Here is a 71,865-nt window from a genome sequence, read left to right as displayed (position 1 = left end):
CTAAATCTGGGCTTCTGCAGGCATCTTGGTTTTAGGCTTTTGTGTGCTTGTTTATTGATTCACTGTTTGTTTTGTTCTGGACTCAACACTGTGCAGGAGGCTTCGGAGCTCCTTTCTGTGTGAAGCCCTGCGGGTATAAGGACGTGGGTGACCCTCTTCCCACGCTGGGGGCTGTCACAGTGCCCGGGCAACAGGCAGGAGTGGTGCCGGGTCAGTGATGGATGTTCTCAGGGGCTTGTTATCATGTGTGAGGCCAGCCTTGTCCCAGGGATCACTCCTTTGGTTCTCGCTCTCCTTGTTGTATTTCGGGGAATTTAAGCTTAAATAACCTGCCTTAGAGGGTGTAAGTGGGAGGCCAGTTTGAGCTGAATCCTGGCTTGAGAGCCCACTGCACCATGGCATCCTGTGTCGCCTGGCTGATTTGGCGGGCACAAAGGAGGGGGTGGACTCTGCCGGCAGCTGAGCAGAGCTTTGTGGTGGAATTGACCCCTCGCTGGTCAGAAGGTAGAGGGCAGGAGGGCAGGTGTGGGGAGGGGAGATGCACGTGTGGGGAGATGCAGGTGTGGGGAGGTGCACGTGTGGGGAGATGCAGGTGTGGAGGGTGTGTGCATGAGGGCAGTGTGGGGCGGAGTGATGGGAGGGAAGCCTGCAGACGCTGCCCAGGAATTGGCCTGTCCCTGTGGGGCAGGGCGGCGGTGTCAAGGACCCCAAGGTGAAGCCGATGGCACAGGCCGACTGGCCGCGTTCACGGAGGGTGTGCGGCTTCCCTCGGCTCCCCTGCCGTCCCTGCGTCTGTGAAGGGCGGACTGGGGCACCTGGGAAAGGCCCGAGGGACTGGGACGCCTCGCCCGCCTTCAGAGCCTTGGAAGCTTGCAGAGTTGAAGGCTTTGGTAGATTCTCTGGTTTCAGAGGGCAGAACAGAGGGCATTGGTTTGAAGTGTTAAGGATGCAGGCTTTAACCGAATACAGAGCCGGGGTTCTTAACGAGAGGTTACACATGCCTCTCCCGGACAGCGTTCACGAGAAACCTCCAGGCACGGGGCAGAGGGGAGTCCGCGCTGAATGGCGGGTGGGTCTCTGGGCCCTTCCGACTCTGGCCTCTGCATGTCCTGTCGCTGCCCAGGCCCAGGCAGGCAGTCCACACTCTTTATTTTATGAGCAAGCTCTGGACCTGGGAGCTTTTGGACCCCCTCGAGAGGTCTTCATGTTTAGGTGGTGAGGTAGCACGTGTCTTCATATTAACCTCGCATCCTCTGTGCATTTCAGAGGACAGGAATCAGTCTCTCGGTGTCGCTTTGCTCCGCACGCACGTTTTAAGTCTTGTTTATTGAAGCCGGCACTGGTCCTTTCCTCCCACGACACTGTGCACGGATCTCTCTTGCCACTTGGCACTTTCGGACCTCGGTGTGCTGTCTTTCTGTACGTAGTGTCCCTCCTGCCTGATTCATGGCTGTGTTGCTCCTGTATTGTAGAAAGGTACTGAGTGTCTGAATGGATCATGAGCGGTTGATGTGGCCCAGATCTTGATCTGCGTCATTCGATTCTCTGGCCGGGGACTGTTAGCCCAGAGGTATGGGCCAGCTGCGGCTCTCTGCACAGCCACATTATATCAAGAATTGATCATTTTGTCTTCCTGTTTTACTAGGTTGTTAGTTATTGTTCATCAAGTTAAGGGGAAGAAACTATTGTTTTATGACGCTAGTATTTAGGTCTGCGGTACATACTTTTAAAATGAACACATTACTTAAAACTGGGAGAATTTGGGCTTCCCTGGCGGCGCAGTGGTTGAGAGTCCACCTGCCGATGCAGGGGACACGGGTTCGTGCCCCGGTCCGCGAAGACCCCACATGCCGCGGAGCGGCTGGGCCCGTGAGCCATGGCCGCTGAGCCTGCGTGTCCGGAGCCTGTGCTCCGCAACGGGAGAGGCCACAGCAGTGAGAGGCCTGCGTACCGCAAAAAAAACCAAACTGGGAGAATTTTTCATTTGCACCCTCATAGAATAATTAATGTGGTTTTATTAATTGTTAACTGAATGTGTCCCTGGCTGGGATGGGCTTATATGTAGGTGTTGAGTCAGTGTCAGCTGACACTGTTTCTGTGTCGTGTACAGTATTCCTCCTGCTGCTTGTTTTATGGGCGCACACACGCACACACACACACACATACACACACACACATCCTTCCTCACCAGGTGAAGCTCTCTGGGCACCAAGACCGTGTCTTATTGCTCATCCCTCCTATGTAAGAGCTCACGCACTGAGGTGAACTGCGGGGCCAGCTAAGTGTGTTTGTGGCTCTGATCTAAGTGCTGCAGGGCAATTCTAGCCGCAGGAATTGAAGCTCAGGTAACCGACCTGAGAGGCCAAGCAAGGCAGCACAGAAGCTGCTGTTTTGTCGTGTTGTTAGACACGCTTCTAGCTATAAACATTCCTGTTAGACGTGCCGATGAGATGTTTCTCTGAAGATGATGGAGTCTGCGTGTTGCAGAGTGTCCAACAGTCTTGTAAGTAGAGCTTGCTGTGTGCATAGTGAAGGCATTGATGACACGACCTCCTGGATGGAGAGGAACTTAGAATCTGAGCCTGGTGAAGCAGGTGGCCCTGGAATGCAGGGCAGAAACTGCTGTCCTGGACCACGTGTGTGTGTTGTATGTACGCGGCTTCCCGTTTCTGGAAAACTGGAATTCAGAAGCTTAGGTGAGATGGCAAGGACCAAAATAGTAAACAAAGCCTAATACAATCAGATTAGGATAATATTGGCAGATCACCAGTGAGTTACTTAGACACAACCTGTTCTCAGGTTAAATGTTTTCACGTCACAGAGTTCTTTCTTTCGTGTTGACTTTGGAGGTTGTAGGTAACTAAGAGGTAAGGGCATATTCCTGGGAAACACTTTATTATCATTGACCTTTTAAAATGCTCTCTAGGACAAAATAAGGTATTTCATGAGTGAATTCAGTCTCTTCTCTCATCAGAATACAGAAGAGTGTAGACCAAATGTCAGCTGAACTGCTTGGGAGCTGAAGGGTCTGTAATGTATCTGAAATTACCTGACCTCGTGGTAAAGCTGCCGCTCCTCTCCCCTCCCTGCTTTCTTTCATTTTTTTAAGAAAATAACATATTTTACTAGACAGCGATTTATCCTGGCTTCATTGATTATCTTTAATCTATGATGATTTTCTGAATTATGGTTTCAAAAATATAGTTTTTCCTTTTTCCCCCTTTTCTCTCTCTCTCTTGTTTTCTTCAGAGTACAAGGAATTCACAGTATAGGGAATTTTAAGTGAGTAGTAGTATTTTAAGGATTAGGCTGCGATCTGGAGCCAGCGTGAGTACATTTGGATGCCACCATGTTGAGGGCATTACTCAAGACGCGAATGGCGAGGACAGGCACCTCTTGATGGGGTTTTAAAGGGAGGAATCCTTAAGATCACCCAGTGTGTCACTCTGTCCGTTGGCCTGTTCATCCATCTATTCAACAGATACTTGCGTGTCCGCATGCCTTTCTCTTGGTGATCCTTTCCCAGGTCTGGTGACAGCCCCTCAGCTCAGAATCTTGAGTCTGCAATGTTAAGAGCTGCACTGTTCAGTCCCGTAGCCACTAGCCACGTATTGCTCTTCAAATCAATATTAATTAAAAAGAAATAAAATGGAAAACTCGGTTCCTCAGTCACACTTGGCACAGGTAAAGTGGTCGTCGAGTGCTCTCTGTGACTGGGCCCACCACATGGGCCGGCGTCCACGTGTGGAACACGTCCATCCCTGCCGGGGGCTGAGCCTGGCATTCCTGCCTCTGCTCCTGGGCTCCACCCCCGAGACCCCTCGGTGCCCATCCGCTCTAGCACTCAGTGCCTACCTCTCTCAAGTTCATCCCCATTAAAAAATTCTCCCATCTTATTGTAGGTCTGTGTCATCTGTCATCTGAATTAAGGCCACAGTGTCACCAGGGCTGTGAAGCCTCCCTGCCCACCCCCCCGGCTGCCCCCCGCCCCACCCCCCCCACCCCCTCTCGATACCACGCACACACAGTTGTCACATTGAATACCAATTCCTTGTTGATACAGCCTTTCTTCTGGGGGATCAAGAGGTTCTTGGGGGTGCAGGATTGGGTTTTGGCTTTCCAGGGTCGGGGCACACGGAGCCTGACACATCACCACAGCAGGCAAGTGTTTATTGCACCGACAGAGGGAGGAACGGTGGGTGGAGGAGGCTTCACAGGTTGCACTGTAAAGACTGGAGCCAGTTTGGATGCACGGAAGCCACACGACGAGAGGCGTTCGTGGCAGGGGAGCATCACAGATGCAAGCCAGTCGGCAGGAAGTTAAGGGTGGCTGTGCTCCCAGGTGCAGCCCGAGTGGCATGTTCAGCACCATGGCCAGAGCTTAACCAGTGACAGAAACCATGTAAATCCTGGTGCTTCATATAAACGTGTTTCCCTGTGCTAATGCAACACCTCTTACTAGAGGTGCTGCGTTTCACACTTAATAATCTTAACCTGTACCTTCAAAGGAGTTCAACATACGCTTTTCCCCTGTAAAGTGAGGCAGCACGTTCACAGAGTCTAGTTAACTCTTCAAGACCTTCGTGGTTCCTGACTTAGGTTAGACGGGTTATCAGCTCAGCAGGAAAGAAAAATGCACGTATGCACGTCCAGAGGAGGCCATCTGATAACAGTCACTAAGAGCAGTGACGGTGGCCGGACAGCCCTGTCCTGGCTCCGCCTCTTCCAGGCTGTGTCGGCCTGGGCAAGTCACCTTCCCATCCTCGATTGCCTCATTTTTTAATGGAGATGTTACCTGTGTTGACTGAAGAAAATCACACAAGCTAAATGCTTCGAGTTATGTTTTATTTGGGAATTTACCGAAGACTATAGCCCGGGAGACAGCCTCTCAGGTACTCTGAGGAAGTATTCCAGAGAGGTGAGGAGGGAGCCAGGATAGGAGTGTTTGCTGGGGGTGGGGGTGGGGTGGGGGGGAGGGGCATGTAGTGGAACATCAGAGATGACTACCAGTCACAAAACCCAAACATCTCAAGGTAATGATTTTAGTGTTTTTCTACGTATGGGAAGATGCAAGGGTCTGGGTTCTTTAACATTCTTTCTTAGACATGCATCTTAACCATCTAGGACCAGCATCCTATTTTTCTCCATTCTGAATCCCCTCAGGGTGCACCGTCAGGGCAGCTGCAGTGGCTGCTAGCTTGATGGCGGGCAACATTTTTCAGTCCTGCCTTGTGAAGATTAAGTTGATCCTAGGTGACTCGGCACTCTGCTTAGTCCTCAGTAAGGCATTCACCAAGTGATAACTAGTAACAGAATTCTACTTCCATAGCCTTTCACACAAATGGGAACATTCATAGTTGTGTTTCCCAAAGGAAGAGTTAACACATGATTGCGAATGTAAAGGGTCATCCTAGACACACACATTTGGATTGCCCTAGGTACAGTTAGTTGTATAGTTACAAAGTGCCGGTTACTTTCAAAATCATGCAAATAAGGTGCTCTGGTTCAGGTGAAATTTGGCCTGGATAATCTAAAACCCAGGGATGCTTCTCTGTATTTGGAGATAGGATGATCACTTATTCAAACGACAGGAAAAAGTCACTTTCACATTTCGCATCATCAAGTGCTGTCCAGCCGCTCCGAAGGAAGCGGGAGAAAACCATGTGCTGCTTTTAATTCTAACTGAGCAAACTAGGAGGACATGTGTGGTATTATCGAATGACCTTTCTTTTTTTTTTTTTTCACACTTTCAAAAGGATGGTGACAGTCTTAACTGTGGACCTTCTCATTATCCACTGGCCCACATACAATTCATGCACAGCCAGACAGTCCCTTCTAGACTTCAAGTTGCTTTCCTTCCCTACGGAGATCACACCCCCTCCCTTCCAGGGCCTGCGCGGCCTTTTCCCTCCCCGCTCTTCCTTGACCTCCCACGAGGCTTTTGCTGTACCCCAGCCCACTTCTGGGCTGCCCGGCTCTGTCCTGCATCTACAGTATTGTATTATAATTATCTACGTGCATCAGTCACCCTTGCAAGACTCAGTTCTTTCATGAGCAGGCGTTTTCTCAGTCATTTTTGTGTCTGCAGGGTTTAAAGGCGGGCCAACTTACGCAAGATGCTTGGAAATGTTTTGCTGAATGAACGAATGCTTGTTCTCTACGTGTTTCTTAAATGTATTCTCCTAAGTGAATAGTAACTTTATTTGGGTAGGAAACTGTACTATATTTTTGGTACGGCAAACAGTGTTTATCTTCAGATAACTCTGTAGGTTGCTGTTAATATCAGTTATCCTGGAAACACTTCCTAGGGTCAGTTCAGCAGGTATTAGGTCGTTGTTACTGTTTTATCCCCACGTGTACTATTAAAATATTTGTGAAGTGATCACCAAGATTTTTATTGACTTGAGTTCTTATGCGAATGATCTGTATTCAATTAATTGTGGGTGGTCACAAACCTAAAATGTGTGTAAGCAGTTCAGTTGAATAGACCTGTGGTATACTGGGCTTTTTTGTTTCTCTTCCCTTTGGCTGTTATTTACTAGATGCCTTGAAGTTAATTTCAGAGATTATTCCAGGATAGAGAGTGGGAATTATACCGGAATTCACATTCCTTATTAGCTCCCTGCTTAAACTAACTTAAAAAGAACTAGTTGTGGGACTAGAGCTCCCTTGACGAAATTATTGGAATGTGAAATTTGAATTTAAGACTTTTTTGGAGACGTGAATGCATTTTGCTTGCCGGTATTTAATTTTTTTTCTGTTTTCTTTCTTCTTAGTTTTAATTTTGATTGCTGTTACTACTGATATCTGAGCCAAAGTGGTGATGCTACCTGAGGGACATTTCTGCAACCCATAAGTCAACAGTTACACGGTAAGACTGTGCCTTTTACCCTTAAAGCCATTTAATTTCTATAACATTATAGTTTAGAATTTGAATTTGAAATGGAATAGGATAAAATATGTTAGTGTTTCAAAATATTAAAATATCAATATATTTTAATATATAAATATTGACAGCAGATAGTATTTTAGAGCTTTTGGTCCTAATCAACAGTGAGAGGTTGAAAGAGAAAAACTAATTTGATATATTTATTTCCTATTAATTTTTACGTGAACAAGTATGGATATGCAGTTTTTGACTCAGTAAACTGGGGTCTCACTTCCCCCCCTATATATCTTGCCCATTTACTTTCTGTTTCCTGAGGTTTAACCAGTTCGTTATTTTTTGGATCTTGTTAATGACGAGTGGGTATGAGAAGCCGAGATGATAAAACTTAAACCTCCTCAGGTGTTACTGTAATTCACTCTGAAGTGCAGTGGTGATTCCAGCAGTGGCTCAAATGAGGTTTTGAATTATTTACGGGTTTGAATGACCTGTATTTCTCTACCTTTGAGGAATGCCTCAAGAGTAACGAGGATGGTGGACTGGGAAGGCAGGTCCTGCTTGGAACCTCACTTTCCTTCTGTACAGAATTCTGCCGTCTGTCTCGCCTGCTTTACAGAGTGAAAAAGTCACGTGATGTTTGTGGAATTGTCCTTTTTTGCATTAAGGGCAGAGGGAGAATGACAAGCCTTGGTTCTGAGATGGTATTGAGAGAGAGCGCATTACTCTCGATATCTTGTGGGGGGCGTGCCAGGAGCCTTGACCTCTAATCCTGCCTCCCCTTGACCTTGGCCATGGCGCTCCAGTAACTTCCTATCAAAAAATTGATGTTGATTCCCATACTTCCATGTTACAGGTAATTATCCAGGAATATGTCTGAATTCTTTGACCACAGCAGAATTAAGCTAGAAATCAGTATCAGATGTTTGGGAAATCACCAAATATTTTGAAATTGAATATCACATTATAAAGATCCCATGGGTCAAAGAGGAAGTCACAAGGGAAATTAGAAAATATCTTGAATTGAATGAAAATGAAAATATAATAAGATTTATGGGATGTTCCTAAAGCAGTACTGCAAAGGGAAATTTATAGTGTTAAAGGCTTATATTAGAAAACAGAAGTTTTGAAACAATAATATAAACTTTTACTTTATCAGCTCAGTGCTTTCTGTCCACCTAGAGGGTGGGATGGGAGCGTTAGAGGGAGACGCAAGAGGGAGGAGATATGGGGATGTATGTATATGTATAGCTGATTCACTTTGTTATACAGCAGAAACCAACACACCGTTGTAAAGCAATTATACTCCAATAAAGATGTTAAAAAAAAAAGAAATTAGAAGGCAGGGAACTATATTCAATATTCTGTAATAAACCATAATGGAAAAGAATATGAAAAAGAATATATATATGTATAACTGAATCACTTTGCTGTACAGCAGAAATTAACACAACATTGTAAATCAACTATACTTCAATAAAATAAATTTTTAAAAAAAGAAACTAGAAGGCAAAGAACAAATTAAACCCAGATCAAGCAGAGGAAGAAAATAATAAAGATAAGGGCAGAAAACAATGAAATAAAAAACAGGAAAAAAAATAGGAAAAAAATCAGTGAAACCAAAAGCTGTTTCTTTGATGAGATCAATAAAAGTGACAAACCTGTAGTCATACTGATCAGGAAAAAGAGAGAGAAAGAGAGAAGAGGCAAAAATTTCTAATATCAGAAAAGAGAGACCATCAATATAGATCCTACAGATATTAATAGGAAGATAAGGAAATATTATGAGCCACTTAATACATATGATAACTTAGATAAATGGACAAATTCCATCAAAGATACAACCTACCAAACCTCACTCAAGAAGAAATGGATAGGGACTTCCCTGGCGGTCCAGTGGTTAAGAACTTCGCCTTCCAATGTAGGGGGTGTGGGTTTGATCCTGGTTGGAGAGCTAAGATCCCATATGCCTCGCAAGCCAAAAGGCCAAGACATAAAACAGAAGCAATATTGTAACAAATTCAACGAAGACTTTAAAAATAGTCCACATCAAAAAATCTTAAAAAAGAAAAAAAGAAATGGGTAACTTGTATAGCTCTTTATTAAAGAAATTGAATTTGTAGTTAAAAATTTTCCCCAAAAGAAAGCTCTAAGCCCACATGGTCTCATTGGTGAATTCTGCCAACCTATTAAGAAAGAAATAATACCAATTATATACAAACCCTTCAGAAAACAGAAGGAAAGGAACACTATTTTATGAGGTCAGTGTTACTCTGAAACAAAAAACAGATATTTCTCCACAAAATATTAACAAATACAGTTTATACAGAAAGGGTAATATATCATGCCAAAGGACCATTTATTCCAGAACTGCAGGAATAATTCACAATATCAACAAACTAAACAACAGAATTTTTAAAACTGCTATGATCAACTTAATAGATGTAGAAAAAGCATTTAACAATATTCATCATCCAGTCGTGATTAAAAACTCAGAAAACTAAGAATAGAAGGAAACTCTCAAAAAAGTTGGAGTAGAAGGGAGCTTCCTGAACTTGATAAAAGCTATCTGTGAAGAACCTACAGCCGATATTACAATTACTGGTGAAAGACTGAATGCTTTTGCCTAACATTAGGAGCAAGGCAAGGATAGCCACTCGACGTTCCTATTCAGAATTGTCCTAGTCAGTGCAATAAAGCAGGAAAAAGAAATAAAAGGCATACGGATAGGGAAAGAAGCAAAAGCAAATTTAGAACTCCCCTAGCAAGGGGCCTGAGAAACGTTGGTTTAGCCTGCCAGCCTCTGTGATATAGAAGGGAGAACAGGAGTTGGGAATAGCTGTTGAATGGCAGCACATAAAATCTACTGCATTTTGGTTTCTGTGGTCATGATCTGAAAATCATAAAAGCAAGGCAACATTTATATCACTTGTGGGTTTAAATTACTGTTCTTTAAAGTTTAAAGTTAAAAGTCAGCATAATCTATTGTGAGAGTCTTATTTCAGCATTTTCTTCTTTCCGTTAATATAACTGGAAAGCCACGTGTAGTATTTAAAAGTTACGTATTGGTTTAAACTTCATTAAATAGCTTTTGTTTTTTAATTTAAAGAAAAAGGCTATCTGAAACAATATTAAGATGTCCTCTAAAATTTTGTGAGGGCAAACAACATTATCTGTTAAATGTTACAACTCTCACTTAACTTTGGAGAAGTTAACAGTTCTTAGAATATACTGATGTGTTTTGTATAATAATATAAGACACATATTGTGCCTTTTAATTGCTGCTACGTAATTTCCAAGTACTTGCTTCTTTTTACAGTGGTTGGCAGTGTGGAACTGAGGAAATCTTGAGTCCTGGTCCCAATTGTCTGGGAGAATTACATGACAGGACAGTGTCTCTGGGTGGTTTTACTGGAATCATTTCTAAGTCTCTTGAAATGAAATTGTCTTTCAGCCTAAGTTGAATACTTACAAATATTAAACAAATTTAATAATTGTGTGCATTTCATTACATGTTACCGGCCCTGTCACTTGGTGCTAAGTACTTGGTATGGCACAGAGGAGGAGTGTACATTTAGAAGTTATGGAAGATCTTGGGTTCAAATGCTAAAAACATAGAGGCTTAATTAAGCTTTTGAGCAAAATCCATGTAAATCCTTGATCCTCATTTCCCTTATCTGTAAAAGGAGGGATAATAATCTTGATAAGCTGCTGAAAACATTGAAAATATTCCTCAGAGCATCTCAGAGACCATGGACCCGCAGATGGTGATGCTGGTAGAGGGTCTTAGTTGCAGAAACATCATAAGACTTTGGCACCCACCAGAACTGGTTTTGAGTTTTAAGTTCTTATACTTAGGAGTCGTGTCACTTTGGATAAGTTAATTTTTGAGCCCTGAGTTCTTTATCTGTTAAGCGAGGGCAGTGCCAACCCATAAGGTTGTAGTGGGGTGTGAGTGACATAACGTATATAATAAAATGCTTAGGTATGTAAAATGTTCCCATTTATCACCTTTAACGGGTTTACCGTCGTTAGCTTTATGATTTTGTTCCATTGGCTGATTTTCTATAAAGTGAACTAGAAACCCCGAATGATCACAGTTCACTTGTTGGACTATGTTGAGAAGAATGAAGCTGATAGGATGCCAGGCTTGATGTTTTGAGACCAAGTGTTGCAAATTTTAGATATTTTACTAGTCTTTCTCTGGTACTTTCATAGTGCAAACAGTTGGGAGTGGTTATAACTAAAACAACCATTCAGTTTATCTTAACTATCTTTCATGAACACAGCTTCTAGTTGCCAGAAATATTGCCATCAGGATGCTTTTGGTTTCTAAAAATACAGACTCAAGATTTGTAGCATGTCTGCTAGGGAACAGTTGGTAGGTTCTACAGCTTTACTGCTATTTTGACCTTATTTTAGGATGTCATTCGTATGAATTGCCAACGTTTGGCTATTTTTGACCAACAAAAGTGGTAATTCCATATGGTTCAAGTGGATATTTCAGGCTATGCTGGTAGTGTTTTCTTTACACACTTGGTAAATGATCTAATTTTATATCTTATAGTTTGTTGTTTCCTCTAGGAGCTTAGATTTATTTTTAATGCGTTTTGGATTTTCTTCATTAATTTGTTTGGTGAATGTTATTCTCAAGTAATTGGTGCAAAACAGTAGGGCAAAGAAAAATAAGTGCTACATCTTTCTTAACAAAAAGAGGAGATGCTGCCTAATCTTTGAGAAGACTTTCAGTTTATGGTCAAGTAAATAATTGGAAACAAAAACTAGAGGCTTTTGAGAATTAAACCTTGAGGTCATAGGTCATACAGGTAGAGTCTGAGTCCCTGAAAATTCTTTGAGATCAGTTCACTCTCACAAGTGCTAAAGCATTCTGGATGGTTTTAGCTTCTGAGGGTTTATTCATGTGTTTCATGTTATGAAAATAATGCAGTGTTCACTCAGTTTAATGTTGTGTTTTATAAAGTGTCCATAGGTCATCTGTTTATTGTACTTTGAATAAGAAGCTAACAATTTTAGTTTTATTTAAAAGGGCATTCGTGTAACAGACACTTAGTGTGGATCATAAACAGTGATAATAATATTGGGGTGAGCAGCTTAGGAGCCTTTCCTACGCATCACAGTGTGATCACAGCCTGACTGCGGTGCTGGTAAACGATTCTTCCCTTCTTGTCCAACTAAAGGGAAAAGGGAGGTACAGAGTTAGTTTTTCATGTGTCAGGTAAGCACTGATTCCTTCACAGGGGTAGTATCTGGGGTTTGGGATCCACTTTACGCTCTTCGTGGCCTTGGTGTACCATCTCATCGGAGGTCTCATCGGAGCCCTCGGAGGGGAGCAGGCAGGCGTTGCTTCCGTCTTGTAGGTGAGGACTGGGGTGTAGCGGGATTGAGATCCTGAAGAACTTGGGTTCTGCTCGCTGGTCTGGCTTGTTCGGCTGCTGTGCCAGGGCCAGGCCCCTTTCAGGATGGCAGTCTGTGCTCACTGTTTGCACTGCCCGCTCCCTGATCGTGGAGCGGGGACACATCCACTTTGGAGGATGGAACTCTGTAGGAGGAAAACTTTTCCTAGGAAGTGAATTAGCATTTCTGTTTGCTGTATTCATCGAGCCATTAACTGTGGCGCTTGACGAGTTGCTAAATTTATCTTTTTCTGTTTTTTTCTGTCGTGGTCTTTCGTCCCATGTCTGTGGCTCACAGTAATTCTTTCTACCTGACCATCGTGTCAAAATCTAAATAGGAAATACATTTCCTGGCATCTCCCAATTTGTATTCTGCTCTTATCTCTTATCCAACCCCACGGATCCAGTTTTTAAAGCTTTATTGAGGCGTAATTGACCAACAGTAAATGATGCATATTTGAAAGGTACAGTCTGGTGAGTTCTGACCTGTGCACACAGCTGTGAGCACGCACGCCGTTGCCCATGGAAGGTTCCTCCGGCCTTTGTCACCCTCCCGCATCTCCAGGCAACCACAGGTCTGCTCTCTGTCGTGAGATTGGTTTGCGTTTCTAGAATGTTACTGTAAAGGAAAAGCAGTCCTCTGTGTGTCTCCTGCTTCTTCACTCTGACACCAGACATGTGGTGTCCCCACGGCAGGCAGTTTGGTGACACTGGCCAGGTAGCTTGCAGTTCAACTCAGTTCTGACGTTTATCTGGTGGAGGGGGCACCCATCCCACAGGTGAAGGGTCTGTCCCACAAGATCCCCCCACCCCAGCCCAAGCCCCCCAGCTTCCTTTGTTACCTGCACTTCTGGCCGACTGGCTGTAAATCCAAGGTTCCCATGACCCCTGTCTGAGCCTGACGGTGCACAGAACTCAGGAAACCAGTTTACCCACTAGGTGGATGATCAGGCTGTTACGAGGACCTTCAAGGATGTGAATGAGCAGCTCTATGATGAGATGCAGAGGGTGAGGTCTGGCAGGCCCCGAACCCCATGAGTTTGGGGTGCACCACCCTTCTGCCATGTGGATGCATCCGGTTCACCAGCCTAGGAGCTCTTGAACCCCATCCTTTTGGGGGGTTATGGAGGCTTCGTGACAGGCACGATTCGTTAGGTCATTGGCCGTGGGTGACTGAACTTGGTCTCCAGCCCCTCTCCTTTCCCCAGAGGTCTGGGGGCGGGACTGAAAAGTCCAACCTTCTAATCACTGGGTTGGTTCCCCTGGCAACCAGCCCCCATCCTTAGGGAAGGTCCAGAAGTCACTTCACTAATATACGCAGGTGTGGTTCAAAGCGGTTGGTTTGTGTCAAAAGACTCCTTTATAGCTCTTATCACTTAGGAAATTCCAAGAGTTTTAAGAGTTCTGTGCCATTAATGGTGATGAAGACCAAATACGTATTTGTTATCATAAATCACAGTATCATAGTTACATAGAAGGACCCCTACAGTGTGCACTCTTTTATTGTCTGGCCTTTGTTCAGCATAACCATCTGAGATTCATCCTTGTTGTTTCCCATATCAGTAATTCATTCCACGTTGTTGCTAAGAAGTGCAGTTTGTTGGGCTTCCCTGGTGGTGCAGTGGTTGAGAGTCTGCCTGCCGATGCAGGGGACACGGATTCGTGACCCGGTCCGGGAGGATCCCACATGCCACGGAGCGGCTGGGCCCGTGAGCCATGGCCGCTGAGCCTGCGCGTCCGGAGTCTGTGCTCCGCAACGGGAGAGGCCCGCGTACCGGGAAAAAAAAAAAAAAAAAAAAAAAAAAGTGCAGTTTGTTTATCCACTCACCTGTTGATGGGTTTTGGGGTCGTTTCTATTTTGGGGTTGTTTTTGGCTTTTGCAGATCAAACTGTATGAACATTCATGTACAGGTCTTTGTCTGGGCATGTGCTTTTTTTTCTTTTTTAATTCATTTATTTATTTGGTCATGCTGGGTCTTAGTTGCGGCAGGCGGGCTCCTTAGTTGCGGCATGCCTGTGGGATCTAGTTCCCTGACCAGGGATCAAACCCAGGCCCCCTGCATTGGGAGCTCCGAGTCTTAACCACTGTACCACCAGGGAAGTCCCTGGGCATATGCTTTTATTTCTTCTGCATAAATTCCCAGGAGTGGAATGGTTCCTAGGGTCATTCTGATACGTGTGCATTTAACTTTTTAAGAAACTGCCAAACTGTTTTCCAAAGTGATTGGGTTGTTTTACATTCCCTTCAGCAGAGAGTTCCGGTTTCTCTACATTCTTACCGATGTTTGGTGTGGTCAGTGGCTTTGCCTTCAGCCATTCTAATAGGTGTGCAGTGCTATCTCCTTGTGGTTTTAATTTGCATCTCCTTCATGGGTAATGACTGATGCTGTGAAATGTCCTTGAGGTGCTTATTTGCCATCTGTCTGTCTTCTGTGGAGTGTCTGTTCCTATATTTTGCTCATGTTTTTAATTGGATAGTTTTATTATTGAGTTTTGAGAGTTCTTTGTATGTTTTGCATGTAAGACTTTCATTCAATAAGTGATTTGTGCTTTCATCCATTTGATTAGCAATTTTCCCCCCTTTACTCTAGAATGAAGCTTTTGGGAGTGACTGGGATTATTTTACAGTCTAGATCTCCTAGGTTCCATTTATCTTTAAAAAAGTTTATTTAAGTAGCTGGTTTTGTCTGGCTGGTCAAAACAGGGAAGGAAAGCAGTTCCTGGTAAAAGCATCTCTGAGGTTCCTGGATTAGTAACATGAATCAGAATAAACTTTTATGTGCAACAGAGAAATAGAAAACAGGTGTAGGCTCAAATATAAAGTATATTCTACAGTCCCAAATGTACTGAGTGTCTGATTATATGGATACCAAGACACTATAAAATGACTTAGAAATAAAATATGAATATATTTTTAAAGCGTTTTACATCTAAAAGGAATTTAGTAATTTGTTGATGAAAAATTAATCAATAGTCAATCTAAGAAAGAAAGAGAAAATTTTATTCAGGCCATCCTGAAGATTATAACCCAGGAGGCAGTCTTTTAGAAATCTCTGAAGACTCTGCTCATTGGAGGTCAAAGCACACGTTATATAAGTTTTTGAGACAAAGAGTCATACATCAAAGGAACATATTGACAGTTTGTGAGCCCAACAAGGCAAGTAGTGGGTCATGGTGACCCCTTGCAGGATTGAGAAAGGAATGTTATTCCTAAGCCATTGCCTCACTGGCACCAGTAGGAAGGTGCTTTTTTTGGGTGAGCAGGCATTCCTGTGTCTTTAAGGGGATCCAGTTAATATAATGTGTGATACAGATGCAAAGTGCACACTAAAGGGGGAGGGTAGTGGCTCAAATGGCAGAGAAAATTTTGTTTAAAAATTTTCTTGTTCTGCCTTAAAAATAATTCTGTTTCATCACTTTAAATTAAAAAAAAAAAAAATCCAAACTTAAGAAGGACATAACAGAGCTTAAAAGTCAGTTTAAATATAGGTACCCAGATAACTGGTGGAAGGTTCTAGAAGAGAAGCTTTCTTGAGCCCCATGGCCACCCCCGTGATGCCCAGGAGAGGAGGGCGGGGCAGAGACCATGGATTGTTCTTCACTTACTGGATGCTGTTCACCACTTGCTTCTCCATATCCCACTCGTGGTAGGTTATTTTCTTCACTTTTTCTGGCCTTGAGGTTTCTTTCGACAGCAGACAAACGACAAGACAGGAGCCAGTGGTGAACACGCTGGTGCAGAGGAAGCTCAGCCTCAACCTCTACTCTCTGCCTTTTCAGTTAGAACCAGATGTTAGCGTCCACCTGAAAAAATGTCCAGGGGATGTTTTGTAGCCCATAAAAGACAAGCGACCATTTCTTATCACTGAGCGTCCTCCAAAAATAAGCACTTGACAGGGGTTTCATATCACTATGTTATTCCATACACATAAATCTGCTTTTTTCCCCTGGGGTACTTATTATTTACTTGTTGAGGCTGTTGAGCAAAACCGAGATGATACTTTCCAACCCTTGGGAACGAACTGCATTCCTCCACCGCCTGATGTTTCCAGAGTAGCCTCCGTGCGCCGAGCCTGCGCGGCAGGGCCGGTGAAGCGGTGTGAGCTCCCCACCCCCCAGTGAAGTCTTTCCAGTTGTGTTTTAATTTCCCAGGTATGAGAAATACCTTAAACTAGTGCTTGTCACCCTGGATTGTAACTTTATTGATATGCCTGCCTCTCTCACTGAACCATTACTCCTCGAGGAAAGGGATTTTGTCTTTTTTTTTTTTTTTTTTTTTTGCGGTACGCGGGCCTCTCACTGTTGTGGCCTCTCCCGTTGCGGAGCACAGGCTCCGGACGCACAGGCTCAGCGGCCATGGCTCACGGGCCCAGCCGCTCCGCGGCATGTGGGATCTTCCCAGACCGGGGCACGAACCCGTGTCCCCTGCTTCGGCAGGCGGACTCTCAACCACTGCGCCACCAGGGAAGCCCTGTCTTATTTTTGATGTTTATTCTTTGTGTTTCCGTTGGCTAAAGTATAATAAAAATCTACGAGGTGTTTGGAGCACAGGTGAATCCAATATGGATATTTCTGGAAGCCAGCTGAATATCTAACTGGAAGGAAAGAAAGCACACCAGAGCTCGGGGGCCCTGTGAGCGCAAACCTGTTTTTTCGGAGGAGGAAACTGAGGCCCACCTTGGTTAAGAAACCTGCACGGGGTCACGCAGAGCCAGTGGCAGAGCTGGGCCTGGAGCCCACGTCCTCCAGTTCCTCTGTGCCTTTCTGTCCCTCATCATGCAGAAGCCTACAGACCGTGTTCCAGTAACAAAGCCTAGACATTTATCCCAGTGAAACACGACTGTTACACTTATGCAGTCTTTTCCCCCAGTTCGCCCCCCGACTTCATCACGACTTTCCCCTGAAGCTTACGTAAAAGAGGTGAGGCAGTGTCGTTCTAGAAGCTCACAGAACAGGGTGGGCGTTGAGGAAGCCCAGGCTCTTCCTCTGGCTGCGGGAATGTGACGGCCTTGGGGGTATCTTCCGGGGAACGTCGGCAGGCAAGCGGGGTCCCTAAAGCCAGGGAGGAGCAGACACGGTCCTTGCCCCTCACAGTCAGAGGGGCGCAGCGGGAAACATGGTGGGCATCAGAGGCCCGGCTCTGTGCGGGCGCAGGGATGGGGCCACATGTGCTGGGATCACGTTTTTTCTGAGGACACAGCTCCTACATACAAGTCAGTGTGATTAAAAATCCAGACATGTGCAGTAGGCACACGTGTAGTCTGCTGTGTGCAGGGGAGTCTGGGCCTGTGATTTCCTCTGCTACGTGCTGCGCTGTAACTGCCAGGCATGTGGCCGTCAGAGCAGAGGTTACCAGCACATCGGGAGCAGAAAAGAAAGGATCATTAACGCTGTCAGGTTCTCTGAGCTGTGCGTGTTCTCCAGACTCAGGAAGTGCTTATGGCTGCAGGGTGGAGACAGAAATGCATCACAGTTTTGTCAGTTTTGTACACTCAACCAGGGCCATCAGTAATATAGTATTAAATATGTAATAAGGACTTAGTGCAGTTTCTTTAAGTTACACTCTGCATCCAATCCACCCTTTCTACAATCGCAATATAAACTGGGGAATGATCACAATCGTGCGTTTCTGGGCCATAAAACAAATCTCAGCAAATTTAAGGGAGTTAAAGTCAGACAAAGCATGTCCTCTGAACACAGTGAAAACCACCAGCAGTAGGATATCTGGAAAAATCCACTCATTGTGTTTGTATTACGAAGTCGACTGCTTGCCCGAAAGAGATCTTCCAGATGGTTCACGTGGACAGGAATGGCCGTGGAAAGGGACATTCTGAGAACTTCATACTATTTTAAACATCTGTGGAATTGCTTCTATAATTTTTTTTAAGGAAAAAAAAGCATTCCAATTAATCATGCTGTAGGAGAACTGAAGAGTTTCAGTATATGGAATTTTAAAAAGAGGGTAAATAAGTTATTGGAAGATAGGGAAGTTTGAGTGAAAGTAGAAAGCACATTGACATGATTCTAAAATTCTTTAATCCTTTGACTTTAATTACAAGAGTACTACTTGGAGAAGTTAAATGCCAGTTTGCAGACATTTAGTTGCATAATGAGTAAAAGTACAGGAAAAATTCAGGTTTAGGTTAAGTGTACAATAAGCAGAACTAGATGGGAAATATTAAGTATCTTATTTTAGTAATGAATGTGATATTAATATTAAAGTAATAAGATCATTAGTATCTTACATTTTGTTGCCCAGCACACATTTTCACGTGAGCCTCCATACAGCCTAAGGAAGCCACGCAAGGTGTAATTAGTACACACTGACTCGGGGTTATTTTGAAAAGGTGACGCAAAAATCAACGTCTAATGTCCACTTATATTATTCTGTGTCCTTATGGGATCCCACCTGCAGAAGTTTGACGGGGGATGTGCCTGTGTGAAAAGAGGAGAGGAGGCTGGACGAGCCATCCTGCGTGATGCACGTCCGACCCCGGGGTGGGGGCGTAGGAGAAGATTCCGTCCTGGTGGGCTGAGGTCTGCAGGAGCCCCGTCGCCGTCTGGTCTTTGCTGATTCCTCTCAGCGGCCCCATTCTCATTCCTTGCTGCTGACTGACCGTCAGCCTCCCTCTCAAGTGGTGAAGAGTTCCCCATCTCTGCTGCTCCAAAGAGCAGCGACTAATCTGGACATCGTGGTCCCACTTCCTGGTTCCGGGGGAGGGGCCCTGGCCTGGTTTCCGTTGTGCCTGGAATCTAGTTGACAGTTGCGTGAACCAGGGTGTGTCTGTAAACGGAGACACTTCCTAGAAAAGTTGGACAAACTGCAGGCTTAACAGTAAACCTTATGCTACCTCGAATAGTCCTTAAGCATTTGATTAGCAGTGTTAGGTTTTTTTTCTTAGCACGTAGGGCGGCTTTGAAGAATGGTTGGGACGTTCCAGGGATGGGATGGTGAAGCACATGGAAGTTGTTTGCTGGTGACTGGTTGGATTCGCTCATTACATGTCTGTTTCTGTAATTGCAAAGCGTTTTCAAGAGAATCCATTGACTCAACATTTTCTCCTTTACCTCTTTTTTGCTCTTCCATTTATTCAAAACTGGATTCGTGTCAGATAACGGCTGTCTGGGAAAAAATACATCTGTTAGAGTACTTCACACTGACAGGAAAGCCATAAAAGTCATTGCTGGGTGATTAGAACTTTGAAAAGGAGCTGTGAAATGCAACTCTTCTGAAATTATACAGACGGCAGCATGTCCTCTCTGTGTGTTGTCTTGTGTATTTAGACCGGTGTGGGGACCCCACATCTAGGTGTGATGACAGTGAGAAGTGAAGGCTGGGATTAATTAGAGCTGAAATACTGAACAACAGTAGGCCAGGTGCCCAGGGAGGGGCAGATAGACATACGTGTGTGTGTGTGTGTGTGTATGGGCATCATTGGGATGCTCGCCCGAGCCATGGTGTGGGCTGTGAAGGGCTTCGTGGGGAACAGTCGATAGACTCAGCCCTGAAATCTGGGCAGTGTACGGTCTGCCCTGGGGGGAGAGCCGCCCTCTGCGCTGGCCCAGTGCAGGCACACCGGCTCTGTGGGGTGCTTGGGGTAGTGAGCGGGGAGCTGTGTGAGCGTCTGACACGCAGCCTTTTCTGATTCCTTCTCAGACCTCTCACTGTTTAGAACATGGTGTATTAATAGGAGACACAAGGTACAGTGAAGCCAGTGGATCCAGAGACAACTGCCACTGACAAGAGAGTGAGTCCCTCCCAGCTCCCAGGGGAGGGGGCCACACGGGGAAGCACCAGGGCCGTCGGGAGGCAAGGGGGCGGGGATCTGGGGGAAGGAGCCTGTCTTGTGGATTTTCACGGAGGCACCGGTGAGGCAGGGTGAGCGGGCTTAGGAGCAGCTCATTTGAATAATCTCAGGGGCTCCGGGGTGTGAGGTCACCCCTGGTGTCTGGCGCCTGGGTGATTAGGGCAGGTGGAAGGTGGCCTGCTGAGAGCAGTGGAGGTGGTGGCGAGGGCCCTGCACTGGTGGGTTTGATGGGAAAGGCGAGTTCAGGATTTGGCCAGTCCCGGGGCGGTGTGGGGGCAGCCCCTGCAGGCTGAGCGTGGGCTCCGGTGTGGAAGCATCAGAATCCAGAAAGGACAAGATGTGGTTAACGCCCCTGTAGAGACGTAAGCTTTTCTCTTTTGTGCCCTGATAGCATCACAGGCGGGGCACCTTCAGCGAGTCTGTCAGGGACACACGGAGCCTCCAGGCAGCTCACCGATGCCAGAGGCGGTGTCTCAAGTGTAAACGTGAAGGACTTCAGCGGGGGCGGGGCTGGGCGGGGCGGCAGGGCAGGGGGAGGCTCCGAAGAGGCTGGTGTGGTTTTCAGGACGGCTTGTGGGAAACGGCGTGTTAGCCCCAGATACGCCAGGATGACGACGTGATGGCACATCTGACGTCGAGAGCCACCCCGTCAGGGAAGGAGGGGGAGGAGCGGACCGCTTGGCCTGCTTTGGACGTGCAGGTGGGACGTCTGCGGGGTGCGTGTATAGTTAGGATTTTGTGTACCTGAACGACGGTGGACCCAAAGGAATATGGGTGGTGGGCCGGGGGGTGTCAGACTGGCACGTTTGGGGGCTGTCAGGGGTCGAAAATACGGGGAAAGAGGGACATTCCATGTTGAACAAATACAAATGGACGTGGAAGAGAATGTCACAGACACAGTCAGCGCCGGCTCCGAGCTCACGTGTACCGCAAGCCCCTGTACGGCCCTCCCGTGAGAACTCATTCGAGAGCTCGTTCACGTGCGGGCCGTCCTCACCGAGCGGCGTTCTGAGCAGGTGGCTGCAGAGCCTCGCGGGCCCCTCCGCATCCCTCGCTCACCTGCGTCTGTGGAAGCGGTGCCCCCCGCCCCGCCCACGCAGCGCTCTCTGCCTCCCTTTGTGCATTGTAGTTGCTGTGGCCTAATTTCCTTCTAGTTCTCCAGTCCCTGCTGATTGGTTTTCAGTATTTTTCTTTCCTATACTTTATGCTTTTATTAAGTTTGTTAGTGATTTTTCTTTTTTTCCTTATGAGATTTTCTAGTTTATTATGACTAGTTACCAGCCTCTTGCTCTAATTGATTCTCCCAGGAAGAAATGACACCTCATCGTAAATCATAGTTACACTTTTGACTAGAGACTAGTATATCTAGAATTTTCATAGTTTAACACGCTTTCCTTGGATGTGTACCTCTTCTTTGACATCATTTCTTTTTTCTGGCACCCTGGGAAATTTTTAGTATATTTTCATGCATATAAAGATTCTCTCGTCACCACCTGGTCCCTTTCTTATTCTTAATAATCATGAGATGTTTAAGGACGGGGTGGGAGACAGTGCCCATGTCTTCCTAATGTCAGCATATGTGTACTTTAAGAAAAACAGTTTTAGGAACGGATGTGGAAGTATGGCTCACATCACTGAGATGAACCAGACTCTAACAGTTCCTTTGGCTGCCCGACTTCCCCAAACTAGTCCCCCAAATAGGACTCAGATATTCTCCCGCCAGTGATGTGGCTTTGGGACATCCCGGTCTGATGCTCTGGATGGGGGTGGGGAATGGGATGGCCTTGGAAGGCCAGTGAGAGCATCCTGAGGCCTGTTAAACCCACCCTGCCCAGTGGACACCGCAGTGTCTGCACGGAAGGAGGCCCAGCAGGTTTTCAGTTGAAAGGGTCAGGGGCTCCTCCTCACTTCTTCCAGTTTCTAGATAATTCCAGTCTCTTCTCCTTTGGTACCTCTCAGTCTCCCACTTGAACTTGTGAAGGTGTTAGACATCAGCATCGGGCCGGTACGCAGTTGGTGCTCAGTGTTTGATGGATCCATGGCTACTGAGGTTACGTGCAGTTCTACCTTCCTTTCTTTGTTTTTTTTCAGTTGAGGCATGGTTGCTTTACAGTGTTGTGTTAGTTCCTGCTGGACAGCAAAGTGAAGTAGAGTTCCCTGTGCTATGCAGCAGGTTCTTATTAGTTATCTGTTTTATACATAATAGTGTATATATGTTCTTATATATGTAGATGCTGTTATCCGTCTTCTGTGGTTCAGCCTTATTTTCAACCAGTGAACTGTTCCTTTTTTATTGTTAGAATCAGAGTAAGAATTAACATCATAGCAACATATGAGACATAATAAAATTAATACAATCAGTCACAATGTTTGAGGGTCCTTACATGCCAGGCCCTGTTCTAAGTGGTTTATTGTGTAATAACGCATGAAGTCCTCACTCCGTGAGGCAGGTCCCGGTGTGATCCCCGTTTTGTGGGGAGGAAGGGAAGGCATGGAGGGGTGAAGTGATGTACCACAGGCTGTGCACCTAGGTTGGTGGATGAAGTAGTATTTGGGTTGGAAGATGTGGTCGGTGTGCTCAGCCAGCACCTTAATGGGCAAGAGGCGGAAATAGTCAATAAAAACACTGGCCAGTTGAGCAGAGCTTTTCCTCTACAGCTGCCCCCGACTTTCGCCCTCTGCTAGAGCCCTTGTGAGATAGACCCTGTCCACCCTTCTGATTTCAGGTCAGCAGTCACGTCCACAGAGAGGCTGCCCAGGGGGTTTCATAACCTGAGTCCACTGATCTGGGCGGTTGCACCGATGTCTCACTTCTACGGCAGGGGAGGGGCCTTGTCTGTTTCACTCACCACTGGGTCCTCGTCACCTTGCACACTGCCCGGTGTCGGGTCAGTGCTCAGCAGGTGTTTATGGGATGCATGAACAGAGGTAATGGAGAAGGGAGGAAGGAAAGAAAGATTTACCATGTGCCTCGCTAGTTCCGGGTTCTTGAGGTCAGCCGTTGTGCCAGTTGGGGATAAATTTAATTCAGTAACAGAACACCCAGCAACAGTGACTTAAACAAGGTATTATTTGTCTCATGTAACGAGAATTCCAGATTGAGGCTGCGGGGCCGGTTTGATTGCTCAGACGCCACCAGGCTCCTTGGCTTTTCTGGGTTGCTGCTTCTGTGAATTGGGCCTTATGGTCACCCTGTCAGGGTGACAGTGTGTCCCAGTCACTGGGTTTTCTCCTGCTGTAGGGGGCAGTAGATTTGCTGCATAAGTGGTAGGCTTGAAATTCTATATACCTCCTTACACGAAAAGTTGAGATGTCATTGGATGTATAATTACTTTTTGAGGAGAGAAGTGGATTGAATTCCCAGGGTAATGGGGAAGGCTTTCCTGAGTGTCTGGTGACCCTTCGCCCAGGTAGCTGGGCTCCGTCCTGCTGCCTCCTTTGCAGCCCAGGTTCAGCCTTTCCCGTGTCCTAGTCTGTAAGCTCTGCCTATGGTTCTGGGCTGTTGTGTCCTTTCCTCTCTTAGTACGCGTGGGCTTGTGCCTTTCGTCTCTCTTGTCATTTTAGCAGAGTGGGGGAAAGGTAAAAATGAACATATTCAGTCGCTAATGCTTAACTGGAAATCTTGCGTACATCCTTTTTCTACAAAAGTAGGATTGTGCTGTCCATATATCTTTGAAATCTATGGCATTCGTGTAAGTAATTCAACATCTGTTGCATATTGAGCCGATTCTCTCACATAGAAATGATAGGATAATGCAGATTCCTGGAAAAGAGTCAGTTTTCCAGGGAGTTGGAACTCTAGGCTTGTTAAAATGTGAATATGAGCTTTTAAAACTGTCTTTTTAATTTTCAGATTGTGAGCCATGCCTTTAGTGAAGAGGAACATCGAACCCCGGCACTTGTGCCGGGGAGCCCTGCCCGAGGGCATCCCCAGCGAACTCGAGTGTGTGACCAACAGCACCCTGGCCGCCATCATACGCCAGCTGAGCAGTCTGAGTGAGCGCTCTTGTCTCGGGTCTCCTTTCTTCTGATTACCAGTGACATATTAATTTTAACAAATTTAGCAAATTGATTTCGATTCAATAGTTATGTGATTGTCCAGAGAAGAGGCTGCAGCTTTGAAGGAGAGAGCCTCCCTCCCTCCCACCCTCCCTCTTGAATTTCCCAGCGTGCAATCAGCTGTGGCCCCCTCACTGGTCTGGTGATAGATACCAGCTTCGTGTGATGAAGTTAGCATTGACCAGTTCACAAGTTACTAGGTACCACCAAATGTTAGATTTAAAGTAGTGTTCATTTTTAAAAGCTAATTAAAAATGAGGGTAAAATAATTGGCATTTTAAAAAACATGAATTATGCATTAAACTTGGACAGGACTAATTTTTTTTCAGTGTAATGAATTGAAAACTAGGTCACACCTATGATATGCCCGGCTTTAGAAGAGAGGCTCAATACATGTTTGTTGATTGAATAATGTTCCAAATGAATCAAAGAATCAAGCCCCAAGCTAGTGAGACTTGCTGATTTTAACCTACTAAAGGTTAAAATGCAGGTATTGACTTCCAAATTGAGGTCAGCAGATGAGTTGATGGTTATACATATGCAGTGCCATGTACACATTACATACACAGATTATAGAAATATAAGCAAACGCAAGCGTAAGGAAGAGAGGACTTCCTGTTACTCTAATTTTGAACATTAATATGAAATACCCAAGAAATATTCCATATCTTAAGACTCACATACGCATGAAAATGCTTTTCCTTCAAAGCTTTTTGAAGTTGCAGTCTTTCTCCCTAACTTTTACATTTACGTCGTGATCTTATTTTCTCACTTCGTCCCACTCCTTTTCGGTTTAGATGGTTCACACTGCATTTTGGATGACAGGTTTTCACAGTTAAATTTTCAGAACCTCTGTTAATAATGAGAAAATCCTCCATGAAATTTCACATCCTGGCTTCATCAAGCAGGAGAGAGTGGTTTGAAAAAAAAACTCAAGTGCTTTTATTTGTTTTGAAGAAGAAACACTATGGATGAGTATTTTTTTTTCTTTAGAAGAATTGTAGCACATCATTATTGATATATTTTTGATATATTATGTCTATAATCATTGGCTAAACAAAAGTAATTTGGAAATTGCTTAAAATGTGCTTCAAAATAGATTTCTTCTGGAATCTGAACTAATTATAATTGATTTTTGGTAATGGTTGTTGGTAAAATGTATAAATTCATATAATTACAGGAGGATACCTTGTAAATTATTGAAGGGTGAAAGTATTTCTGTGTGCATTCATGTATCTCCGTAAGAATGTTTTTTTAGTCTCTTGTTTTCTTATGGCTGAAACGTCTATTGGCATAAGGTCTGCGTGATGAAAACCAACATGAACCGTTAAGGTTTTAATAATCACACCGTGTCTCGTGCACAGTGTTACATCAGAGGTGCCTGCTTGGCCACAGTCTCTTCTAAGTGCAACTGCCCGCAGGGTACGTTTTGTTCTGTAGAGTCCGTGTGTAGGCAGAATGATCACAGCCCCTCGGAGGACGTCTGCATCCTCACCCTGGGGACCCGCAGATGTGCTGTGTGACCGGGTAAGGGGAGGATGAAGGCTGCTCGTCAGCTCACCTCACGAGAAGGAGCTTATCCTGGGCTGTCTGGTGGGCCGTGTAATCCCGGGGCTCCTTCAAGTGGGAGGAAGGAGTGTCAGAGTGATAGGATGGGAGGAGGAGCCATCAACCGTCGCTGGCTCCGAAGACAGGAAACGAGGCCACGAGCCAAGGAGTGCAGGTGGCCTCTGTACACTGCAAAAGGCCGGGAACTGGACTTTCCCCTGGGGCCTCCAGAGGGAACAGAGCTCTGCCAGCGCCTGGATTTCAGCCCCGTGGTAACATTTCACACGTCTGATCTCTAGAGCTGTAAGATAGTAATTCTGTGTTGTTTTAATCCACTAAAGTTGTGAAAATTTGTTACAGCAGCAGTAGGAAACAGTGCACCACTGGGGCCGTGGTGATGTTTTTTTTTTAAATTCATGCTCATGCCTAATTCGAAATTTTCTGCTATTTCTTTTTTTTTGAAGATGTTGGGGGTAAGAGTTTATTAATTTATTTATTTTATTTTTGCTGTCTTCATCAATGGGTCTTCATTTCTGTGCGAGGGCTTTCTCTAGTTGCGGCAAACGGGGGCCACTCTTCATCGCGGTGCGTGGGCCTCTCACTATCGCGGCCTCTCTTGTTGTGGAGCACAGGCTCCTGATGTGCAGGCTCAGCAGTTGTGGCTCACGGGCCTAGTTGCTCCGCGGCATGTGGGATCCTCCCAGACCAGGGCTCGAACCCGTGTCCCCTGCATGAGCAGGCAGATTCTCAACCACTGTGCCACCAGGGAAGCCCTGTGGTGGTGTTTTGTACACATATCCTGCTCTAGCCTCGTGAGTGGACCAGGCATGGGTCCTGGCCTCAAGCACGGTCCACCCCAGTCAGCCTGCTTCAGCCCTGATTCTCTGCTAGAATCACTGGGGGAGCTTGAACAGAAGATGCTAGGAATCACTGCAGGGATTGTGATCGGGGTGGCCTACGAAGTCAGATGCTGCGTGTCTGGATCGAAAAGCCTGTCTGGGCCAGTCGTGTTCTGTCGGGAAGTTTGAACTAAGACACAGCGCGTGTGCTCGTTTATCGTGGGATCTACCGCTGGGGTGTGGCCCAGGACCGAGAGGTCCCGGTGGCCATCGCAGGCCTGCATGGTTGTTGTGGGGGGTGGAGGGAGGCCGCAAGGAGCTAGAGGAAGCCAGCGGGTGAAGAAAGGCAGGAGGGCACGGGGAGAGAAACAGGCGCTGGGCACGAGCGAGGCCCCGGGCCGGCGAGGCAGGAGGGTTGCACTGACGGCCCTGCGCCCGGTCAAGGAGCCACGTGGCCGGTTCACGGCAGACCCTCACAGGTGCCCAGGTGCCCCGTGCTCGCCACCCAGGGAGGACGGGGGCGTGAGAGCCAAGGGTGCAACTTCAGAAAACGAGGATGGTTGTTAATTGGTGGTGGAGCAGCAAATTACTGATAACCAGTGATTGATTTCTTCCTGTTTGTTCACTCGGTGCCCCTGTAGGTGCAGCACACGGCAAGTAAAGTCAACTGGGCCCCTACTTTGAAGGTACAAAAGCATATATAATTGAGGTCAATATGGTCATACGATAGGCAACAGGCACTTATGACCTGCCATAAACTCTCGCACATGATGAGTGACGTCTACATTTTGGGTGAATCTTTAGTTTTTGTAGGTTTTTTTCCCACTGAGTGGAAATATAGGAGATGAGAAAAGGTATATGCAAAAAAAATTGTGATCATCTAAAATTGTTAAGGAAAATAAGAATTTAAAAGAATGTTTATAAATCAATAAAACAATGTTTTTTTCTTTTTTTTTTCCTGGGCATAAATAGATTTTTAAAATTTTTATTGGAGTATAGTTGCTTTACAATGCTGTGTTACTTTCTGCTGTACAGCAAAGTAAATCAGCCATACATATACATATATCCCCTCCTTTTGGATTTCCTTCCCACTTAGGGCACCACAGAGCACTGAGTAGAGTTTTTGTGTTGTTTTCTAATTTTCTAATCACTCATCAGTTATTTTTAAAGTGAAGTTTTAGGAAAGTATGAGTCTGTCATATTAAAATTCGTCCATTACTGAGGATTAATTTTCAAGATAAAGTCAAAACAGAGTCTGTTTTTTTTTTCCTTTGAGTTTCTGATCATCATTCAGTAGGATCCTGCCCACCCTGCCCCCAGCGCCTCCACCCCCAGATTAGGACAGGTGATGTACAGTCATCTGAACTTCCTATAAGTGATACAGAGGGAGGGCTAGACTTTGTCTACAAATGCCATCTTGGCGGAATCCCAAGGGGAACTTTAGGGATTTGCCTTGACCCTAGAGTGGTCATACCTGCCTGAGCAGCAGACTTGTCCTGGGAGACTTGTCCTCCTGCCGTAATCCTGAGTAACTAATTCTCTAGTGGGTCTAAGGAAGGAAGAACAGACCAAGGGGCCAGAAGGAATTTCTTTGGTCTTTTCCAGAAAGGAAGACTAGCAGTTGAGGGCCCGATTCACCAGATCATTCTGATTCTCATCACATCTCTGGGGGAACAGTTCAGGGTCATGAGGGTTTAAATAACTTTACATCAAACAAGAGAACCTGGTCCTAGTACCAGATAGGCCTTTGAAGCCCCAGTGACTCTACGTAACTTTGGGGAAATCTTTAGGTTTTTACAGGTTACAGTGCTCCCACTACATCCAAACTAGACACTTGACTTTAAAGGGCCAGAAATTTTGTCAGAACTAGATATTTCCCAGGCTTTTCAGGGAATTGTTTCTTTTCAATGAAAAAATATTGCTTATTGGTATTGAGTATAAGAACAGTCATAGAAATGAAGAAGAGGAAATTTGTAACTTGAACAGCCTTATAATTAGAGAATAAGAATCAAAAGCTTTCAAAGCTTTGTCCAATAAAATAAAAAATTCGTGTTTAGTAGTTTTCAGATTTTTTTCCTTTGAGTGTTACTAACTTCTAATATGAGTGACGGTGTGGGGAGGGGAGTGGGAGGGAGAAGGAAAGCCACTTTTTAAAGTGGTTTTGGTTAATAGTGTGTTACTTGGCCTGTTGGCCATCTGTATGTCTTTTATGGAAAAATGTCTGTTCAGGTCTTCTGCCCATTTTTTGATTGGGTTGGTTGTTTGTTTTGATATTGAGTGTATGAGCTGTCTGTATATTTTGGATGATAATCCCTTGTCAGTCATATCATTTGTAAATATTTTCTCTCACTCCATAGATTGTCTCTTCATTTTGTCAGTGGTTTCTTTTGCTGTGCAAAGGCTTTTAAGTTTAATTAGGTCCCATTTGTTTATTTTTGGTTTTGTTTCTTTTGCCTTAGGAGACAGATAAAAAAAATTGCTGTGATTTATGTCAGAGTGTTCTGCCTATGTTCTCTTCTAGGAGTTTTATGGTTTCACATCTTACAATTAGGTTTTTAATCCATTTTTGAGTTTACTTTTGTATATGGTGTGAGGAAATGTTCTAATCTCATTCTTTTACATGCAGCTGTCCAGTTTTCCCAGCACCACTTGTTGAAGAGACTGTCTTCTCTGCATTGTATATTCTTGCCTCCTTTGTTGTAGATTAACTGACCATAAGTGTGTGGGTTTATTTCTGGGCTGTTTATTCTGTTCCATTGATCTATGTGTTTATTTTTGTGCTGGTTCCATGCAGTTTTGATTACTGTAGCTTTGTAGTATAGTCTGAAGTCTGGGAGGGTGATATATCCAGTTTTGCTAATTATTAGAGAAATGCAAATCAAAACAATGAGATATCACCTCACACTTATCAGAATGGCCATCATCAGAAAGTCTACAAATAGGGCTTCCCTGGTGGCGCAGTGGTTGGGAGTCCGCCTGCCGATGCAGGGGACACGGATTCATGCCCCGGTCTGGGAAGATCCCACGTGCCGCGGAGCGGCTGGGCCCGTGAGCCATGGCTGATGAGCCTGCGTGTCCGGAGCCTGTGCTCCACAACGGGAGAGGCCACAACAGTGAGAGGCCCACATACCGCAAAAAAAAAAAAAAAAAAAAAAGTCTACAAATAACAAATGTCAGCAAGGATATGTACACTGTTGGTGGGAATGTATCAATAAATTGGTGAATTCACTATGGAAAACAGTATGGAGGTTCCTCAAAAAACTAAAAATAGAACTACCATATGACCCAGCACTTCCACTCCTGGGTTTATATCCAGAAAAAATGAAAACACTAACTTGAAAACATACATGCACCCCAGTGTTCATAGCAGCACTATTTACTACAGCCAAGACATGGAAGCAACCTAAATGTCCATTGACAGAGGAATGGATAAAGAAGATGTGGTACATATATACAGTGGAATATTACTCAGCCATAAAAAAGAATGAAATTCTGCTATTTGCAGCAATATGGATGGACCTAGAGAACATTATACTTAGTGAAATAAGTCAGTCAGAAAAAGATACTGTATATCACTTATATGTGGAATCGAAAAAATAAATGAATGTATCTAGCAAAACAGAAACTCACAGATACAGAAAACAAGCTAGTGGTTACCAGTGGGGTAACCACTGGGAGGGGCAAGATAGGGGTATGGGATTAAGAGATACAAACTGCTAGGTATAAAATAGATAAGCAACAAGGATATATTGTTCAGCACAGGGAATTACAGCCATTATCTTAAATTTTAATGGAGTATATGATCTGTAAAAATATTGAATCACTATACTGTATACCTGAAGCTAAAATAATATTGTAAATCAACACTACTTCATTGAAAAAAAATTAGTGTGTCACTTGGTTTTCCAGTAATGGAATATTGATATATTTTTCTTCAAATAATGACAGTTTAGTGTAGCAATTAACATTAAATCAGGAGTGCTTTTTCATCATTTTCCTTGATTAATTATCTGAGTGCTCTTGTTCTTATCAGCTAGTTGCTCAATTAAAATTACAGTGTCTTGCAATCAAATTCCTACTGATATTATAATGTAATTTTAATATAATTTGCTTTAAAAAGGAAATAGGGCATTTGTGCCAAGGATGACGCAAATCCATTTCAATACCTCCCAGGCTGGTTTCCACTTCTTTCACCTCGTTCTGTGATTATAGCTGTCTTCCTTTTCCTTTCTTGAGAGAATGTCACAAGGAAAGGAGTTAGACCTTAGGTGCCTCCCCTGCCCCGAAGTGTTTGGTTATATTTGATGGTGCTAATAAGATCATATAGAGACCTTCGCACAGGACAACACAAAGGAAAAAAAGTACAAATTTTTTTATTAATCAGGGGAAATCATTGATAATGCTTTGTGTATATCATTATAAAAGTGATACCTCATACACACGGTTTTGTAGCCTATACTCAGTTGTATATAGTAAACATGTTTGTTGATTCTTCTAAGACATTTTTAATAGCTAGAGATTACTGTGTTATATTGATACAGTATCATTAACCATTATCTTGCTGTTGGACATAACCGTATGTTTCTTTGTCAGGGAGTCACTGTCATAATTCTTGTCTAAAACTGGTACATACCTTGCTCGTCTTTTTTGGCACCTTTTTTTTTTTTTTTAAGATTTCTTACTCTTATAGGTTATTAGACTTTCTCACAAAGAGCTAAGATCGTTCTTACAAATGGTATAAAATTTTGAGACTCCATTAATTTTAAACGTGAGTCTCTGAAAAAAAGTTATTACAAAATCTATTTTCTATTAATTTCTACATTGAGTACTTGTATAAATGAGAAAGAAGTTCTGTTTTCTTCTCAGATTTTAATTAGTGATTATTATTTTTATTGCTACTCCTTACGGTATGTATTATGTCTCGTATCAAACCAAATGCCAAATCGTCATAAAAATGCTTCCTTGAGGGCTTGCAGTGTAATACATCTGCTCTATGTAATTGGATCTGAAATTCAGGGTTGTATTAATTGATTATACCAAGTGCAGTTCTAGTCAGAATAGAGATTTAAGTATTTTGAAGGCATGCACTGAATAGACTTCTTGGATGTTTTTAGCCAAATGGGATCTTTGAAGTGAAAGGGAAGATGTAGACACAGTATATGCAAGAAATAGATCATAAGTTCAGTTCCATGCAGGTTAAGGCTGGGTTGAGGTACTTTAAGAGAAAACGCATAGATGTAGTGGACAGAGTTGACTGGAAGAAACAGTCAAAGTTTAAACAACTTTAAACTTCTTAAAGTTTCCTGCTTCGATCTGAGATAAGTATTTGCATGACTTGTGGATAAAAGTAGGAAGCCAGTGAAGAGACGTAAGAGAAATGTGTACTTAGGAAAGTATAAGGCACAACTCCGTCAGCCGTAGAACTGGAGGTGAGTGTAGTAAGAGTCCCCCACAAAGGCAGGACTGTTGGGAATCCGAGCACTTACCGCCCCACCTGGAACATCGGAAACACTTCCTTAACAGAAGAAATGACGAGGGGGCCGTTTCTCACTTCTCCTTGCCCTGGACGGGCTGCGACCTGGCAGGGTTTAAGTGTAGACTAATTGTCCAGAGCACAGGTGGAGCGCGGGCCACGTCCCAACGTTCAGTCACGCCCGCCGTCAAACCTCCCTGCTTTTGTCATCGGTGTTCTTCCCATTTCATGAGTTCGTAGGCTTATGGTAACGTGTCTTCAGTGACTTACAGGTGTCTTTCTGATGGTTGTGATTTGCACTGTTATTATCATCTAAAAACTTAGAGGGAAGATTTTCAAGGATTTTAATGTTGTTTTCTAAAGTTGTCCTAACCATGATCACTCTCCTCTCGGGTCCACGATTGTGATTACCAGCGTCCTGAGTTCAGTCGTGTTCCTCCTTGAGGTCGCACCTTTCATAGGAGTAAACATTGCCTACTTCATTCTTTTTTTTTTTTTTTTTTTTTTTTGCGGTATGCGGGCCTCTCACCGCTGTGGCCTCTCCTGTTGCGGAGCACAGGCTCCGGACGCGCAGGCACAGTGGCCATGGCTCACGGGCCCAGCCGCTCCACAGCATGTGGGATCTTCCCGGACCGGGGCACGAACCCGCGTCCCCTGCATCGGCAGGCGGACTCTCAACCACTGCGCCACCAGGGAAGCCCTGTCTACTTCATTCTTGACTAGTCTTTTACACACGTTGTCCAGCAAAAAATTAAAATAGGAGACACATGGGGAAGGAGAAAAGCATGACTCATAATTAAGAGAAAGAGAAGTTAGTAGAAACAGGATCCACAGATGACTCCAGCCCGACGTTTCAGGAACTTAGAAACCACTCCCGCCTGCATAACAGGAAAAGAGCTCAACAGACCGAAATCCACCAGCTTCTCTTAGATCCATCAGAGAACTGAGGTCACAGGACAAACCGCGGCCCCATAATTTGGGAAGACAGACAGATTCTGAGAATCACAATTTACCAGAATATAGAAGTTTTGAACAACACTCCCAGCCAATCTGACCTAATTGACCTTTACAGCACACTAAACTCCCACCTGCAGAATACACATTCTTCTAATGTTCAGTTCACATGGAATGTTCCTCAAGATGGGACATACGCTTAGCCAGAAAATAATACATTTGAAAAGATTGATACCATAAAGAGTATGGTGTTAATGAGAAAATAATTATAATAACCTTTTTAGATAATTCTCACATATTGGAAAATCAAGCAATAGCTTCTAAAATAACTCCTTGGGTTAAAGAAGAAATCAAAAAGGAAGTTGCAAACTGTCTCTAACTGTGTGGGTAATGAACACACAAAATCACCAATGTATTTGTGGGATTAACGTAAAGAGGTGCTTAGGGGGAAATTTGTACCTTTAAATGCTTATATCAGAAAAGAAGAGAGGTGTAAAATCACGAGCATTCCTCAGGTGGGCACTCGGAGTTGCTCGGCAGTCCTGCTGTAATTCCTTCGCTAATTAGTTTTCCCCGCCCAGATATGCCTGTTTCACATCTTCTCTTTCCACCCCAAACTCTGAGCTGGTGGTTTGCTTATTTCACTGGGAAAATAAGCGCATTCAGGGGAGAACCAAACACCTGCCTCCTGCCAGGTCAGGACTCTGATCTGCCTGTGCACCAGCGCCCTGCCCACCCTGCTCTACAGTGCTGGCCCCAGGACTCACTCCAGGACTGGGTTAAGCCCGTCTTTCCCGTGTCCTCCACCCCACGCCGTCCGCATCATGCCTATGGGATGTTAACATACTGAGACATCACCCTCAGGTCATCCTCTCCCCGTCGCCCCGCTTCTTGCTCCCTTCGCAGCAAGCTTCCTTGGAAGAACCACTCCTGCCTTTACCCGCCTCCTTGTCTCTTGTCCCCAGTGAAGTTCTGTCACATCTTTTCCCGAGACTGTGCTTGTCAGTGTCACCCACAGTGACGCCCACGTTGCTAAGTCCAGTGCTCCGTCTCAGGCGTGTGGCCTGTTGCCTGAGCACTGTTCGACCCCTGATAACTCCCTCCCGGTCCTGGAGGGCTTCCTTACCTGCCTCGGGCCAGCACCCTCAGGGTGTCTCTCGCCTCACGAGCTCTTCTGTGTTTGTCTCCTTCCATGCGGCCCCAAGGTGTGGCCCCAAGCCCTCCCCTGCTCCCGGTCCCCAGGCCACCGCATCCGCCGTGGCCCGAATACCACCTTCACGCTGACGGCTTCCAAACGTACGACCTCTCCCCAGACCTCAAACTTGTGTGTACAGCTGCTTACGGAAGCATCTCACGTGCGGCGTGATGAAACCGAAATAAGCATTTTCTTCTCTCTTCCCCCCCATGCATCCTTGCAGGTGGGAGCGCTGCTCTGCCCGCTGCCGTGGTCTTTCCCTTCTCTCCTCCTGCATCTTCACAATGTGTGCTGAATCCGCACACCCGCTCCCACCTCTGCTGCCGCGGTTCTGGTCCCAGCTGCCCCAGCCCTGCTGTACGGGGGCCCTGTGGGACCTGCCCGCCCCACTCCGGTCCCCCCACCGCAAGGGAAGGACATCCCTGTCTCCGTCCTCCTCCGCCGCTCGCTCCCTCCCTGTCGCTGTCCTCACCTGCAGCCTGTCTCTGCCTGGAAGGTGCCCCCTCACCTCCAGCCACCGTCCGCTCAAAGGTTACCTTCTCAGAGAGGCCTTTTGTGACCACCTGAGTGTCACCCACTTCCTACCATATTCTCTTGCAGTTTTGTTTTCTTCATACCACTTGTCATGTGATGGATTGTCTGTTTATTTATGGCCTGTGTGGTATTGTCTGTATATAATAAAAGCTGTGTTCATTGCTGTATTTCTTCAAGCGACTAGCATAGCGCCTGGTACACAGTACAGTGGGTTTTTGATACATATTTGCTGAATAAGCTGAAAATGCATAACAATCAACATCTGTTATCTTAGTTCTTATAAAATGCTTAGAAAGAGTATTGTAAACAAGTATACAAAAAAGTTCACTGTAGTTAACTATGCGTGACATTTTTTACTTTTTATTGTTCTGAGTTTTGCAAATTTTCTACCATGAGCTTGTGTTGCTTTTATATACCCACAAAGACATTTCAAAGAATCACGCTGTATACTATGTTGTTTTTTTTTAACTTTTATACATACTTATAAATACAACAAAGACAAAAGAAATGAGTGTTAGCCGTTGTTGTCTTAGATTGGACTTCGGGCCGTTTTTCCTATTGTTTACATTTCCATATTTTCTACATTTCTTGTAAGCATGGATTACTTTCGTAGTGGGAAAAAAGTGAAACTTTAAAAAGGAAAAAAAATAACTTAGGGCCCAATAATTATGACATTATTTTATGGAATTCAGAAGCAGTTGGACTTTATTACAGACACTGTAATAAATTTATTTTTTAATTTTTAATTTTGAAATGATTTCAGACTTACAAAAAGGTCAAAAAGAGTACGAAGAATTCTCAAACTTTCACCCATGTATTATTTTACCTCATCTTTTCTTTTTCTCAGAAATTCCTCTCTTTTCCTCCTGCCCTGCTTTCTCCTCCTGTGTCCCCTCCTGTGTCTCTGTGTGTACATACATGCATACACATACATACATCGTTCTTACATATACAAACACATATCTATTTCTATCTTTCTCCTTTAATCTGGAGCAGTTCCTGAGTCTGTCTTGACTTTTATGACTTGACATCTTGACATTTTCAGGGGAACCAGCCATGGTTTTATGGACCATTCCTTGGTCTGTATCTTCTGATGCTCCCTCATGACTAGATTTAAGATGTTCTCAGGACTGTCACAGAGGGTTGACACCTCCTACTCAGGGCATTTTATCTGGAAGCACACGTTACTGGCTTGTCCCGTAACTGCCCCTGTGAACTCTGATTGCTTGGATGCTTGGTTAACGTTTTGTCTGTGGGTTTCTCTACTGTAAAGTTTTATCCCCTGTGTAATTAGTAAGTATCTTATGGGGAGACGCTTTGAGACTATGTTCTATCCCAGTTCTACCCAGCAGTCTTAGCATCCATGGATGATTCTTGGCCAAAGCACTTATTATTGGGGTGGTTACAGAATGGAGATTTTTGTCATTCCCTAATTTCTTCTGCATTTATTAGTTGGAATTCTGATGTAAGTGCTTTCACTTCTTTCCCTGTTATTCATTCATTCATTTGTTTATTTACAACAGTATGGACTCATGGACTCTTATTCCATGGATTATAAGCCATCATCTTGATTATTTGTCTTAGTGCTCACATTTTCCCAGACTTGGCCAGTGGGACCCTTTCATGCTGGCTCCTGTGTCCTTTTGACATGTCCCCACCACTCTCTGAATACTTCACTTTTTTTGAAAAGCACACCAAGATATTCTAAGCGTATCTTGTACTTTTTCACCCTCATCCCTAGAACCAGTCATTTTTTCAAGGAGCCTCGTTCCTTTTAGTGGAAAATGGAAAGCCAAAATCGTGATGAACCCAAGATCAAGGTGCTAGGTGTACGGATTAAAATTTCTGAAGGACCTTGTTATGACTGGTTCCTTGTTCCGCCGAAAGGACTCTCACAGACACACTGATTGTTTCCCGAAAATCCTAAATACAACAGAAAGTCTGCACATAATTTTGATGCTTTGGCAGTTGGGAGGTGCACTTCGTGACCTGACACACTTGGACATAAGCTCATGGTGGTGCTAATAAGTCTGTAAATGGATTCTTTGTCAGTAAAGAATGAATAGATGGTGCTTACCTCTGTGTGGTCTTCAATTCAGAATTATTTTAGTTTAGCTATTATTGGACTTGCCACTGGAAGAGTGAGTACAATTAAGCTTTTCGAATAAGTTGCCGTTTGCAAAACTGAGCGCTGTAATTGCAACACTTTATTCTCGTTCATCGGAAAATATAGTTCTTCCATTTCCTTCTCTTTAGTCGCTTGTCAGCTTTCAGCAGCTGGAAAAGATTAAGTATGCAAGTCTTTAATTTCTGTTTCTTTTTATAAATTGAGAACTTCCAATGGGAGTATAGTAGCAGTTGCATGTTTTTTTCAAGTAGGGTTAAGCATCGAAGGTAAAGGGCCCGTGTTATTGACCCTTTTCACCTTACTTAGCGTCTAGCAGAGTGTGCTTCTCGGCAGTGCTTGCTGTGCTTTGAGAACGCTGATGTCTCTTCTGCAAGAGGTTGTGCTGTATATGGCTGTATTCCTGCTGGTATATGCTGTCCCTATTAATTAGATTTCTGCAGAGTTGAAGGGGAAAGGGTTCTTTTGGAGTTGCACTGGAATTTTTTGTTTTCTAACCATGAATGGGCAAGTAGAAAAACAAAAATTAGTTGGTTCCATTTTGACTGTGTCTGACGTTCCAAATAAACAACCGCTAGACCTGGATCTAAAGCATTCGGAACACGGTGCTTTGTCTACAGGTCATCCCGATGGACGGGCAGGCATTTTCCCAAATGGACTTCAGAAAACAGTATTTCTGAAAGGTGTTACTGGTGTTTCCAGGCCCAGTCAGTTTGAAAACAAGGTGTGCTAGGGGCTTCTGCAGAATCCTAACACACACGAGTGTATTAAAGATTTTAAGATGCCCTGAGGCATAGATACATGTTTAATCCTTCTAGTCCAGCATTTCCCAAACTTACATGAGCAGGGAGCCTTTGTTGGCTGTGTCCTTGTTAACAAGAAAACACTGGTACAGGTTATGTGTTTTTATTCAAGAGATGCTGAGCACGGGCTCAGCACAGACAGTGCAGAGAAGCAATGCAGATAAGGCATGGCTCACACCCTTAAAGAACTTCCGTCAATAAAGACAAGAATAGGGGCATGTGATGCATCCTGTGACTGAGGCGTCCTTTGGGTACAGTAAGTCTCTGACATATGAACAAATCCTGTTCTGAGAGTGCGTTCGTAAGTTCAATTTGTTCATAAGGCCAACAAAGCCTAGGTACCCAGCTAACACAGTTGGCTATATAGTGCTGTACTGTAATAGGGTTATAATACTTTTTTTTTTTTTGCGGTATGCGGGCCTCTCACTGCTGTGGCCTCTCCCGTTGCGGAGCACAGGCTCCGGATGCGCAGGCTTAGCGGCCATGGCTCACGGGCCCAGCCGCTCTGCGGCATGTGGGATCCTCCCGGACTGGGGCACGAACCCATGTCCCCTGCATCGGCAGGCGGACTCTAAACCACTGCGCCACCAGGGAAGCCCTATAATGCTTTTCACACAAATAATGCATAAAAAACAAACACAAAAAATAAAACATTTTTAATCTTACAGTACAGTACCTTGAAAAGTACAGTAGTACCAGCCACATCATTGCTGCTTTTACACTTGGTTCTGGACATCCTGGGCTTGAAATAAAGATACTGTACTACTGTACTCTATACAGTACTGCACAGAAGTACACAGAAGCACAACCACTTGTAGAGGACGCACGCATGTGACAATGTACTCCAGACACATGAACTAACTTACATGACTGGACCTGGGAACGCATGTTCGGATCTTTGAAAGTTCGCAACTTGAAGGTTCGTATGTAGCGGACTTAACTGTATTTGAGAACACAGAGAGGGGCCTCTGATCTCACAGACCCCAGTCTGCATCTTGAAGGATTGATTTTAAGTGTATGCATTTATATTCGTTTATTCAAAACGCTTTTTGAGCACCTGTGATGAGCCAGGCACACCCTAGACCTTGGCGACTGAAACAGCAGCACACAGACCGAGGAGAGACCTCCTCTCCTGGATCGTATGTCCTAGTGGCAGGAGCCAGGCAGGAAACAGGATGAATAAGTACGGGTGTGTAACTTATTACGTGGTGGTGAGTACTCGGGAGAAAAATACAGCACGGCAGGGACGGGCTGCGTGTGTGTTTGTTTACGTCTGTGAGTGTGGGCAGGAGGCGATGGCCGTTTAGCTGTAGTCGCTGGAGAAGGCCTCCCTTGGAAGGTGACCTTGGGTCGAGACCTGGATGGCAGCAGTGGCCCAGGCAGGAGGGACAGGAGGTGTGAGCCTGAGAAGGAGCGGGCGTGGCCGGCACAGCTGAGCATCAGCAGGGGCCGGTGTGGTCCTCGTGGGACGTGGGAGGGAGAGGGAAGCAGGGGATGGGCCAGCGAGGCAGGTGAGCCGGGCCGCGTAGAACCTTCTGAGCCGTAAGTGGCCTTCAGCGTCTTCTGAGCGAGGTGACAGCGCACGGATTCGAACCTGAGGAGGACTAGCAGGGTCTGTGAGCACGTGGGGCGGGTTTCGGCAGTGCGTTCTCCTGGAGCCCAGAAGGGGGGCCGAGCTGAGGTGCGCAGGGCCCCCCGCGTCCTGCTGAGAGCCTCAGGGGGGGCGCTGGGCTGCTGGGAGCCGTGCAGGATCGGCGCAGCCGCAGCGTGCTGCAGGGATTTGAGCGTGGAAGGTCAGTCTGGAGGCAGAGAAGCAAAGCTGTTGATGTAATTCGGGCGAGAAACAAGGAGGGCCAGAGCTGAGGGGTTGGGGGGCCCCCGAGGGGTTGGGGGGCGTAAGGGGCCGAGGTTTGGTGTCAGTGGCCGGAGGGAGGGAGCTGTCACGGAGGACTCTGTTCTCGCTTGGGCTTCTTTTGAGGTGGTCGGTGCCTTTCCATGTGGGGGTGCACGTTTGAGTTAAGGTGAACATGAGTTCCTATGAGAACTTGTACTGGCTTTGAGATTCTTACAGGACATCCATGCGGAGATGTTTATGAGGTAATCAGATGCACAAGTCTCGCTCAGGAAAGAGTTGACAAGGCAGCAAACAAACATTAACTCTGGATGCCACGTCTAGTTACAGTATTTAAAAACATATATAATTTGTGTGCAGACTGTTTATTGAACAGACCCCTCACCAGAGAAGATGTACAGATGGCAAACAAGCACATGAAAAGATGCTCCACGCCATATGTCATCAGGGAAGTGCACATTAAAACGAGATATCACTACACACCTATTAGAATGGCAAAAATGCAAAACACTGACAACACCAAGTGCTGACAAGGGTGTGGAGCAACAGGAACTCTTATTCATTGCCAGTGGGAGTGCAGAATGGTGCAGCCACTTTGAAAGACTGTTTAGCTGTTTCTTTTTTGTTGTTGTTGTTCAAAGGTAAAAGCTTTATTCAAATATGTTTTACTAAAAGGAACCGTATTTTAGAGATTGATCTATAGATAGGTTTGTTAGCTGTTTCTTAAAGAGCTGAACATCCTCATACCGTAGAATCTAGTAGTCATGCTCCTTGGTATTTACCCGAGTTGAAAACTTAGATCCACACAAAAAGCTGCACCCAAATGCTTATTCATAATCACCAAACACTGGAAGCAGCCAGGATGTCCTTCAGTAGGTGAACGGATAAATAAATCTGTTACATTTAGACAATGGGATGTTATTCAGTGACAAAAAGAAATGAGTTATCAGGCCATGAAAAGACACGGAGGAACCTTAACTGCATATTACTAGGTGATAGAAGCCAATCTGAAAAGGCTCCATACTACATGATTTCAATCCTATGACATTCTGGAAAAGGCAAAACTATGGAGACAGTAAAAGCAAGATCAGTGGTTGCCAAGATGGGGTAGGGTAAATAGCTGGAGCACAAAGGATTTTTAGGGCAATGAAACTACTCTGTATGATAACTATAATGGTGGATCCTGTCATCATATATACATGTCAAAGTCCATAGAATGTACTACACCAAGAGTGAACCCTAATGTAGACTGTGGACTTGGGGTGATAATGACATGTCAGTGTAGGTTCATCAGTTATAACACATGTGCCATCTGGTGCAGGATGCTGATAGCAGGGGAGACTGTGTGTGTGGGGGGCAGGTGTTACATGGGAACTCTCTGCTTTCTGCCCAGTTTTTCAGTGAACCTAAAACTGTCTAAAAAATGAAGTCTAGTTTAAAAAAAAAAAAATAGTGGTATCTCTGTCCGGGGAGAGAGGATGCAGGAGTGCCTTGTACACTCAGTAGGCAGTTATTAAATGTTTGTTGAGTGAATAAAGGAATAGCGTTCGGATTTGGAAATTCATCGTAAGAAGATACTGATTCCTATCTTGTTAAACTTTCAGAAATGTTACTAATTACACTTTAAGAAAAATTGGGAAGTATGTCTAGCACTCACAAGCATGAAGAGGTGATCCATAGAGAAAAATTTAACTCAGAATTCAACATGTCGATTTTTAGGGAGGGCCAGAGTCAGCACTGTATACCGAGATTTTGAAATATGAATTAGAAGAAGTTAATGCCATTGGAAAGTTGTCGGCACCATATAAGATGCTAACATTTCCAATTGTGAATGAGGTAAAATCCTAAGTTTAGAAAGCAACATGATTTATTGAATTACCTTGGGAAGTAAAAAGAAACCGTAGGTCCTGAGATGTTTATACATAAAGCATGCAAAATGAGAGAGTAGTTTTTTCTAAAGAAGTTTAATGGAAAGCAACTTGTGGGATAGCTCATGTAACAATCAAGTAAAAATTCTATACTATTTTGGGGCATTTTAAAATTCTACAACTTTGGGTCAGTCTCAGATATGTGTGAATATTCCTAATAAATTTTGAAAAATTCTACAGGCCTTTGACTGTGATACTTTATTTTTGTGATCATTTGCACAAAACCCCAGTGTTGAGATTGGAGTTTGGCTTGGGTGAGAATGTGGGTTCTGACCAGGTGGCCTTCCCCATGCATTCCTTCTCCAGGCAAACACGCTGAAGACATATTTGGTGAGTTGTTTAATGAGGCCAACAACTTCTACATCCGAGCAAATTCTCTTCAAGACAGAATTGATCGCCTTGCTGTCAAAGTCACCCAGCTGGATTCAACAGTGGAAGAGGGTAAGTAATTGCATGAGAGCCGTGAGCTGGAAATGATGCGGACGGGATGGGAGTGGTTAATCGCAGGGTAATTCCTGCTGCTTCCTTGGGGTCCTATGCTGTTACTTCATCTTGTCTTCTCCTAGAAGAACAGTGAGGGGGAAAACCCACAACATGGGGTTAATTAGTAATTAAAAGAGTCCTATCTTGTCTGCCTTGTGTGCCACACTCTCTTTTTAAATAAACTACACATGTAGTATTTGTTTTAAAGGACTCTTTGAATGCATTCAGTATTAGAAGTCCTCATGGAGGTTATTGGTAGTTATTGTAAAGATAATTTCTTACCTAAAAATCCAGACTGTGTCCAGCCAAGGGGGAGGGTGAGCTGTCACCTGATGCTCTCCTTAGGGCCGACGCTTCTCAGTCATGTGGCTGATCCTGCTGGTTTAACTGCCCAGAAATAGTGTTTACTGAAGGCCTCTAGGCTTCAGGGTTTTAGAACAAAGTTAATATTGACAGGCGCTGTGTAGTTAATTGATGGTCATACCCTGAAATTGGGGTAGTTTCAACAAAATGAATATTCAACAATTCCTTAAAAAATTTTTCCACTTGCTGTCTCTTTTGAACAAAAGACTGAAATTAGACTGGAAAAAATCTGTCCCCCCAAATCAAGATGTGCCATTTTCTATTTACTCTGAAGAAAACGTTCAGATTAAAAGTTATTTTTGCCTGTATAGAAGGGTACTTACAATTTCTCTTGTTGCATTAAAACAATCCTAGCATCTGATTTTTCTACTATGCCTTTAATAGTAGTATTAATAAGAAGTGAAGGTTTTCTTTTTTTTAATATAGTTATTTATGGAATTCATCGCTCATCATTTAAGAAAAACATGTTTTCTCATGTTCAGATCTTTTTCAAAGGTCAAAATTAAATTAGCAAACTAAAAATTTAACAGAAATGTAAAACACTGATATTTTAATATCTGTTATGAACATTCTTACTGACTTTTCCAACAATAAGTAGCAAGCTGAAGCTGTGCTCTTTTTAATCTGATTTTTAAAATTTATCTCTTATTTTAAAAAATAAAAATTTGAATAGCTACTTGGTCTATTCAGATAAGACATTTTTACCATTTTAAATCAATCATTCACTTTTCAAATGGTATCACAAGTGATTTTTTTAAAAAATACTTGTCTTTCTTCAGTTTTTTGTTCTTGCAGTTGTAATGCTTGTGGTAAACCTTACACTGGAGAAGGTTAGTCTGTAGGTTAAATCTCATGAGATTCTACAGCATATCTCATATCCTTAAAATTTCTTTCCAATCAAGATTTTACCTTATTACTTTCCTTGCCATGGATGTAATTGTAGAAAAATCCCTCGGCCGAGTTAGGAAATCTGTGCTCTACTTGGGCCTGCCACTGTTCTGCTGGGTGACCTTGGAAAGGTCATTTAACACCCCTGACCGTCAGCTTCATTGGTCCAGTGGGTTAATGCAACAGTTTACCCACCTCAAAAAGTCTGTGTCGAGGTCAGATGAGTTGATACCTGAGATGTAACCTGTTGTACAAACTCAAGAAATGAGTGTAATTAGCCTGGTTCTCTCGTTCCTTAGTGTAGATTTGTATCATGCTGCTTAATTTCTAGGACTACAGGTATGTTGAAAAGCTTTGCCGTCTCTCTTTAATGTTAGTGTCAGAAAAATTTAATGCACTTTTTACATTTGTGTGTTTTTTGCAGAAGTATTTCCCACATGTAATTAAACTGGTATTAACTGTTTGAGTGATTTTCCCCCCTAAGATACCCAGGGGTATTGTGTTTACATTCCTATTATACTCACAACTCTATTCCTGTGTGTTTTCTGAGAAGTGCTATTTAAGTAAAGAATGACGCTCTAATATTAGGTTCAATGAAGTCATTATATCGCTACAAAAGAAGGAAAGGCATGACTTACAGAGATAACTGTAGTTTAGCAGAGGGAGGGAATGCATGTACTATTCAAGCATGGTTTTAAGTGAACAATAAAAGACATTATTTGGCTATTCTAGGAGAGGTTTAGGATTGTGAGTCAACTTATACGTGTTTCTAAAATATTTCCATATAACCCGACTTGGGGGACTTTTCTCTAAATAGTGTCACTACAGGATATCAACATGAAAAAAGCTTTCAAAAGTTCCACAGTCCAAGACCAGCAGGTGGTTTCAAAGAACAGCATCCCTAATCCTGTTGCCGACATTTACAACCAGAGTGATAAACCACCTCCTCTGAATATCCTTACACCATACAGGTATGGCTTTGTGTATCCCCAGAGCCTTTTCAGTGTAAAGAAGTTGAGAGAGGCGAGCAGTGCGGTGAAAGTATCTTTTCCGACTTGGAGAATGATAACTGCGGTGTTAGCCACAGTGAAATTAGTTATTTACAGAATTGCTAAAGTTTGAGCGTTTCAAAATATAACTAAGTTTACCAAGAGACGTGGGAGCTCTCATGTTAGCTTTAAATGCAGATATAAGTGGGCACATCACGTAATAACCCTGTGTGATTGTGGTGTTCCTCGTGTTCAAAATCAAGTTTAAAGGAACTGCATAATTCACTTCTAATGCAGCAGAACACGTGTCTCAGCATTTCAGCCCTGCAGACATTTGTTACTGACTTCAGAAAAACATGTTCTGCAGCGTTAGAGGTTTCTAAGGGTGAATATATGGTCAAGAAATGAACCTTCTGTGTGAAGTGGTAGGACACACTATTAGGACCAAACTTCCAGGAAAAAGAATAGAAAATGTGCAGAAGATGAATCTTAAGAAACTAACTAAAAATGCTCTTTAGAACTCCTCTCCTACCGCCTGCCACGTCAGTGTGTTCTTTCCCGTTTCATGTACTTCCCTGTTCTTCCCTGTCTTTTCACCCCACTGTCAAGCTCACTGCTCCAGCTTCTGATGAGCTCAGGCTGGTGGTGGGGTCCGCACGGCCCCCCAGGACTAGCTCTGCTGGGTAGTGCCCCTGCAGAGGCCTTCCTGAAGTCACTGCGTCCTTCACGTCCATTATTGCCCTCCTGGGCCCAGTGGCCCTTCTCAGGGAGTGCCCAGAGGTTTTTTGGGTCTGAATTACTATCCTTTCACAGGGTCCCAAAGGAGATGTTTGGAGCTGCCCTTTGTTGCGGCTCTGCTAGTAAAGCAGTAATTCAGACTGCGTCCCTTTCTTTCAGCATGGACAGAAAGATTCTCCAAAAAATGTAACGGAGATTCCATGGAAACCATGATGGGAGAGGACCAGGGTACCACATTTTTATATGAAACAAGCATACTTTTCTGGAGGTTTTAGCGCACTCACTTAAAGATCTAGATGAATAGTGGTATTGTAAGCCTAACGTTTTAACTTGTGACTTCGCTTTTATTCAATAGGCATTTTTCTGGGGCAATTTCAGTTTTACCTATTAGCCCAGAGCCATGAGAACTCAGTAAACTTTTCCTAAGAAACCTCACTAAATATTTTGTTCTAAAGGAAAAAAGAAACCCAGAAAACTCAATGAACCACGTGTATTTGATTATTCAAGATCACGATTAAATATTTGTGGTGATTTAAAATGTTTAATTGCATAAAAAATGAATCGACCTTTATATATTATATATTGTGTATTTACTCAGTTTTATGGAAAAGAAAAATGTCTTTGACTTTTTTTTTTTTTTTTTTTTTTTTTTTTTTTTTTTTTGTGGTATGCGGGCCTCTCACTGTTGTGGCCTCTCCCGTTGCGGAGCACAGGCTCCGGATGCGCAGGCTCAGCAGCCATGGCTCACGGGCCCAGCCGCTCCGCGGCATATGGGATCCTCCCAGACCGGGGCACGAACCCGTATCCCCTGCATCGGCAGGCGGACTCTCAACCACTGCGCCACCAGGGAGGCCCTTGACTTTTTAATAGTGTTTAAGAATAGTAGTGCCAGCTCAAATCTACTTTTTATTAATACAGAAATGTTTGGGGTAAGAAAACACATACACTTTTGCATTTGGACTTAAATATGACACAGTCACAACGCAGTCTTAAATATGAGATGTACAATGTGACTGAAAAATCGAATGTTTAGTTGTGATAAACAGGATATTTCTGCTTATATTCTGATGCCAAGGTTAACATTTGCTTAAGTTATTAAACATATTTATTCCATTAAGTATTAGCTCCTCATCAAAGTATTAGCTCCAATTTTGAAAAAAAGAAGGTGCATTTTATACCTCTTAAAATTGCAGCAAGTTCCTGCTCAGTTTTTCTCTCTTCACCTATATTGAAGGCCTAGTATCTTAGGGAAATCATTTATATTTTTCACAATAATGTTATTAATAAAATCTCAATACTGCAGGTTGCTTCTCACTTAGGAAATTTGGAAAAGAAAGGATTTTAAGTAATTAAAGTTTAAAGTACAGAGTGAATTGTGCTGATTTGTTAGTGACTTTAAGACAGAGCTACCAGATGACCCTCATCAAAGCCTGGGTCTCTTTATTTGATGCTGAGAAGCTTACAGAACACGCATAGCAGGAACTTCAATACCAGGTTCCCTTGAGTAATCCATGTCACTTTCTTTGACTGTGTGGCCACAAACTCTTTCCTGTACTCATTTCTCTGATTTGTTTTTCTTTCTCTGTATGCCTTAAATGACTAATTGAAATGCTAATTTTTAAAAATAAATTTATCTTTATTTTTGGCTGCATTGGGTCTTTGTTGTGGCGAGCAGGGGATGCTCTTCGTTGCGGTGCGCAGGCTTCTCATTGCGGTGGCTTCTCTTGTTGTGGAGCACGGGCTCTAGGCACACGGGCTTCAATAGTTGCAGTACGCGGGCTCAGTAGTTGTGACTCATGGGCTCTAGAGCGCAGACTCAGTAGTTGTGTCTCGCGGGCTTTAGAGCACAGCCTCAGTAGTTGTGGCGCATGGGCTTAGGTGCTCCATGGCATGTGGGATCCTCCCAGACCAGGGATCGAACCTGTGTCCCCTGCCTTGGCAGGCTGATCCCAACCGCTGCACCACCAAGGGAGTCCCTGACATGCTAATTTTAAATGTAAATATTTTGCCTCCTCTTGAAGGTAATATACAGGCCAGATACTTTTTAAAGCATTAGTAGAATAAATAGAGTGTTCACTTCTTATCATGATTATTTTGAGCTTTGCTATCTATTGATTTATATTACAACTTTGGATTCATATTGGCTGCATTTTTATTGGCTTTATGATAAATGAATAACTTATATAAAGACTTGGGGCTTCCCTGGTGGCACAGTGGTTAAGAATCCACCTGCCAATGCAGGGGACATGGGTTCGAGCCCTGGTCTGGGAAGATCGCAGATGCCATGGAGCAACTGAGTCCGTGAGCCACAACTACTGAGCCTGCACTCTAGAGCCCGCGGACCACAACTACTGAAGCCCGTGTGCCTACATCTGGTACTCTGCAACAAAGAGAAGCTACCGCAGTGAGAAGCCTGCGCACGGCAACGAAGACCCAATGCAGCCCAAAATAAAAAAAAAAAAAAAGACTTGAAGTATTCTTTAGAATATAGTCATTGTAGCAGTTCTTGACAATGAAATGGCTACAAGTGAATTGTCTTTGCTGGTTACTTCCATTTAAAAAAATATCTAGGTCATCACTTTTTATCCTATTTACATTTATACACCATGAACCTTTTGCTTCTTTCCTAATTGAATTGTAGACATTGGGCAAACCTGATTAAGAAAAACGCACAGAGTACTTGCTAATTTTTATCCTAATAACATTGTCGCTCCAGAGTAGAAGTGAATGTATATATATACTAAGAATCCATCCATCTCTGTGTGTAGCCCCCATTGGAATAAACAAAACATACCTTGAAATAACTGTGGAACTAAATATTGCTGTTTATGAGCCATATTGTGATTTGGGGCAGCACTTTGCTATACCGAAATCTAAATTTGCAAGAGTAGTTTTTACTTCATTATTCTAGAAAAAAAGTGCTGTTCTTGCATGTTCACACATTTTTCCAAATAAAGAAAATTGGGAGACTTAACAGTGTATAAGAACAGTTCAAATTCCTCACGTAGATGTTATCATCTCATGAGTTAGAATTAACATTAATGTTTACCCCATATGAAACTATCTAACGACATTTTCTCCCCCCCGACTTGTAATACATTGGTTTATAGAGATGATAAAAAGGATGGGCTGAAGTTCTATACGGATCCTTCCTATTTCTTTGACCTCTGGAAAGAAAAAATGCTACAGGACACAGAAGACAAAAGGAAAGAGAAAAGACGTCAAAAGGTAAATAATTCTAGTATGGGAAACGTGTATATAAACGTGTAAATGGGATTCTCTCTTAGAAATTAGAAGTTTAAAATCAGTAAATTCTTTAAACGGTTGAGATGTTGAATTTCGTGCTGAAGTTTTTTTAGAGGTTGCATTTGTCACATGAAGATACCATTCAGTCTAACACAGTAATACTATTTTCAATAAATACTGTTGATTTGTTCTCTAATACTTGCTTTGCTTTAATAAATATAGTGGCTGAAATTTCAGTTTTGTTCGTAACTGTAGTTTATAACTTTTCTCTTGCTCTTCAAATTTCGCAAAGCAGCCAACATTCCATATCAGTTAGAATTTTCTGCTTTGGTCTTTTTAACATTGTTAATTGTTGGGTTGTCACCTAACTGTAATTAAGACCATGGTGAGAGGTTCATATTGGATTGAAAAGCGTGTGTGATCTGCACATCTGGAGGAGGGTAGTATTTACTAAAAATGAGATTCCTTTTGGTGGGGTGGTCGTAGGCAGGAGAACTGCAAGTTGGAAGGTTGAGAGACGTCTGTACTGCAAACGCTCTTGGGAGGACAAACCCACTCTCAGATTAAGGAAGTTCTGTTTTGAAAATTATCCCTTTGGGGCCCAGAAATTAGGCTTAAACCATTGAAAATGAGAGTTAACACTCCAAAGGCAGATACTTGCCAAGCATTTTATATGTGAGCTGTGTTTAAAAAAATGACCACCTGCTTTGTTTGACAAATATTAGGGTGTGTGAATTAAGAGCTTAGCATTTTGTGGGCTGGCTGCCTGAAGGTTCTGAGACATCTAGTAGGTGTATTGGCCCAGTAGGAGTGACAGTTCGAGATGGAAGAGAACTTGAGATTTGAAAACAGGATTTAGGAAAGGGAACATGGAAATAGGTTGCAGACTGCAAGCGTGAGAGGTTACCACGAATTCTGGGAGAGAATTCCACAGACTTGGTTATCTGTGTGCTCTTCTCATGCTGGTGGGTTGGGGAGATTTAATGGGAAATCTTCGAAGAGTTGCTGGGTATTCAAGTGGAGAAATACTCAAGCAAAAAAGCTGCAAAGTGTTCAGGTGAAGAAAAGGAAGATACTAATCTCTCCAAAGGAAAAGGAACAGAGATTTAAAGGCCTGTTGGTCTGAATCCCCGAACTTTTTTGTGGTAACAGGGCAAACCCCCAAGTACTTGTAAGAGTACCCTCCTTTAAAAATCGCCTGCTTTTAAAATGGCCTCGCAGGATTTCCTGGAAGCATCAGTGATACTTTTGACAAAAATATTTAACTTTTCTGCCACTGTTCTTTAGTCTTAATCTGCTCTGTGTGGTTACTGTGTCTTCAAAATTGTGTGTCATTTCCTTGGCAGTTTTGTCTCATTCCATATTCGTCAAAGACATAAAATTCTGATGAGAATTTCTTATTCGTTCATTTATATAATGGTTCTTCTTTGAATGGCTTGTAAATGCTGTGCTGAAAAAGAAAGGATTATCACCCTCATGGAGATGAAAATATAGCGGGGGAAACAAACATTAGATAATCATGCCGTCCTTTGGAACTCATAAAGAGGGAAAGAAATTTGAAAATTTTAATACAAATCTGCTTTATATAGGAACAGAAAATGAGGCAAGATATCCTTAATTTCCCAGGATTTTAGAAACCCAAAAGTCACTTTCACTTTGGAACAGACAGTTCTATCTGAAGGAAGAATTAGTTTAGAAAATTTGGGGATAAGACATCCATTGTTTCTGAACATTAAATTTCCTTAGTTTGATGGTCGAAAAACATTTTTTTAAAGTTGTGCAAATAATTATGTCGTTGTAGGGCTGTAGTTACAGTGCTGGGAAGGAGAAGCCTTGGGGGAGGTGGCAGCAGCAGGTGGGGTGACAGTGCAGAAGGTGAGGTGGTGAGTTGAGGAAGGCCTCTCGGTGTTGCTCACTGAGATGCAGGGACTGATAGCAGAAGTTAGCTAAACAGAGTGAGTGTGTGTGCGACTGTGCATGTACGTGAGAGGGGGTGCTGGAGGCGTGCTGGGCAGATGGAGGGGCTTTCAGGTATTGATAGGGGCAGCTAAGGTCATCCTGGGGCAGGAAACAGCTTGCAATAGTCTCAGGATTTTAACATAGGCAGTGTAGTTGAGATACAGATGCATCATGGTTAACATTTTATTATAGTTGGTTTGTGTGTGTGTGTGTGTGTGTCGGGTGCGTGTTGATGGGTAGATTGGAGGCTAAACCATTGTGAAGAAAGTGGCAGATATAACAGTTATCCCTAAATATGTCAGCATACATCTCTTAAAAGTAAAGGTGGGGCTTCCCTGGTGGCGCAGTGATTGAGAGTCCGCCTGCCGATGCAGGGGACGCGGGTTCGTGCCCCGGTCCGGGAGGATCTCACATGCCACGGAGCGGCTGGGCCCGTGAGCCATGGCCACTGAGCCTGTGCGTCCGGAGCCTGTGCTCCACAACGGGAGAGGCCACAGCAGTGAGAGGCCCGCGTACTGCAAAAAAAAAAAAAAAAAAAAAAAAAGTAAGGGTGATAGTTATTAATTAGTGTAATACAGTGACGCTTGAGTGAGATGTATATTGGAATCCATTGAGGTCTCCCTTCTTTTTTCTCTCTTTTGGTTTTAAAAGTGTTCAGACAATACATGCCAGTTGTAAAATGCCCCACCTACCCTGAAGTAAACACATTCGTTTAGAAAATTTGGGGGTGAGTTTCTCCCTTGTCCAGGCATAACCACCCTCTGGTAACAGATGTGCATACTTTTCGACCTTGTAGGGCATTCATAAATACATGTGTACACATTTCACAGAGTATTTTTTATTCCTAGAATTGACCTGTATACACACACACACAGACATATACATACAGTGATGTAAGAAAGATGTACTTCATTCTTTTTAATAGTTGTGTCATATTCCAAAGTTTGGATGCTTCATAAACTATTTACCCATTACCGAATTAATGAATATTTAGGTTGCTTCTAAATTGTTGCTGTTACAGCACTGTAGGGGGTACCTGTACTCATGTGCACATATTTCGTCAGAGTAAATTCCCAGAAGTGCAGTGTGAACTTGAAAATTTGAAAGATACCATCCTATTGCTCCTGACCCTTTAAGGACTGAACCAGTTTATACTCCTAACAGGCCTCCTCCAGTCCTGAAGGTTTATTATTATTATTTGGCATTATCTTCATTTATTTAAAAATTTAAAAATTTTTATACAGTTTTTAAGGGTTACTTTCCATTTACAGTTAGTACAGAACATTGGCTCTGGTCCCCATGTTGTACAACACGTCCTTGAGCCTGCCCTACACCCACTAGTTTGCACCTCCCCATCCCCGTCCCTACGTGCCCCCCACCACTGTTTGTTTGCTATATCTGTGAGTCTGCTGCTTTTTGGTTATATCCATTAGTTTGTTGTAGTTTTTAGATTCCACATATAAGTGTATCATACAGTACTTATTTTTCTCTGTCTGACTTATTTCACTGAGCATAATGCCCTCCAAGTCCATCCATGTTGCTGCAAATGGCATTATTTCCTTCTTTTTTATGGCTGAGTAGTATTCCATTGTATATATGTGCCACATCTTCTTTATCCATTCATCTGCTGATGAACTATTATTATTTTTTGATGAGCTTCCCCACCCCCCAAAAAATCTAATACGAATTGCACATCTTCCCGTGTCTTCCTTAACACTTGGCCTGTGTTCTGTGAACGTCACGTTCACGTCGTCTGCCAGCACGTCGCCTGAGCCTCCTGGGTACCTGGGGTAACAGCTCGCCTTCTCGCCCGTGGGCCTGCTCGCATCCTGGACACCTGAGCAGCTTTCTGCCCGGCATCCCTGCCTTTCCCCGTGGACCCCGTCCCCAGCACAGGGGCTCCTCTCACGCGCCAGCCCCTCCCCCTCAGTCTTCATGGTTTCCGTTGCTCTTGGGATAAAGAACAACGTTTCTACGCAGCCTTCAAGGTCTTACCCGCCGTTCGCCCGAATTCACACTCACCTCTGTCGCTTCTCCCGGCGAGATGCTGTCCCGTTGCCTCTTGTGTGCGTCTGCCCCCTCACCCTGCAGAGCTGGTCCCAGCCTCTCGGGCACCCTCCCTGACTTCCAGACCGGACGGCATTCCCTGTGTAATACATTCGTGTTGTTGCACATTTCATAATTGCACATTTATCTGTGTGGCTTTGTGGGCTTCCCCCCTGGACCGCAAGCTCCAGGAGGGCAGATCCTTGTCTTTTCTTGTTTGCCGTTTGTACCGTCCGGGCCTGGCAGCTGCTGGGACGTAGTGAGCACCATTGCTCACCTGGATGTGATCGTTCAGTCCGCGTTTACTGAGCGTGGACCCTCTGGAGAGCCATGCGTGGAGGTGCCGTTAGGGGAGCGTAGGACTTAAAGGCGCAAAATTCACCTCCCTAAAGGTCAGCACATCTCACGGGGGAAGCAGGAGGGATGTAAACACACGTAGAAGTCACTGTCCTCACCTTTAAAGAAGCACCTGCGTAGGACCCAAGTTATTTATTGAAGACAGTTTTGCTGGCAAAGTAGGGCTGGAGCAGGAATGATTCTTTGTACGGGAGGGAAGGTAAGTTCTTGTTTTTGTTTTTGTTAAGCTAGTTGCAGGGTTCGCTTAAATATTCTGGAATAACCTTTTCAAACTGAAATGGAGCATTTAAAATTATGTTTTGAAAGATGATTGCACGTTAACAAGTCAGAATGGTGTAGGGGTGGGAAACGATTTCTCTGTCTGGTGCGGGCAGGTATTTCATGTGTATAATAGAGATCTAAAAGGTGCCGTACATTGAAAACAAGCTAAATCCTGGTGAAGTGAGAATTCTTGACCAGAAATGATGGTGAGCGACTCTTGAAGTTGCAGCACAGTAACTTTGATGTGTCGATGTTAAATCGTTGGGTATCTGTTATTTTGGTTGGGTCTGAGTTGGGTAAGCGTGTTAGAACGTTCTGGACCCGGGAGTGCTGGAGACGGGCCTGCCTTGTCTGCGCCCCGGGCTCGGGGCTGCCGGGGCCACTGCACTAACCTACTCTTTTCCTTCCCTCTGTCTCGGCACGCCTGCCTTCCTTCCTGGACGTCAGGAGCAAAAGCGTATAGATGGCACAACCCGAGAGGTGAAAAAGGTTAGAAAAGCCAGAAACAGGCGCCAGGAGTGGAATATGATGGCGTATGACAAAGAGCTTAGACCCGACACCAGGTTGTCACAGAGCGTACACCACGGAGCATCTTCCGAGGGATCCCTGTCCCCAGACACTAGGTGTGTGTGCGTGTGCGCGTTGTGTGCACGTGCGTGTGCAGGCCGGGCTTGGCTTCCCTGCAAATGGAAATGCACGGTAGCATTGTGCTTCTGTGGCCCACAGTGTATTTCCAAACTTTCCTTAAAAATGAACGGGATATGTTTTGACTTCGAAATAATAGTTTAAAGCAGTTTTCTATGACGTTGGGTTACTTTGTGTGATTTTCTCTCTCTCTGACTTGATCATTCCATTAACCTAGATGTACTGTTTTAACATTGATTCTGAATTTGGGCGTAGTAGCTGCCTGTGACTGACCATTTTAATGTTAATAATCATTTAATTCTCTCTCTGCCTCTTTTGCTTAGAATGTTGCCTTTCCTTTGCCACTTGGTATCTGAAACGATTGGTAGGTGGTAGCTGATGTGATCAAGGAATAACTGTTGTTCTTTTTGATAACCTTTTCTGAAAGTGATGAACAAAGGTTTTTTTTCTTCAGTTCGCTAATCTTATGTATTCTAATTGCAGGAGGAGGATTCTGTTGAAGCTTGTTTTAAAAATTTGTTAGCAATTAAGTAAAAATCTCTCTTGCAGATGTGAAAGATGTGGTCAGTAAGCAGCATTTATCCCAGAAGGGCTTCACTGAAGGAGAAGAACTGACCAGTCAATTGTAACTTACGGTTAATTTCCTATTTCTGCTTCTGTAAAGTTGGAGTCTTCCATCAGTGTTTAAAAATGTGAATAGAGAATCCTTAATGATTCAAGGATGTTTCACAAACAGCAACAACCTGGACCTTGCGTTAGATCTGGGTTTTTCTTTTTTTTTTTTTTTTTTAATGTTTATCTTCATTAACCTCAGTGTTTAGCACAGACTGACAGATGGAAGATGCTTTTACTGTTTGGTGGTTACGGCCCCCGTCAAAACTCCTACCGCACAGGGGCTGTCAGCCATTGTCTGTGAGGCAGGTCTCGGTCATTTTTCTGTACAAGCTGTGATCGGTTAGCTATTAGAGAATTACTGGATCTTTAAGTGAGCTCTGGCCTCAAGTTTTAATCTTTATGTCAGTTTATTTCTGTGGAAAGTAAGAATGATGATACACTTGTGCTCAGAGTTCTTTGGGTGGGGAGAAGTGCTTGAACTTGATAGCTCCCAGGAGGTCCATTTGGTTTTTGTTTTTTTCCAGCTAACTTAATTGTGACTGTTTACTCATGCAAAACATATACTTTGTAATTCTCCATAAATTCTCTTTCATTTCAGTAGTTAGATGGAAAATGACTTTTTTTAATCCCTCAGTTGAATAATTGATATTTATTCTAGAATCTGAGATTAGATTGCGCCATACTGGGTGTACAATTGATGGATGATATCCCTTGAATTATTTTGGAAATTTTTATTTTTTATTTGACTAAAGTATGTCACTATTTTTCTTATTATGAAATAAGATAAACTTTCTATATTTGGAAATTATAGAAAAAATTAAAGTATTCATAATCCTGTTATCCAAAGAAACCACTTTTTTTGCATTTTCGTGTATTTCTTTCTTTGGTCTTTCTTCTGTAAATGTGTATATTTTTCTTTTTACAAAAGTGAAATACTGCTCTGTGTTTTCTGTCTTTTGATTTTTTAACTTCTTGTATTCATGTTTTAAGTATTATTTAGAAACATGGTTTTTAATGGATGTATTCAGGATAACTGAGGGAAATTTGAGTCTCAAGTATCATGGTATGTGTATAAGTTGTTCATATAACTTATCTATTTTAAGCTGATCACATAAACTGATGATAAGTTTTTACTCCCTTTGTAGATGGTCAGGAATGGTTTGATTCTAAGCGTACATTTAGGGTGAGACTTGACGCGGTGCCTGCCCACTGCTCTCCCCGGCGATCCGGAGGCAGGATGTCTCCTTGCCCACCGTGCTCGCCCCTTTCCTCCTCCTGTCCTGGGTGTTGCAGATGCCCGACTCTGCCCACCCTCCCACCCACAGAACCCTGAGGGATTCGTTGGATTCTCCCACTGGGTCTCCACTGCTTACACCTACTTCTCCCTGTTTCCATCTTGTCTTCACTCCTCCACGTTCTCTTTCCCGTAACAGATAATTCCTGATGCTCATGCAGCTTCAGGACCACCCGCTCGTGCCCACACCAGTGCCGTGTCTTCTGTGGCTGATTTCTGCCTTCCTGTAGGGGTCCTTGTCTCTCAGAGGTCACCCCCCCTCCTCACCTCTCCTCCAGCCCACCGGTGTCCCCTGTACTTGGGCAGTGACCCCTCGAGTGACCGGTCCCATCTCCCACCCACCCTTCATCAGAGCCCTGTCCTCCCCTCTGTCCTGCTGTAATTCTTGATGTCGGACATTCACCGCCCGTTGCTTTCCTCCATCCAATTATGCCGTTTGTATTGGCTCCTTTCGGCCCTTTATCACCAAGCTACTTTGCAGGACAGCTTTCCAAATTGTGCCAGAATATTCCCAGTTCCTGGCTTCTCATCCCATCAGAAGCACTCCATGTTTTGTAGATAAGTCTGTTTCCCTTAGAAAGTTATGCCCAGTCTATGACGTAGCCCCCCCGACAGAGCCAAGCACCCATCATCGAGGACTCCAGAGTTTTAGGTATTTACATTTTTAAAATAAGATAAATCTAAATACAGGTCAGAGTCTTCCCCCCTTGAAAATATTTTTAACTCTCTGACCAGCAAGCAGTTGCCATAGTTCAAAAGACAGTCATAGGCGCACTGTAATCTAGAGTTTATAGTGCACTTAGGGGAGAAGAAAGTGAGTTACAAGTTATTATTATATTGCAATTAGGGAAGGAAAAAGAAAAAAGCCAGCAATCTTTCGCCATTTAAAGAACTTTTCTGTGTGGTGTGATACTCCAGGGACGCTACTGTCTGAATTCCAAAGACCCAAAGTGTGTTTGCCTCTTTCCTTCAGAGAGAGAGACACAAGCTGAATCCTAACAGAAACCAGCAAATAAGTGTGAGAAAAGTAAGAACGAGAAGAGAAGAGTGGGAGAGAAGGAAGATGGGCATTGAGTTTATGAGTGACGCCAGGAAACTGCAGCAGGCAGGGAGCTCGGGAGACGACAGGACGCCCAGAGGGTTTGTCGCTCCGCTTGTTCTTGGGTCGCAGCCTCAGCAGCCCCCTGCTTCAGCGTCACGAGAGGACGTGCCCCCTGTACTGACCACGCGTCCCGTAACCCGGGTGACTAACACCCTGTGACGTTGCCGAGCCCTCCCCTCCCCCAGCCGCCTTCCGAACCCTGCTGACTAAAACGAGGCGCGCATTCCTTTCAGAGTTTCCCTCCCAGCCGTGCGTTCGGAGACAGCGAGAGGGCCTCTGCGCGTGGCACCGCACTCCTCCTCTCTTTTTTGGCTAAATATGTTTCTTCTGTTTAAGAAAACTGCGACTCACCGTACTGCATCCTTGATTTCTTTTGCTGTTCTTACTGTTACTGTGTATCCGGTTCGTCTGCCATTTGATAAGGTCTCGTCACGTGCCGTCAGTTTCATTGCACTGAGATCTTAGGTCTCCGGTGCCATTTTCAAGGTTGGCACAGTGTGTCTTGCAGCCTCCCCTCTTAGTAAAGGGTCGGCTGCGATGTTGAGGAGGGGGCTCTGCTGTCTGCCGCTTGCCCGTCCGTCTGACGCACTCACTTCAAAGCTGCGGCTCTGAATCCACGTAACCCTGGTGCTTGCCGCTAAAGTCGTGATGACATTGTCGCTTGTGGGCCTAGACCTAGTTGATGGGAAAGGGAATAAGCGTGTGGTTTCTGTGCCTTGGCCGCGTTATTATTCAAATACATGCTGATGCCTGGGAGGGGAAATCTTTTTCACTTACGTCGTTTTCTCCCACCCCTGGTTCTGGCCGTCAGGTCCCACGCATCGGACATCACGGATTACTCGTATCCTGCCACCCCCAACCATTCTCTGCACCCGCAGCCCGGGACGCCTTCCCACGGAGCCGGTGACGCACCGCCACGCGGGCCGGCAGTCCAGGCCCCCGAGCACGAGTACCGGCCCCCGTCGGCCTCGGCCAGGCACCTGGCCCTGAACCGGCCCCAGAAGCCGCCTCCGCCCCCGCCGCAGGCCGCAGAGGCATCGCAGGTCCCTGCGCCCCTGGCTCCCGCCGACTACGGGTAATTCCCCACTCTCGGGCTCTGACCATGGCTTGCCGTTGCACTGGGGTCTTGCTGTGCGTGGTGGAAGAATTTTCACTGAATAATCACACTGTGGAGGCCAGGATGCAGCCAAGAGTGACCGGATACGGATACTGTCAGTCATGAGAAATCCTGTGTGAAAAAATGCAGTGTCATGCTGCTCCCCTTTTTATTACAGATGAGCCTCAGGTTGGTGTCTGTATTCGTGAACACACGTTCCCTTTATGTCTGAATGGCTGAGCCAAGGCATTGACAGAGGATGAGCTGCCAGTTTTGTGAACCTGTCCCAGATGCTCCAGGGTTTCTCTGTATATGCCGGGCAAACCGCAGAGAACTCGTATCTCAAAGGAGAAAACTATACAGTGCAGCGCTTGTTACACTTGTACATGTAACCTGGACCTCTTGGTACCCAAATACTCTTCTGCCACCAGGTCCTCTTGTTTTCTGTCGTTTGGGAAAAATTCGAACACCACCTAAACAAAGACCCTCCTGTTGAGCGTTTATTAATTGAAGCCCCCGCCTGTGTTTAGATAGGCTGTAGTTTTCACACAACCTCAGTCTTTAAAGAGTTAGCCCCTCCAAGTCAGCGCCCAGGGAAGCTGAAAATGTGTTTCCATCAGCAGTGTTTCTCTTCACTCCAGAGCAGCGTGGGTCACATTCTGAATGTGTGTCCCTCAGCTCCCCGAGGTTTTCTCCCTGTGGTTGGTTCTCTTTAAGTCAGGATCCCCAGAGTGTGTTCTGTGGCTCTTACCAGGTATCAGGCAGAGAGGGTTTGCGGTCCAGTTGGTTTAGAAAGCTCCTGGCTAAATAGAACTCAGCAGGTTTCTTGGCTGGAGGGGTTTTCAAAGCTTTGGATATTCTGATGGGCGTCACGGGCTTGGGGAATTTCCATGGAGACGCGATATAAAACACAGAATTTCCCAATCTGATTGGCCACAGAACCCTTGTTAGATGGGTTTTCAAGCCACCACTTCTGAGATGCCTCGTGCAGAGGATGCATTTGTGCTGCCTTCGTACCTCTGCAGTCAGCTCTTGCAGTGTTCCACAGAAGGTTACTTTTTCGGTGGTTAACTTTCTGGTGCACGTCAGTAGATCTTGAATTCCGACGTAGGGATTTATGTGCACCTGTGATCCGAAGCGTGGGTGTTCGTGGCCTGCAGTGTTGTAAATCCAGCGGCCAGCGCGCGTCTTGTCTGGGGAGGCCTCTCTCCGCGGCGTGTGGGAACCTCCGAGGTCGGGACCCGGGGTTGCTCTCTGGTGACTCGTGTTTCGTGTCTCCGCCAGGATGCTCCCGGCACAGATCATGGAGTATTACAGCCCCTCAGGACCCCCGCCGCTGCCGCCCCCGCCCATGATCCCCTCCGCACAGACTGCCTTCGTCAGCCCCCTCCAGATGCCCACGCAGCCCCCCTTCCCGGCGTCCGCCGGCCCCTCCTACGCGGGCCCGCCCCACCCTCCCTCCGGTGGGCTGGTGGTCACGGCCCCGCCCCCCCCGGGCCCCCCGCCGCCGCCGCCGGGCCCTCCGGGTGCCGGCTCTTCGCTCTCCTCCTCCCCGATGCACGGCCCGCCGGGAGCCGAGGCAAAGAGGCCGGAGGCCGCGCAGCCGCCCGTGAGCGACGCCCGGAGCGACCTCCTCGCTGCCATTCGGATGGGTGAGTGCGCGTCCCGGGACGCTGCCCCCTGTCCCGGCAGCTGCAGCCTCGTCTGCTTCCAGGGACCCCCTCTGCCCCAGAGGGCCGGTAGAAGAGGGTTCAAGGAGCCTTGTTTGGTTTTCTTTCTTCTTAATAGTGGATACATTTTTTTTTCAGTGCAAAGTAAGCTCACTGATAAAGCACTGAATTCAGGAAAGCTTTACTTGAGCAGAAACATGATAAAAATGATCATTAATTAATTGGATCTTTTTTCTCTGCATTCTGCTCTAAGGGCCAAAGTATAAATGAAAGAAAATGAGCTCATGTCAGTGATTTAGTTTTTTTAGAAACCTAGGATGTAACTTACTTAGCCTTTTCATATTTTTAGTTTGATGTGCTAAGCCAGTAGATTTTCAACATTTATTTAAGTAGCAAAACCCTTGTCAGGTGAAGGTCCTACACCAAACCCCAGAACATGAAACCTTTAAGAAGTGGAGCGTCTCTGGTCAGATCTGGACGGAGGAGCCCAGATCCTCCCCCGTGTGCCCCTCCCGGTCAGAACCCACGTTAAACGTCTATTCCACGTCATTTATTCTTAACCCCAGGTCCCGGCCCACAGTGGCTGAGGGTCCGACAGGATGTGGAACTCTTCCGGGAGCTTCCCATACAGTGAGGGCTGCCGCATCTCCCGGGCGCAGTTTGGTGGCTTTGGTCTGCAGGTGGCTGGGGGAGGGGCTGGCTGCATGTCCTCGACGCCCCTCACAGGACACGGGGACAGCACTGCCTCTGCCCCTTGTGCAGGCACCGCGGCCAGGCCTGGGTGTGGCGTCTGCCCTCCTGCGGGTCCTGGAGCTCTTGTATGCGTTGACGTTACTGACGCACGATGATTTTGTCAAGAAAAAAGTCCCAGCGTCAGAATACCTCGCTGATCACGCGTTCGGGGTCCTGGTAGGACAGTGTTTTGCTTTTTGACACCTGTGAGCCTTGTCCAATGAGAGGGATCCGTAACCTGGATCTGTCAGAGGAAACCTCTGAGGGGCCCACATCGAGGGACATCCCACAAAAACATGGAGGTCGTAGAACACAGAGATTAAGGGAGGTTAATGAAACGTGGCAAGTAATGTAACAGGTGAGATCCCAGGGCGGATCCCAAACCTGGTGGAAAACCTTTTTCGTTTGTTATATTAGGTCTATTTGCAAAATTTAAATAAAATTCATAGAATAGATGGTACTGTTGTATCTCTGCTGATAGTCTGATTTTGATCAAATTTTTTTTTAGGAAAGACACATGAAGTATTTTAGGGGCAAAGGGACATTATATGCCACTTAACTCTCAGATGGTCCAGAAAAAAAGTATGTGTGTGTGTGTAAATGAGAGTGATAGAGGATAAATCTGGTCAGATGTTATCAGCTGGGGAACCTGAGTAGGTTATATGGGAACGTTTTTCTTCTAGTCTTACAGCTACTTTATAGGTCTGAAATTATTCTGAAAGAAAAGGTTAAAGAAATAACACAGTACATTGTTAGATATCCCATTTTGTTACTTACAAAAGTAAGAGAGCAAGATGATTGTGATCTCATGCCCGTTTTCAGGCGTAACTGTTGAAGTTAAGCTGCTCACGTAGCTCTCCCGCTTCGCCAGAAGCTCTTGGCTCTGTTTCCCAAGCCTTTGGGTTCCAGGCTGTCCAGGAACACGGTCCACTATGGGGGCCACCGGCCACCGTCAGTCTACCTTGAAACAGCCTTTTGTGCCCGGTGGCTGCCGGGTCAGGCTGTGCTGTCCTGGAGTTTTCTTTCACGGTGCTCGTGTGCACTGACATTGTAACTGACTTTCTTTCATTTCAACGCATCGCTGCAAAGAATGTTATGACTTTACACGTTCCTTTTTTCTCGGTCATGAAACTCTGTGTCCCAAGCTTCTCCCCTCAGATTTCTCAAGCTTTTTCTTAGAGTGTCAGTAGGGAGAACAGCAGCCGGGTAGACTTCCCTGTCCGTGTCTGTACGATTGGAGCCGTAAGCTGGGGGGTGTCATTCTAAGCCGTGTCCCGTGTGTCCAGGAATTCAGCTGAAGAAAGTGCAGGAGCTGCAGGAGCAGGAGGCCAAGCGCGAGCCCGTGGGCAACGACGTGGCCACCATCCTGTCCCGGCGCATCGCCGTCGAGTACAGCGACTCGGACGATGACTCGGAGCTGGACGAGAACGACTGGTCCGACTGAGGCTGGCGCCCAGGGCACCGGGCTGGGGCGTGAGCCGACGATCCCTGTGGCCCCGGCGCCCACATAGCGGTATTATAATCCCGTAGCTTAGCGACTTTTGTATCGATAATGTGAGATTGCTCTTGCACATGCAAACATTCTGGGTCTTTCAGTATCTACTGTGGAATACTTAAGTGCCACGAAACATAGCAAACCGTGCTGCACATGAGGAGATAAGCTGTAACTATTGCATTGTCCTGAAAACAGCCTTCTGCTTCCTTTCTCTTGGCCATGAAAGTACTTAGTGCAGTTTTTGGGTTCACTCTCCTTGATCATTAAAATCCTGCAGACTCGCTGTGTGTTTGTGAAGCTGCCTGATGTCTGGTCTTTGCAAGATTAATGACTGTGCGTCAGACTGATGTCTTCCCATCAGTAAGTGATATTGTTTCCACTTTTTTTTTTTTTTTTTAATGTGTTTCAGAAGAAGTTGGTTCTAGAGAGAAAGATTTGACAAGTAGGAGAATTAGATGTTTCTGTTTTCAGTCTCTCGGCCTGGTAGCCTCTGTGGGTTGGAATGTTCTGTTGAAGGATTGCGTTTCCTTTGCTCACTCTTGTGAAATGTGAACTTGGCCCTTTGCAGGCAGGAGCCCCTGTGGGCACCCGTGGAGTCGGTGCTTGTTGAGGAGTGTTGTAAGAGGTTTCAGCAGCGCAGTAGCAATGAAAGCGGGGAACAGCCCCTCTTCCTCAGGGCCATTGCCATCTGCGATGGCACGCAGAACCCTCGGCAGTCCCTGCAGCTTGGGTGCCAGCCTGCCCGGACCCGGGTGGCCCCGGGTGCAGAGCCCTGCACAACCTCTCTTCCGGAGCCATGTGCCAAGTGAGGCCACGTGGAGGCCTCGGTGCTTCAGAGAAGGCGCCAGGTGGCACCTCACCCCACCTGGTCTGAATCCTGACAGCTTCAGTGTAGGTGAAAGGAGACTTGGGCAGCTTTTCACCTTCCCTGGTGCTATGGCCGGTTAGGGACCCAGCACGAGTAGGGCCTTTGCTCTGTCCTAGAAGCACATCGGTCCCTTTCCCACACGGTCGTCAGCACACGAGGCTGGACCAGGTACCTCAGAGGAGAGTCGCCCCTTCGCTGGAGCAGGTCACGTCCCTTCCTCGTCCCCTCCCACGTGGTGACACGCGAGCCCAGGCAGATTTTCCTGCCCAAGGCAAACCCCTGGGAAACTCATGAATGAGAGCTTACATTCTGTAATGCTGGGTGAAGGGTAACTGCTTGTTTGGAAGGAATAAACACCCCAGGCTTTGATCTCAGATGTAACTTCACAGATGTACGAGACACTTTACCCACTGAGCAGTTCTTTCTTCTGTACCGTGTGTCAAACGGACTGTGGGTCCTGGTGACTCTCCGTTGTGACCCAGGAATCTGTGGCTGAGACAGGTGTTTGGGTGGACGGTAGAATGCCAGCAGGACCCCGGCTGCCGGGTTTTGTTAGTGAGTTCTCCTCGGGACGTCACCGGCCCCCCATCACGTCTGTGTCCCCAAGGGACACTTGTGGCCTGTGGAAGGTCGTGGTCATCCTGTAAGGCCAGCCTGACGGGCTTCTAGTCACCTAGGTTGGAACTCTGAAAAGCCTCAGGTCTGTATTACCTTTCCCAGTGCCCGGGCCAGGTTATCTGAGTCTTTTCAGCTAAAGCCAGCTGTCTGGGCACGTGGTTCTTGATTGAGTTGCTGTGGCTCGGAGCTCGTCACCATACGTTTATTGCCTGTAAGTAGTAGTTATTAATGAACTTTTCAGTTTCTCTCTTTAATTTCTCTCCTTTTTTCCCCCAATGTGAAGGCCAACTGTGTTGGCATTTTCCTTGGGACTTTTACCAATTTTGATCGTATTTTGTCTTTCTTATAATATTTTGTCTTTAGCTTTACTTTGGATAAGGAATCACCTGTGTCATTCTAGAACTTGTATTTGGTTATGCTTCTTTGTTTTTTTTAATGTCCCTTCTGTCCTCAGGATGGAGAGAATGCATAAAGCTACTATCCATGTCAGGATTTCTTCTATTTATATCTTATTACAATAAAATTAGTGGCACTTTATTCGTAAATATTCATGAGCCTGTTAAGTATTGGTTGTCTTCCTGTAGTTTAATTAGCACGTTATTTTCAACTTGATATTCTGACTAGTAAAAAAGCTTTTGCCCTGACGTGTTATGTAGCCTTTAAAAGAAGGGGAGAGGACTAAAATCCAGTTTAGATTATTTTTTGCAGTATTTTTCTCAGCGCACTTGATTTATTCTAAAAATGAAATCCAGACTTTTTCTAATATGATAGTACATGAAAAGGAAAAAGTGACTATTTTGAATTGTCCGTTCTCATTTTCAAAAAGTATTTACAAAACAAATGGAGAAAAACATGTAAATGCATCCTTCATATCCATGGATTTTACATTTTAAAGTAGTTGTATGTTGTAAGGTTATTTTAAATTGTCCCGTTTCCCCCTGTGTGTATTTAGTTTAATTTCTTACAAGCTTTTCCTCATGTCATAGATCAGGCAGAGGGGTGAGAAGATTCCTCAGAACCACCCATGATGTGGTTGATTTTCTGTTGTTGGCCCCAAACCATAAGATTTGGTCACTTATGTTTTTCTTCAGTAAAAGTATACTGTTGCAGAATTAGCATTTTCATTTCAGTAAATTTTTAGAGTATCGAAATCTTTTCTGAGCACCAAGTGGCTAGGTTATGAAAGTTTTGTAATAATTTGCAGCTGAAATTCATGATACATTTTCATCCATTGAACACTCATGGGAATGTGTCAGCGACAGTAGCAAATAATTTTTGTTTTCTAAACCAGAGTCTGTCATCTTGCAGTATTACCAATGCTGTTGTACATGGAATTTAAAGTGGTATAAAAAAAAAACCTCCCAGTAAACAATTTTTATCTGTTTGTATATCTTACTATAGATTATGTACAAGTAACATCTAAATAAAATTACACTTTTAACCCTAAACACTTTTGCTTATTTATAACAGTGTTGTATGTTTAATCTTTGGCGGGGAAGCGGGGGAAGTTGGGGGTTGGGTGGGGCTTTTTTTTTTTTTTTTGCAGTTCGCCGGCCTCTCACCGTTGTGGCCTCTCCCGTTGCGAAGCACAGGCTCCGGACGCGCAGGCTCAGCGGCCATGGCTCACGGGCCCAGCCACTCTGCAGCATGTGGTATCTTCCCGGACCGGGGCAGGAACCCGTGTCCCCTGCATCGGCAGGCGGACTCTCAACCACTGCGCCACCAAGGAAGCCCAAGGGTGGGGCTTTTAATTAGCATTTTCATTATTAGGTAACAGAAGATACTGCTCTGACTTCCATTTAAATTTCTGCACAATTCTTATGTAGCCAAGAGTTCAGTTTGAAAAAAAAAAAAAAAAGTTCAGGTTGGATTCTCGAGTGAGTCGGGAAAGCACTGGTATAGTTAGAAAGAAGAAGCCGTTCCCAGAGCAGGAAGCAACCTGCCCAGAAGACAGAGGCGTCTCGACCACATCCAGTCTCGGTTATCACAGCGACTGATATTCTGGAACACTGATTGCTTCTGAGATGCTTCCATTTAACCTTTGAAAGGGGCATTCTCTCTGCTTCCTATGGGAGAGAACAGAGTGAAGATCAGCTGCTGGCCCGGGGAAGGTTCTCGGGGGATCTGAACTGCAGCATTGCAGGGGGTCGGGGGGTAAGAGGGGCACCTTAGGGGGAACAGGCTGGCATCGAGGCTGCTGTGGCCGCTGCCCCGAGCTGCCCGTGCGCACGGTGTGCTCCGCGTGTGCTACATTCATCTGCGTGTCCTGAGGCCCTCCCGGCACGGCCCGACCCCTCGATGGTGAGCAGCTGCTTGTGCAGTGATTGGATGAATGACAGATTTTCCAGTTACTTTTTTTCACCAAAAGTTAATGGTGTGCAATTTTTAAAACATGAAGCATTTTGCCAGGTACCCCATATTTCCTCCTTATTAGTCCTGGTCCCTGGATGCACGGCTCCCACTCTATCTGGGTGTGTTCCCAACATCCTGGGCTCCGCAGCACAGACGTGGGGCCTCGTGTTTACTGTTACAGCCTGTTTGTTGAGCACGGCACCTGGCACTTCATAGGGGTCCACACATCTTTACTGACGGATGGTCTTTTGCAGAGCAGAAGAGAAGCCTTCGTCAACACACACTTGAAGGCTTAAGAAGAGTGTAAATGCAGTAACCCACGTAAAGTGCACAGAACTGTGTCGGACACCTTGTCGACAGATGGGCATGTTGGCCATAGGCCTCTGCAGGCCACTTGCTGAAGATGAGGCACAGGTCGGTCTTCACCCTCATGGAGCATCTCGTCTAAAGAGAAAGACGTCGTATGTTGTCAAGTAAGTAATTTCGATCATTGTCCGTGTACTTTTAGTCAGGGGTGAGGTGAGGTCTGCTCAGTCTAGACTGGACCAAGGGAAGCCGAGGTCTAGGAATGGACAGAAATTAGCTGGGGGCCAAGGGCAGGGAGGGGATTTCTCAGTAGCGGGGACAGCATTGGTGTTTGCTGAGTGGGAAGGACCATGACAGGTGACCACGGAACCCAAGTATCAGTGAAATGGAGTGAGAAGAAGCGGGGTGTCATGAGATGGGGTACAAACAGGGTGGAGACCTTCCTGGGCCCAGTACTCAGGACCGAGGGGGCTTTTTTTTTTTTTTTTTTTGGCTGCATCAAGTCTTCGTTGCTGTGTGTGAGCTTTCTCTAGTTGCGGCAAGCGGGGGCTACTCTTTGTTGCGGTGCGTGGGCTTCTCATTGCGGTGGCCTCTCGTTGCGGAGCATGGGCTCTAGGCATGCGGGCTTCAGTAGTTGTGGCGCATGGGCTTAGTTGCTCCGCAGCATGTGGGATCTTCCCAGACCAGGGCTCGAACCCATGTCCCCTGTATTGGCAGGCGGGGTCTTAACCACTGCGCCACCAGGGAAGCCCCTGAGGGGGCTTTTTAAGCCACCACAGCTGCAGCTTCAAACGTATAGAAAATCTCTCCATATTTGCAGCATGTTGGTTATTCATTGATCTTGACAGCCTCATGCCTTAGTACTAATGCTCTATGTAGCGTATTAGTTTTACTTAGGTCAGTTTTACTTATTTATTTATATTATATTTAGAAGGCTTCTTAGTGCTAGGCTAGTCCAGCTCCCTAGCCTTAAAGATGGGGAATCTGGCCATTGCTTGGGTTGCAGAACTTGGTCTCTTAAGTCTTATTTTCAAACTGTGGCACCCCTGTTCCACAGCAGACCTGTTCAGTAAATGCCCATGCACCCGTATCTATCCATCCACCCATCCATCAATCCACCTTATTTTATGCATTTCAAAGTTCCAGTATACTTCACCCCTGAGCACTTCAGTATATCATAAATTAGAGTTTAATATTTGTACTTAATACTTTAAGGTAAAAGATACTCAGAGTGAAATGCACACATCTTAGGTAGACCATTCAATGAGTTTTAAACTGTGTGCCCTCGTGTAATGCAAATCCCATCAAGATAGAAACATTATTCTCACCTCAGAAAGTTCTCTCGGGCCCTTTCAGATTCAGTTCTCTCCTATTCCAGTCCCTAGAGCAACCACTGTTCTAGCTTTTTGTCTGTTTGTTTTCCATGGGTTAATTTAGCCTGTTTAGAACTTCATCTATATAGAATAAAACAGTACATGCCCTTTTGCATCTGGCTTCTTTGAGCATAATGTTCTTGAAATTCACTCACGTTATTGCATGTGTCAATTGTTAGTTCCTTTTTATTGCTGAATACTGTTCCTTTGTGTGAATATACCACAGTGGGTTTATCCATTTTCTTGGATAAGACTTACACAAGTCCTTTCTGGACATACGTGTTCATCTATATTTGGATAAATATCTAGGAGTGCAATTTCTGTATCGTAGGTAGGTGCCTGTTTAGTTTTATAAGAAACTGCCAGACTTTTGCAAAGTGGATATACTGTTTTATCAGCAGCAGCAATGTTGCTCCACATCCTTAGATGTGATTTTCTTTGTATTTATCCTACTTGGGGTTCACTGATACTGAATCTGTAAATTTATGTCTTTCATGAAATCTGGGAAATATTTGGACATTATTTTTTCAAATATATTTTCTGCCCCTGTCCATACTTGCCTTCTTGTACTGCTGTTACAGGCAGACCTCGTTTTGTGCTTTGCTTTATTGCACTTCGCAGATACTGAATTTTTTTCAAATCAAAGCTTTGTGGCAACCCTGCCTCAAGCAAGTCTGTCGGCGCCGTTTTTCCAACAGCATTTGCTCACTTCATGTTCTGCATCACATTTTGGTAGCTGTCTCAATATTTTAGACTTTTTCATTATTATATTTGTTGTGGTGGTTTGTGATCAGTGATCTTTGATGTTACTATTGTTAATTGTTTTGGCATTTTTTAGCAATAAAGTATTTTTAAATTAAGGTATTTACATTAATTTTTAGATATATTGCTATTGCACACTTAATAGACTACAGTATAGTGTAAACATAAATTTATATTCACTGAGAAACCGAAAAGTTCATGTGACTCACTTTATTGCAGTGTTCTGGAACCAAACCTGCAGTATCTCTGAGGTCTGCCTGTATACATATGTTAGACCTTTTGATGTTGGCCCACAATTGCTTGGGACTCTTTCGATTTAAAAATTCTTTTTCTCCCTGTTTTGTGGATTGGATAACTTTTATGTCTCCATCTTCAGGTTCACTGGATCTTCATCTGTCATCTATAATTTGCTCTTAAGCCCATCTAGTAAATCTTTTATTCATTGTTCTTTTTTTTCCATTCTAGAATTTGCTGTTGGTTCTTTTTTTATAGTTTCTCTGCTGAGATTTTCTACTTGTTCGTTTATTAAAAGCTTATTTTCCGGGACTTCCCTGTTGGTCTGGTGGTTAAGACTCTGAGCTTCCACTGCAGGGGGCGCGGGTAACCATCCCTGGTCAGGGAACTAAGATCCTGCATGCCTCGCGGCACGGCAAGAAAATAAAAATTATTTTCCTTTACATCTTTGAACATAGTTACACTAGCTCTTTAAAAATTTTTGCCTGCTAATTCCAACATCTGGATCTTTTCAGGATGAATCTCTATTGATGGCCTCTTCTCTTAAGTGCATGATGCCTAGTATTTTGGGTTTGTATCCTAAACTTGGTGAGTAACACATTTTAGAGACTCTGGATTCCATTATGTTCCTCTGAAAAGTGCCAATTTTTTTTTTTTTTAAGAGAGACAGTTAACATGGCTAGAATTAAGCTCCCAATGCTTCCCCACTCCCCTTGCAATGTACAACAGCAGAAATCTTTTAAGTTCTCTTAGCTTAGTCAGGCTGCCTGGAGTTTGCCTTGCTCATGCCTAGTTGCAGGGTCAACAGGAGGTGGGCAGTTCTGCACAGAATGTTTGGGTCCCTTCTCTGGCTCTCCTTTCTTGGATCCTCCTTCACTTTCTATCTACTCTGGTCACTCTGAACTTGGTCCTCTTATTCTTTAAGCCAGTGGACTTTGCGATATGCCAGCTAGGCTTCAGGGTTTCTATTCAAGTTTAGCTGCCCCGCTTGGCAGGATGGAGCCTGTCCTCAGGCAAAAAAGCCATTAAAAAACAGGAAATGCACCAAACTTCTTTCCTTCCAAGCATCAATTTCCTCTCCTGTCTTTTTGATTTCTCTCCAGTGCCTTAAATAGTTGTGAGGTCTATTTTGTCCAGTTTATAATTGTTTTCTGTAAAGAACTGGTCTGGAATGGGTTAGTCCTTCATTCCCAGGAGCCCTCAGTCTGTAAATATTTGATGCAATGTTTACTTTTAAAATATTTTTAAATGTGATTTTTTAAAATGCAGACTGTGGTTGAATAATACCAAAATATAACAGACCACCAACGGTTCAGATTTTCTACCAGGCAAACTTGTTTTTGCAAGGACTCTGCAATAGAACTTGCAATATCTTTATTCATATGGTATAGAAGGATTGCACGCATGGTGTGCTCGGAAACACTTGCTGTATGCATCTCCTTATGTCTATGAATCAGGATATTCTCTAAACTGCAAGCAAAACACAGTACATAAATAATGTGGAGATTGAAACTACTTTTGCAAATTGCCAGCCTTAACCCCAGTCTCAAGTTTTTATGTTCCCCAAAGAACCTTAATGTTTTCATTGAGTGTTAGAAATGTAAATTCTGTTATTGGGGGTTCATTTGAAAATACGGTTTCACTGCTTAACAGTTTGAGAACCACTGCTTGACATCATCACTCTCTGATTTTCTTATCTTTAGACCAAGAAGCATTCACACTGTTAACAGCGCGTTGTACTGTGCACCAGTTTTGTATTCAGCAGAGGCAGTGCTAATACAGAGGTATGTCAAAGCTTGAGAAGACTTACATATTGAATTTGCAGGTGTGAGTAACTTGTAGAAGTATCTTGACAGGGACTTAGATGAGAAAGAGATTTGCTTTCAAAGTACACTTTCTTCACAGAGCTGACACCTGCTGGACATGTATTTGCCAAAACACAATAGCTCTGTTGTGAATATTTGCTTCTGTCGTCTTTCCAGACCCCCCACTGCATTCATCCCGCACATTTGTGATTTGAGTAATTAGCTTCAAACACAGCACCATGATTAGCTAGAGGTGGTGAATTGGTAGCTGATTCACAATGAAGATAAATGAAGAAAATATGCCCTTTGAGAGTAATTTAAAGTCTACCAAGTAATTTAAAGCCTACCAAGTCTTCCCATGAAGTGACATTTAAATGCATTTAATATTCTAGGATTGCTTCGGCTGTTCTGGCCTAAAACCAGTTTAAATTGAAGTCAAGCAGTTGAAGAGTATGTAGCCTTCACATCCTGCAGACGTGAGTGTAACTTAGTGTTTGCGGGGCTCAGACGTTGCCTTTTGCGTGCGCGCGTGCCGGTGGCTAGAATGTACCCTCTCGAAATGGAGACTTTACGACGTTGATAATTAAGGTAGGGTGTTGTTACCTTTGAGCTCCTTTGAAATATTTCAAGGACCCAGGCATTTGTTTGATTTGTAAGTTAGAGAGTTTCAACGGCCTGTGCATTGAGGGAGAGCTGAGTGGGTCACCGCGGGAATTCTCCTGATCCCCTCCAGGGCGCTCCCACCCCTCCACTCCCCCCCCCACCCCCCCCCGGGCCCCAGCGGCGGCCACAGCGGGTTCTGAGGGGCCCAAGGCAGTTAACAGAGGACTCAGCCGGGCGTCGGAGCCGAGGTGCTCCTGAATGCGCGGGGAGGAGCCAGGCCAGACGCCCCTTCCCTGTCTTACCAGCAGAGCCGGGGTTTTCTCCCAGGGCGGTCCTCACCCTACCCACCTCACAGTTACCTGGGATGCGTGTTAAAATGCAGATTTCCGGGCCCTCTCCCCAGCCTTGAGCACGAGACTCTGGAATCCACAGTTTATCCCGTCATGCAGTGAGTCTTGGGGACACCAAAGTTCAAGAAACACCAGGTCAGCACCTGCCCTTACACGGTTGATAGGAGCCCAGAGATGCCACCTGCAGTGACCTAGGCTGTTGCTCAGCTGGCCGAGGCACCGAATGGACTGGACGTTGGGCCCCCGACCACAGGAAGGGAGGCTCTGTGCAGCCCTGGTGCACACAGGGGTGAGCTGAATCCCTCCTGGTCATCTTCGTCTTTGGACCCCAGGTGCGGGGGTGCAGAGTCGCCACCCCTAACGTCACATCCGGTGGCCCAGCTCCGTGTTCCTTTCCGGGCGGCCGTCCCTTCGTTTCCAAACCTGCCTGCGGCTCGGCACCTCCACCAGGCTTCTCACTTGTTTATATCGATGGGTCTTGGCTGCCCAGAGCACCTGGGAGATGTTATGGTCCTGGGGCAGGTAATTTAGGAGCCCCTTTGAGCTCTTGGCCTCAGTACCTGGGAAGACAAATGCTGGGGCCTGATCCTTGCCTGGGGGCTGTCCCCATTGATGTCCCTCACTGGACAGGGCTTCGTCCTCCTGTGGCTGGACTGGGAGATGTTAATCTGATTCTCTGCTCTGTTTGTACTGCCGTGGGGTCCTTGGGGTGGGAACAAGGTGGCGTGATGCATGCAGGTGTGTGAATTGGCCCCAAGCTCCGGGGACTTCTCTCCTGGGGTTGTGAGCACCCCACTCTTAAAGGTTCCCTTATGGGAAGGTTCCCTTATAAGGTTCCCTATGGGAACCTTCATGGCCCATAAAACCAGCTTGTGGGGCAGGTGATGATGGTGGGGGGCGCCCTACCCCTCGGCCCTGCGGGGATGGACAGCGTCAAAGGCGGCGTGAAAGAGAGCCAAGCACTTCCTTGATTTTCTTTGGGTCGCGTGTCTTACAAAGATGCTGCTGTGGGGTCTTGGCCCGTCACGTGGGGCGGGGAAGGGCGAAAGGGGGCTTCCTCGCCCCGGGTGCAGTTGGTCTGAAGAGCTGCCCCAGGCGGGTGGGTCCCTAACCACCGGTCCGGGGGATGGGGAACGCCCTAGGTTGTCCTTTCGCATTTGGTAACTGCCTTTACATGGGGAACAGAATAAACATCCTCCA

At 44.9% G+C, this 71,865-nt stretch overlaps 1 protein-coding gene across 2 annotated transcripts; it reads left to right on the top strand.

The window, feature by feature from the left end:
* Nucleotides 1-23,968: 23,968 nt before the first annotated feature.
* On the top strand, nucleotides 23,969-61,343 carry WASF3 (WASP family member 3; the record flags this gene model as incomplete). 2 transcript variants are annotated; one of them, XM_079721875.1, is made up of 8 exons in its annotated part: nucleotides 23,969-24,101; nucleotides 41,722-41,856; nucleotides 43,967-44,120; nucleotides 47,987-48,104; nucleotides 56,273-56,439; nucleotides 57,213-57,476; nucleotides 58,782-59,149; nucleotides 61,186-61,343. In XM_079721875.1, 8 exons carry the CDS (start codon nucleotides 23,969-23,971, stop codon nucleotides 61,341-61,343), a joined length of 1,497 nt encoding a protein of 498 aa, XP_079578001.1. The 2 variants fall into 2 exon arrangements, with proteins under 2 accessions (XP_079578001.1, XP_079578002.1); XM_079721876.1 differs by lacking the exon at nucleotides 56,273-56,439 and adding an exon at nucleotides 53,193-53,368.
* Between the last annotated feature and the right edge of the window lie 10,522 nt (nucleotides 61,344-71,865).

This window comes from Hyperoodon ampullatus (genome assembly GCF_949752795.1).
Source record: "Hyperoodon ampullatus genome assembly, chromosome: 16".
In the NCBI taxonomy this organism is placed as follows: domain Eukaryota; kingdom Metazoa; phylum Chordata; class Mammalia; order Artiodactyla; family Ziphiidae; genus Hyperoodon; species Hyperoodon ampullatus.
This window is presented reverse-complemented; position numbering and strand designations above follow the sequence as displayed.